Genomic DNA, 72,089 nt, shown 5'->3' with positions numbered 1-72,089 from the left:
CACTTAGTAAATTCATTATATATAAAACTGAAGTAGAAAAACAAACTAGTAAGTTACTTAAAAGATTGAGATCTGATAGAGGTGGTGAGTATACGAGTAATGCTTTTAATGATTTTTGTGCAAACAATGGTATAGTTCATGAAGTTACTCCACCATACACACCTGAGTCTAATGGGGTTGCTGAGCGAAAGAACAGAACATTTAAAGATATGATTAATAGTATGCTTATTAACTCTGGGTTGCCTAAATACATGTGGGGAGAGGCTCTAAATACGGCTTGCCATATTTTGAATAGAGTCCCTCTGAAACACATGGATAAAACACCCTTGGAGTTATGGAAAGGCAGGATGACTAGTCTTAAGTATCTTCGTGTGTGGGGGTGCCTTGCTAAGGTGCTTGTTCCTGAACATAAGAGAAAGAAACTAGGTCCAAAGACTGTTGACTGTATCTTTCTGGGCTATCTTGAAACCACTACAGCTATGAGATTTTTAGTGTTAAAATCTGACATAGATGGTATAGTGGCAAACACGATAGTTGAATTTCGAGATGCGACATTCTTTGAGGATGTCTACCCTATGAAGACTGGAATACCTGAAACGACTTCTGAGGAAGATCCTACTCACACATCAAGTTCTATTCCTGATCATGTGGAAAAGATGACAAATGTGGGGGCGGAACCTAGTAGTAGCTCTATTCCTAAGGAATTAGAGGAACCAAGGAGAAGTAAGCGTGCAAAAATAGTCAAGGATTTTGGAGGTGATTTCATCACTTACAATATCGAGGACGAACCTTTAACTTTCCGGCAAGCTATGGATTCTTCTGAGTCAAGGCACTGGAAGGGCGCTGTCAAGAGTGAAATTGACTCTATTGTTTCCAATGGAACATGGGAGTTGGTTGATCTCCCTCCTGGGTGTTCTACTATTGGGTGCAAATGGGTTTTTAAAAGGAAGTTGAACCCTGACGGCTCAATAGATAAGTACAAAGCTAGACTGGTAGCTAAGGGTTTTAAGCAAAAGGAAGGAATTGATTATTTTGATACATACTCTCCGGTTGCAAGAATGGTAACAATCCGAATGCTTATAGCATTGGCTTCAGTCCATGGTCTTATCATTCATCAGATGGATGTAAAGACGGCTTTTCTTCATGGTGAACTTGAGGAAGAGATTTATATGGATCAGCCTGATGGATTTGTTGCATCAGGCAATGAAAGGAAAGTATGTAAGTTGATCAAGTCCATCTATGGCTTGAAACAAGCTCCCAGAGATTGGCATAAAAAGTTTGATAAAACTATATTGCCTTTCAGTTATAAGATTAATGAAAGTGATAAGTGTGTCTACACTAAAGTTAAAGGTAATGAGTGTGTTATCTTGTGCCTATATGTGGATGATATTTTATTGTTTGGAACCAATATAGAGATTATTAACGAGACTAAAGAATTCTTGAAAAGGCATTTTGAAATGAAGGATATGGGTGAGGCAAGTGTGATTCTTGGAATCAAATTGATTTAGTCCACTGAAGGAATAACCTTGACTCAATCTCATTATATAGAGAAATCTATACTTGAGAAATATGGTTATTCACAGTGTAGAATCGCTAGTACACCTTATGATTCGAAAGTTGCCCTTGTCAAGAATACTTCAGGAGTGCCTGTGTCTCAGTTAAGGTATTCTCAGATTATTGGGAGCTTGCAGTATCTTGCTAACTGTACTAGACCAGATATTTCATATTCTGTGTCTAAATTGGCGAGATATACAAGCTGTCCAAACAGAACTCATTGGGATGCTCTTGATAGAGTACTTAGATATCTAAAAGGCACAATGTACCTTAGTTTACACTACAGGAGATTTCCTGGTGTGCTTGAAGGGTATAGTGATGCAAGTTGGATAGCTAAGAAGTCTGGTTCCAATGGAGTGACTGGATACGTGTTCACCTTGGCTGGTGGAGCAATATCCTGGAAGTCAAGCAGACAGACTATTGTTACTCGGTCTACTTTTGAGGCTGAGTTGTGTGCACTTGATGCCACAGGGACGGAGGCTGAATGGTTACACGGACTTATGTCTGCAATACCTGTAGTAAGCAGACCGCTCCCTGCTATTGCTATTCACTGTGATAGTCGAACAACTATCGACAAGATTAGCAGTAAAAAGCATAATGCTAAAACTAAGAGACACATCCAAGTTAGACTCAAGTCTATAAGGGGTTTAGTGACTGATAGGATCATAGCTATAGAGTTCATAGGAACTCAGAATAATATAGCTGATCCTCTTACTAAAGGACTGGAACCTGCAGTGGTCCTTAAGTCAAGGTTGGGGATGGGATTGTCAACCCATCATAATTCATCAACAGTGGGAACCCAATACACATGAGAGGAGATCCCTCGAAGTGTATTCAATGGGTAATAACAAGCTGCAAGGATGAGTTGGTAGTACCTTTGCTACATAGATGATACTATAGTATCTGAGTCTATCCCCTGTAAACCTAGAAGGTACTGACACTGCCAGAAAAGCAAGAGTGTTAAAACTCTGAATGGGATCAAGTCATTTGACGAGATAGAGGCAGTATATCTCTGGAGTTGCCCAGCTAAGCGAATGTAATTGTGTGGTCGCAATTAGAGGATAGGGTTAATCCTTGAAGCATTCGACGAACAGGATCGAGACATGACCATTAATATCTCAAAGCCGTAGATTGGCACCATAACCTTTGACTTGTCGTCGTCTATGGAATATGGTTATACTAAACGGATTAAGATTCAAGGTAAAACATTCCATCTGAGTCCGATAGCCATTGAAGTAGAGGAATTAGGAGGGTTCAAATCCGGAAGGGTACCGACTCTGAAAAACAAGTCATGATGGGAAATTGATCACATTTCTGTATGGATTTGTGGGGGATTGTTAGAAAATTAGGATTTTAGAGCTTAATTTAATTATGTTCTTGATGTTAATCCTAAAATCTAATGATTGGAAATTGTTCAATGATATTTGAACTTAAATTTTCATGTATGGTTTTAAGAATTTTCTTAATGAAATCCATATGAAATGAGAGTTGAAAGTAGCTTGGAAAAGCTTGGAAAATTTGAGAATGTTTGTCCCACATTGAAATAAATAAAGGGGGTTGTGTGATTTATATGGTATTACCCACATGAGTAGTATACAACTACTAAGGTGTGTGATGGTCCATTGTGTTGTTGTGTGCTTCACGCGCACACACACACACCCGCGCGCGCCCGCCCCGCCACGCACCGCACCGGACCGGACCGGGTCGGGTCGAAGGGCGATTTGGGCGAATGTCTCGGCGTCTCGCGTACGCGAGGCGACCTGGGCGAGGATTTTATTTATTTGAGAATTATTTTAATTCAAATTTATTTATCGGTGATTGGATTATTGAGCTGGGTTCTGAAATAGGCTAAGTAGTCTAAATATATTGAACCTGCAAATAATCTGATCTGTAACAAGTTCTGATATTAGAATCAGAACTTAAGAACTGATGAATAAAATCAGAACTTAACAAGTTCTGATATCAGAATCAGAACTTAAGTACTGATGAGTCGAATCAGAACTTAAGTACTGATGAGTTAAATCAGAACTTAACTTAAGTTCTGATAATAATGTGGGTGTTAATGTGAAAAGCTGTTACAAATAATTTAAATTCAAAAGCTGATCAGTTTTGATTTTTTCATTAATGAATTCAAAATCTGATCAGTTTTTATTTTTTATTAATGAAGCAGTTTAATTCAGACATTAAGTGTGTTGACAGTTTCATTTTTCCTCTCCTATAAATAGAGGCTAAACTGAATGAATAATAAAATACAACACACTACATTCTCATCTCTTCTCTTCAACCTCTCTGCATTTCTCTCCCACAAGAACTGAAGTGCTGATATTTTCCGGCGACTGAGGTGCTGGTCGAAGTGGAGGTTTTGTTGTTGCTGTTAACATAAACTCCGAGCTGTTTTATCCTGGTGGAGATATTGCGCACATCCCAAACGCAGCAGGTAGGGGGCAATAATCTCTTCAAGAGCAGCCAGGACTTAGAGCAAGGCCTGGTGACTCAGCTATAATCATTTTCTTGGCGTTTTGTATCTGTAAACCTTTATTTCAGTCACTGTTGAAAGCTATGGTTTCGGGTACATCTTTCTTTCTCTCTACGTTATTTCAGTTACTGATTTTGTTTACCTGCATGTTTTGTTTTGTTAACTGTGGTCTTGGCCTAAACTTGTTAAATTCTTTATACACTTGCCTCTATGTTGCTATACTTGTTAGAGAGATTCTCAACAGTTCAATCATTTTCCTCTGGTTTGGTGCTCCCTAAGTCTTGAACATTTTTTATGTTGTTTAATAGTCTGCATTTAATTTGTTCTTCTGTCAATAATGTTTTGAATAATTTAATTTCAAGGTAGTGCAAGTGGTAGGAGCACAAATGTTACTAATAATATCACCACCCAGGGCGAGAGCACCATTATCTGATATTACTAATTCAACAACTCCTCCACTACCAAGTGTTAGAAAGGACAAGGGTAAGGCTCCCATGATTTATGGTGACTCGGCACGTAACTTATTTGAAGAAGAGTTCAATATTACATATGACATTAATGAAGAGGACTATCATGATCAACTAGATTTGTATACCTCATGTCTAATTTGTAGATAGATTTCTGGCTATATTGGGTAACATAAAAGTCAAACTTAAGCATTTATAAATTTGCAGAGTCTTCAATAATTTGTGATTCAATGCAAGACATGCATAGTTGGATAACACCTTTACAGAAGATGAAATATTAATAAGCCTGTCTAATTTATTCTATTCTTTAAAAATAGACAAGAGCTTACCTTATTGTCTATCCATTTCTTTAAGTGATGTGCTGAAATGACGAACTCATAATCTCCTTTACCGTTGTTGTAAGTATTATAAAGAAATTGTGCATAAGCTCTGTCCAGTTCGAAATCAATGTTGATGTGATAACTTCCGTTCAACCAAGCACCCCCTGTACTGGTAGAAGAAGAATTCTGCAATGAAATCACTCATTTACTGTATTCAATTTGAACCACATAGATGTTAAAGATCTCAATGTAGAAGTGTTTACCACCACTGTAAGAAAACGTGACAACATTGTATGGTTTCAAGACTTAATATGTTAACATTTTATGAAGGCCATTAAGACAATTCTCATTTATGTTATAAAGTGCAATTCATAAACCACCAGACAGTAACTCAAGAAAAATCCTGGGAGGTATTATACCACCAAAGGTTTTACCAAAATCTCTCGGCAAACTCTGAAAAATAATACATGAAATTTCACTTTCATCTATGTATGATAAGAATTTTAATATGAAATATTATTAATTGCACTTACCAGAGATCCACATACATAGGTAGAATTTAAAAAAACTGAAATCACTCTTCAGTTTATGGTGAAGGAAGTTAATGTGCTCAACAATGCTACAATTTATGTTGCAAAATACATATGCAGGGGATTATGTCTGCCTGAAGAAGAGACATGTGAGCAAACAACAACGGAATAAGGAACAACTAAGGTCATTTGATATTTTTATTTTTCATTTCAATTGTTAACTATAAGATGCTTAGGTTTAATTAATTAACTTATTTATGTAGGCAACAGCTTCAACATCTTCATATCATATAGATGCACTATCCAATCTCAATTTCAGCTCACCAACAAGCCAGCAGCAATGAACAATGTTGTCAGGGTAGCTGATCAGATAGATGTTATCAATTTTGGTGATTTCAGTGTGTGGGTGTTTAAGGGTCTGTGTGTGTTGCATTGATGGTTTTGGTTTTGATTGTTTGAGCTAATGTGAATTTTGGAACCCGAAGTTGTGGATTCACAGTTGGATAACAAAGTAGAAGACCTTGCACGATTCAAATACTGGGACAGAAGTTGTGGAGCACAACACATATGCACTATAATCATTGTTCCCAGTTTAACAAAACGGATTTATGTAATCTAAACTTATGAGATTTCTTTAAATCATTTTTTATATTACTCCTTTTGACTTATTAGTAGACAAATTATTCAGTAATCTACTATTCGGTTTATGTAATATTATTTATGTTTTAATTAATCATCTTTTATGTATTCAAATCTTTGCCTTCTAACTTTTAGAATACTACTCCCAGCTAAACGGGCATCAATACTAGTTAATATAATGGCCCGTGCACAAATCAATATCTAATAATGTTTCGATATACAAAGTATGTAATTTTGAATTTTCAGTTGTGCGAATTTTGTACTATAAAAAATAGTTAATATATATCATTCCATACATATTGGTGTAAAAAATAACGAATGTTAAAGATATTTTTAATATTGGTACCTTCAGAAATGATTTTAAAGAGGATTTAATACATTAGTTGTAAACAAAATTGATGTCTAAACTGCTTTAACAAACTATAAAAAAAGACGAAGATGGTTTCCCCCATTTGTGATTAAAATACCCTCTCTTAAAATTTCTTTATTCCCTTCCTAGTATTTTTCCATACTACTCCGTCTCTCTCCCCAAATATCTATTATCATATATTTTTTTATGATATTACAATGCTTTCTTTATTACTTATTTCTAAATTGATAATTGACTTTATTTCTTATTTTTCACATCGGTTACCAAATAATGTCTTCGTATGTGTAATATATCGGTTATTTATCTAAAAACGATGTATGGTCTAACCTGTTGAATATTGGTATATCATGTAATGTTTACAGTTTGAATTTTCTAGGCTTTGATGATTCCGATAATGACAAATTTTTTTGTTGTCTGTGATCTTGAGTTAAAGCTTTTTGATATTAATCGTAATTTATGTAGTTTCGATATGTATGGGTATAAATTGATTGAAAATTGTTGTGTACGAATCAATAATATTTCATTCCAATTTCAGCTTCTCGTGTTAAAATGTCAATACTATGTTGTTAACAAATATATGTATATTTATCATTATGCATGATGTATGCATACATTGTGTGTTCTTGTATAAGTACTAATGTAGTGTTATTTTAATCGTTGTTTAGTTTTGTTCGTGAATAATTTCAACTTTTCTCGTATACTAACTTAATAATAATACATATTTATTTTTCAATAAAAAATTTCTAAAATCATTTAAAATGTCATAAATATTAGTTTAAGATTATAATTCTTTTAAATCTCTATAAAAAAATTCATACAATAATTTATATTAATAATATAATCATTATTTTTTAAATAATATAAAAAGGAATAATTCAAGTCATATAATTGAGTGAATTTACAAGTTAAATTCATATAATGTAATTCTTTAATATTAAAGTAATTTTAAACATATCCAGTTACCTAAACTTTCCATATCTCTATAAAAATATAATCTGATGATTTTTCATAATTTTTTAAAACATGAAATAATTTTATATCAATTTAACAATTGTGTGAAATTTAATATTTTATTCAAAAAGTTTTGAATAGAAATATAATGTTAATTATAACAAACAATAATAATTTACTTATTTTTTATGAGGCTAATGTATAAATTCGTTATATGTGTAGTTTTCAAATTAAATTAACCGTGCCATTTTTATAATTATCAAAATTCAATTTTCTTCCTCTAATTATGAACGAAAAAATTAGAATATAAAATCCAATTATTTTATAATTTATCAGTATTAAAAAATAGCACATCCATATTTATATATATTGTAAAATTTAATTATCATGCATGTTTTTTAGTGAAATAGAATAATGAAAAAAAGTTAGTAAAATACCGCGCTCATACCTTTACCCAATTGTGCGATAACTTGGATCAAGTTTTGAATATTTTTTTAATAAACTTGCCAAGTCCTTAACAACTCACCACAAATCAATTTAACAACTCGGGTCTACGTTATTTGTTAACATGAAATTATAAATGTATTTGATGCACTAATTCATATAAATGTAAAACGTTAGAAACACCCATTCTCATTAAGTTAATGTCATCATCGAACCAAAAACAAATATTCTAAATTTGAGTGTAAAAAAATATTTTAACTCGATAAGGTTTTGCCACCTTTTATGAAAAACGATAAAATTTTGGGTATTTTTTAAAAATTAAGTGACATTCTCAGACTGAGTTCAAAATAAGTTTAAATATATTAGTCCGAATATTTATTAAAAATAGTTTTACTTGTGGTACAATTAATAATAATTCTATCTAGTAATTATTGACTTTTTTATTTTTTACGGTCAATTTGACCAAATGACTAAAATATAATAGTTTATTCTCTAAGAATTAATTTATATTTATTTTCTAATAATATAATTTTAATAATTATTTTATATTATATATATTCACTTTAATAAATTTTCATATAAATTTATGATTATTATGTGTGAATTTATTAAATGATTATAAATATCTAGTTAATATATTACAATAATCCATATATATATAAAATATTTACTACTAATATCAGATCACTAAATTGAATGATTTAAAATTAATAAACTGACTATATACCATACATTACTAATTTATGTTATCTAACAATATAGATACAAAGTATTAATTTAAAGAAAAAGGATGATTAGAAGTTATTTATTAGTCTCAATATTTATAATACCAAATATTTACTTCATAACGGCACACAAGCCCATCTAATATGTGCTTAATTAATAACACACTAGCATAATAACCCGTGCGAGTCACGGGTCATTTTCTAGAGTTTTTTTTATACATTATGCAATTATAATATTCTTAGAGCAACTCCAATACTATCCTTATATAGACTCTTAAGTCAAATATTGAAGAAATGGAGATAAAATTTCTCTCCAACAAGCTGTACCCTCTATAACATTAGGAGTTTCGAATGCTTTCTCACTTTTAGGAGTAAATACCCCTTTCTCAACTATTATTATATTATATTTTTCTTACATGTCTATTTAACATAAATGATTTTAATGAGTAAAAAAATAGATAGAGAGTGAGTTTAAGGAGAACTGTTGGAGAAATTGTTTGATTTTGACTTCTAAATAATTAGGAGCTCATTTATTTATATTATTTGTAGTGAAAATGCAAAGAGGTTGTTAGATTTGCTCTTAGTTGTTTTCTTATTTGTAAATGTTGTACAATGTTTAACGTATATCAAATACAAATTGATTGTTTATCAATGTGTATTATTTTCATACAAGACATTACCAAATTATACAACCTTTCTAATATAATTCATTAAGTAATATATATATATATATATATATATATATATATATATATATTCTTGTTTGTGTTTTATAATTTATATTTAATAAATAAATAGAAAAAGTGTACGTTTAAAACGAAACAGTTAAACTTAATCAGTAGAATGCCATTAGTATGTTTATAAATAAAAAACTAAAAATTAACATATATGTTGAATACAGAGTTAACCAAAAATTTTAAATTATATTTAAATAAACTCTATGTACTGGTCTATATTATTACTGAGTTCACTACTAACTTACAATTAACTTACTCAATTTAAAAAGATAAAAAATACATACATGAAGTCAGAATGACTTGCAATCATAATATACAATACTGTAAAATTTACATTACTGTTAATATTAAAGTTGATTTTAATGAAAAATATTAGTTTTTGAAACTCAATGTATGTATGTATGTATGGGAAAATGTTTGTTTTTTATTTAAACTATTGTCAACAAAATAAGATTAAGTTATATGTATGTGTGTATTAGCATGCAAATTATTGTATGTCACATTTCTTAGTGAATTATGATGGTTTCAATTGTTTATATGCTAAATATCTGATTTATGTACACGGATAATCATTATTAACATCTAGTGAGACAATTGATTACTTAAATAACATGCATTTATAATTATTCAAAAATTAAAATTATATAATAAATAATTTGTTATAATTTATATAAGGTATTCACATTATCACTGACAAATAATCCATGTCTATTTTTTAGGCAACCGAGTTTCAATCATGGCTGTAACATAAAAATAAATTATATATTTTTAAGACTTATTATTTATATTCATGATTTTTTTCAAGAATTTGAAGGAAAATTTGTAATTATATCGTTATTTAAACCGTTTTTAAGTTTCTTTCATTACGACTCTAGTATTTCTTCATATAATAATTTGATAAGATTGTATACTATTTTCCTAAAATTAAATATTTTTCAATTCGATAAAGTTTTATAAATATCAGTTGAACTGATTAATTCCTTCAAATTACTGAACACTATATAAGTAACTATCATTTTTTGCGGAATTCAAGTAACTATCTTTAATGTTAAATAAAATATTCATTTAACATACTTACATATTATGTATATGATAAAAAGCACATGTGACAATATGGTATAATGGTATGATGTTGTATAGGTAAATGAAATATCTTTAAAGTTAAAACAGTGGTAGTTTCGTCTTTTCAATGAGATTGGTCTTTTCAATGAGACTTTTTAATCTTATGAATATTATCTCATTGTTCTCCTATTATATATAAAAGTGGTTGAGCAACTTGATGGTATGATAGTGAATAGAGCAAAACCAATACCTCAGTTCTATTCCGGCCCACAACAATTTTTTTAAATAAATATTAAAAACATGGGCAAACTAGTCATTTTAACTCTTGAATAAAATATTAAACAAATTTACTAAGCGCGATAAAATAGTTTAATTAGTGCTAAGAGTGCTCATTCGTCGTTTTCGTATGTTATACGAGTTTAATTATTTAAATAAAAAATATAGTTCCATATTTTATAAGATTCTCTCCCCCCCCCCACTCGGCACAGTCTACATTTTCTCGATAACTCCAACCGCCAGAGGCGGATCCTTTAAGGGTCCCCTTAAATTTTTAGTTTAGTTAGTGTCCGTCTGAGAAATCTTAAAATAAGTAACTTATAATTTAAAATGAATAAGGGACTTATAAGTGATAAGTAGATAAATACTTATAAGTTAAATAAGCGTTTGGTTAAATATCAGAATATTTTTTACTTAACTGAGCTAAAATAAATAAATTTCAAATATAATTATCTTAATTCGTAAATTTTAAATTAGAAAGACATGTAAAAACAAAAATTTTAAAACAAAAATTAATAAAAAAATGAAAAATAAAAAATAAGTTGAGAAAAAGTACGTCGTTGCTAACATTCAACTTATCAGCTTATAAGTTGGGTCGACAAACACTCGTCGATAAGTACTTATTGGCTTATAAGCCAATAAGTTACTTAATCGGGAGTGGCCAAACAGGCCCTTAAATATTTATATTCAAATTGTATGAAAATTAAAAATGACCCCCCTTAATTTTTTTTTAAAAAGATTGCCCCCTACTTAAAGTTTTTTGATGTCAAAAGTCTTTTTATTGGGACAACATTTATAAGTGAAAGTTATACATTTTTTGTTTTAAAAAATGATGAGTTACAAATGAAAGTAGAAGTTAGGAATAGATGACAAAAAAGGACAGAAATAGATATTGAACGAGCATTTCTAGTTATACCACTTTAACACCATTAATTTTGATTTTGATAGAATTATATTGGAGTTAATATAAAGTTTATTTCTTGTCTGTCATGTATTAATCCACATAATTCTTTATCAACTTTTGATTAAAATTCTATCATTTAAAATTTGTTCAAATACGTCTTCTAATCACTTGAAGATAAGCTTTTTAACTATATAGTTGACAGAAGAACCAAAGTTGATTTTTAAAATTTGAATGATATTCTTGACCTCGTTCAAAAGATGGTTGAAAAACACAAAAATAGGGGTGTAATTCGATCAGAGCGAGCTGGGTTTAATTGAGTCGAGCCGGCTTGTTAGTTAAAGGAGTCTAAACCTCTGCCTGAACCCTACTCGTTATTTTTCACGAGTCGAGTCGATCTGGCTTGTTTAGCTAAACGAGTCGGTTTTAATGAGCCGGACGAGCCTCCTTGTTTAATTTTACACTAAATTGGGCCTAAAACACTACCCGAATTCGGCTCGTTTAATTTCACGAGTCAAGTTGAGCCGGCTCGTTTAAATAAATGAGTCAAAACCTCTAACGGGACTCAAGCTCGTTTACAAAATGAGCCGAGCCCAGAAAAACGAGTTCGATCAGGGCGAGTTCGCGAGCTGCCCGGATCGTATTACAGCCTTGCACAAAGATATTGATTATCTTTGGATTTATATGTTGCTAAAATTGTAAGTGATTTTAACGGTTGCAACTGCAACAATTAAGAAAGGATTTTCTGCCGAAAATATTCTCAATAATCTTATATATAAGATCATATTTTTAATTTTTTTCGAAAAAAGAGCTTGAGTTTATTTTGAGCCGAACATGCCAAATGCTCAGCTCGATCGAGTTCGTTAATTTTTTTCCCAACCCCCTTATATTCGAAGTTGGACCCGTCACTGCCAACCGCCATCACCAAACACACTCCGATCACAACCACAACCAACACGACTCTCAATCGACGCCGACGACACCCTTCCGGCGAAGCACTCTGACAAACTTATGATTTGCGAACGTGAAATTGAAATTTCTCGATTGTTTATATATCTCATCTCTCTCTCAATTTAAATTTTATTTTCAGGTTATTGCGCATAAACTCAAGGAAGGACGAGATCACCGAGTTTGATACTTTCTCTATTCCCTGAGTAAGTTTGTGTATGTTTAGTTACTATGTTTCGCGAGTTTGTAATTTCGATATTGACGAGTTTGAAATTAGATATCGGATTAAATCGTGAACTAATCGTTATGTCATTTGATTTACCGAATTAGTTTTGAAATTTCAATGTCGGATAATATAAATCGTGAACTAATTGTTATGTCGTTTAATTTACTGAATTAGTTTTAAAATTTCGTTAACTTGGCTACGCTATATTGCCATTTTGTCTATCATGGCGTAACCACCATCATCATCTTCAACTTTCCTACACTCCTAATTCCTATCTACTACTACAAGATCAATATCAAGGATACCGACAATTCTTCATTTTACGTATTTTAGGGATCTAGATCAAGTTTAGAACAAAATCAGAAAATGCATCTTGTTCATCTAGAGGAAACAACTTTGTTTCGGGCGATTATATTATGTATTTACCGATCACATTCATATATATACTTATTAATAATTACCCATTTCAAAGTGGATTTTCAAACTTCTTACCCGATTGGTTGCAACTTGCACATGACCAAGTAACAAGCAACAAAAAATTAGGTAAGTCCCATGTGAATAATACTATGGGATAAGGTCTGTTTTGACTCTTTTTGGTTTAAATGATCAGTGTTAGATATATTTGATAATGTCATGACTAATGTGATTTATGTTTAGTTTTCAGATCTTACTTAAACAGAATAAATCAGTACTTACTGGAAGTCAGGACTTAAGGATATCAGTACTTATATTATCAGGAGATAATCATCAGAAGATGGATATCAGAACTTAAGTACTGAAGGAAGTTCAGATAAGGAAGTCAGCTGGTTAAAGGAAAGAAGATCGAGACAAACATAAGAAGAGATATGCATGACGAAGGAATTCTATGAAAAATAGAATACTTAAAAGAAAAGATATCTGATTGATATTTTAGGAAGCAGAATTATATTCCATATCAATTAGCTATTATCTTGTAACTGTGTAGTATATAAACACAGACATAGGGTTTACACTATAAGTGTTATCACAATCGAGAATATTTATTCATCATAACCCTAGCAGCTCTCGTGATATTTGTTCATCACTGAGAGAGAACAGTTCTATACTGTAACAGAGTTTATTGTTCCAATAAAGTTTGTTTTCTGTTACTTGAGTTATTAAAGTTCGATTTGATTGTACTATACACTGTATTCACCCCCTCTACAGTGTGTGTGTGTGACCTAACAAATGGTATCAGAGCCTATCTGTTAACGCACAAACAGTTTAAGATCCAAACACAATCATGTCTGAAATAGAAACTCCAACTAAGCCCACCAAAACTGAAGAACCTCCAAAGACACAAGTTCAAAGCCGATATGAGACTATTACAGTTCCCATATTGAGACCATCTGAATATGCCATATGAAAGGTGAGGATGACCATGTTTCTGGAAGCTACAGATCCGGAATATCTTGATAGAATCAAGGAAGTGCCTCACAAACCAACCAAGCTCGCTGTTGCAGTTGCAGGTGAAGCAGCAAAGTCTGTACCAAAAGAGAAGAGTGATTACACTGCTGAAGATATCGCATCAATTGCTAAGGATGCTAAGGTACGACACTTACTGCATAGTGCTATTGATAATGTAATGTCAAACAGGGTAATAAACTGCAAGACTACAAAGGAGATATGGGATGCTTTGGAAACAAGATGTCAAGGAACGGATACGATCAAGAAAAATAGGAAGACAGTACTCACTCAAGAGTATGAACACTTTGACTCAAAGGCTAATGAGTCATTGACTGATTTATATGATAGATTTGTCAAACTCTTGAATGATTTGTCACTGGTTAATAAGGAGTATGATCTTGAAGATTCAAAACTTAAATTCCTGTTAGCTCTTCCTGAATGCAGGGATTTGAAGGCAACAACAATAAGAGACAACTATAATCTTGATGAAACAACTCTTGATGAAATCTATGGAATGCTCAAGACTCATGAACTTGAGATGGAACAAAGAAGCAAGAGGAAAGTCAAGGACAGTTGCTCTTAAGGTTGAAGAAGAATCCCCCAAGGCAGTTACCTCAAGGAAAGACAAGGGTAAAGCTCTCTTCACAAAGTCTGATACTGAGTCATCAAGTTCTGAAAGTGATGATGACTCAGAATCTGAAAGCTTGCCTGAGACGGATGCTGATGAAGAGATGATGAAGTTGTGTGCTCTTATGGTGAAAGGGATCACAAAGATTGCATACAGGAAGTTCAGGAAGGGAAAGAAGTTTTCCAGGAAAGGCACAAGTTCTGATAAGAAGAATTTCAGAAAATCTGAAGGAAGAGGAGGAAAGTCTGACAGAGGAGATTATACAAATGTTAAATGCTACAACTGTGGTGAGAAATGCCACATATCTCCTGATTGCAAGAAAGTGAAGAGTGACAAAGGCAAGGCTCTTGTCACAAAGAAGAAAAGCTGGACAGACACCTCAGATTCTGAAAGTGAGGAGAATTATGCCTTGATGGCAAATGCTGATAAGGCAAGTTGTTAGGTCCCAATGTGTTTGTAGAAGGGGGGGTTGAATACAAACATTACCGAATAATCGAATAAATGCGGAATAAAAAATGTGAAACAAAATTCAAGTTAAATAAAAATATTATTAAACTTGAGAGGTGTTACAACAACTGTATCGATTACAAGGTATTAATCTCAAATCAATTATCACAAATCTAGAATAAATTCGACATGAACTTTTTCTATTTTTGCAATAATTAGAATCAAATGCTAAACGCGATTTGAGATTAAGTTCTAGGGATTTTGATCCGCTAGATTGTTACACAAGAACAAGATAAAGATTTCTAGTTGATTGGATTTAACTTTACAATCTAGAAATTGATCTTGAAGTTTACAGATGAGATAAAATATTTTTCTGCTTCTTTTTTTTCTTTTGTTCTCGGGTTCTGTATGTTGGATGGATAATTGAGTTGAATGACTTCTGCTTCTATTTATCAACAGCCGAATTAATTGAATTGGAATGACAATCCTTTAAGCTTGTATGACAATCGGTGAGACTATCCTTTGGAGCTAGCAAGACAATCGTTTGAACCAACATGACTATCGGTAGGACAATCTTTTGAACTGGCATGACAATCTCCTTCCTAGTGTAACTTTCGGTATGACAATTGAATTGACTTGGCATGACAATCGGTATGACAATCCAGATTGTCATGCTAGTTCATTTTCAATTGTCTTGCTGATTTAAGATTGAATTTAATCCAATTAAACTTCTGAAAATTCCTAAAATTAATTCTGAATTAATTAATCAATTAATTTAATTAATCAATAAATTAATCTTTGCAGATATAATTTATTTACTTAATTAAATTATATGACTTAATTAATTAATAGAGAATTAATACTAACCCTGAGCAGCATCCATTCTTCTGAATATCTTCTGAAAATCACTGAGAATTATGAATCAATTCCGCCACTTCAACGTTGACACTCGATGTACTGTCTGGTTCATGAGTGACTAACTTCCGTGACGTTTCTTCATGTCTTGACTTTGACCCTTTGATTTTCTTCAGATTAAATCCTTGTAATTAATGATACTCTGACGAGATCTCTGTCACTTGATTAAATCCACGATCTTGATTTATATCACTGAGGCATGATCAACTTCTTGAACTTCTTCCAGTGAATTAACTCCTCAAGTCTGTAGATGAACCTTGTTTCTGAATCCTTTGACAGATATTACTTTGCGAGATCTCTCTGACGGTCGATCCACTATTTACTTATTACATTCTTATTTGAGTTGAGTTGAATCCTCGAATATACAAATAGGCTATGACATATGACTTACAATCTCCCCCTATTTGTTTGTTAGACAATAACACATAAATACCTAGAGGATAACTCAACTAACAAATAAGAAAAAGATATAAACATACATGCAAAGTAAATAGCAGAAAAGTTCTGGATGAGATTTAACATTTTCCAGATTCCAAGTAGATGTTCCTCTAGACTGAACATATCTTCAAGTAGTTCCATCTTCATTTGTACAACCACATTTCCTGTTGAGAAGCCCATATCTCTCTTGCTTCTCCCCCTATGAGAATCAACTGATTAAAGAAGATCACCTTCGTTTACCACCTCTCCCGTACAATAGGATCCGCAGATAAAAACCAATGGTACTCCCCTAACTTTCTTCCCTTACTAGGAAATCACCTTGTGTTTACCACCTCTCCCGTACAATAGGATCCGTAGTTAAAAACAACAAATTGTTAGGTCCCAATGTGTTTGTAGAAGGGGGGGTTGAATACAAACATTACCGAATAATTGAATAAATGCGGAATAAAAAATGTGAAACAAAATTCAAGTTAAATAAAAATATTATTAAACTTGAGAGGTGTTACAACAACTGTATCGATTACAAGGTATTAATCTCAAATCAATTATCACAAATCTAGAATAAATTCGACATGAACTTTTTCTATTTTTGCAATAATTAGAATCAAATGCTAAACGCGATTTGAGATTAAGTTCTAGGGATTTTGATCCGCTAGATTGTTACACAAGAACAAGATAAAGATTTCTAGTTGATTGGATTTAACTTTACAATCTAGAAATTGATCTTGAAGTTTGCAGATGAGATGAAATATTTTTCTGCTTCTTTTTTTTCTTTTGTTCTCGGGTTCTGTATGTTGGATGGATAATTGAGTTGAATGACTTCTGCTTCTATTTATCAACAGCCGAATTAATTGAATTGGAATGATAATCCTTTAAGCTTGTATGACAATCGGTGAGACTATCCTTTTGAGCTAGCAAGACAATCGTTTGAACCAGCATGACTATCGGTAGGACAATCTTTTGAACTGGCATGACAATCTCCTTCCTAGTGTAACTTTCGGTATGACAATTGAAATGACTTGGCATGACAATCGGTATGACAATCCAGATTGTCATGCTAGTTCATTTTCAATTGTCTTGCTGATTTAAGATTGAATTTAATCCAATTAAACTTCTGAAAATTCCTAAAATTAATTTTGAATTAAATAATCAATTAATTTAATTAATCAATAAATTAATCTTTGCAGATATAATTTATTTACTTAATTAAATTATATGACTTAATTAATTAATAGAGAATTAATACTAACCCTGAGCAGCATCCATTCTTCTGAATATCTTCTGAAAATCACTGAGAATTATGAATCAATTCCGCCACTTCAACGTTGACACTCGATGTACTGTCTGGTTCATGAGTGACTAACTTCCGTGATGTTTCTTCATGTCTTGACTTTGACGCTTTGATTTTCTTCAGATTAAATCCTTGTAATTAATGATACTCTGATGAGATCTCTGTCACTTGATTAAATCCACGATCTTGATTTATATCACTGAGGCATGATCAACTTCTTGAACTTCTTCCAGTGAATTAACTCCTCAAGTCTGTAGATGAACCTTGTTTCTGAATCCTTTGACAAATATTACTTTGCGAGATCTCTCTGACGGTCGATCCACTATTTACTTATTACATTCTTATTTGAGTTGAGTTGAATCCTCGAATATACAAATAGGCTATGACATATGACTTACAATCTCCCCCTATTTGTTTGTTAGACAATAACACACAAATACCTAGAGGATAACTCAACTAACAAATAAGAAAAAGATATAAACATACATGCAAAGTAAATAGCAGAAAAGTTCTGGATGAGATTTAACATTTTCCAGATTCCAAGTAGATGTTCCTCTAGACTGAACATATCTTCAAGTAGTTCCATCTTCATTTGTACAACCACATTTCCTGTTGAGAAGCCCATATCTCTCTTGCTTCTCCCCCTATGAGAATCAACTGATTAAAGAAGATCACCTTCGTTTACCACCTCTCCCGTACAATAGGATCCGCAGATAAAAACCAATGGTACTCCCCTAACAGCTTCTTCCCTTACTAGGAAATCACCTTGTGTTTACCACCTCTCCCGTACAATAGGATCCGTAGTTACAAACAACAATGGTGTGGTGTAGTGTACATTTTTAGGATCTTTTTCTTACTCCCTGCTATTTCTCCCCCTTAGTTGAGGAATCCTCCAAACTTTTACTTAAGCTTTTATCTCCCCCTTAAAGAAGGAATGTATGCCGTCGTCTGAAGGAGTTCTCATATTTCACTTGGTTGGAAAAGAAATAACAAGTAGTTTCTCTTTCTTTCTCACTGTGAGTGTGTGATTCTGTTTAGTGTACCTCACATGTGTTTCACTCTTCTCTCCACTCGTGTTTACACTCTTTCTCACAAGTGTATCACTCCTCTCATAGCTCCATATTCCAGCTGTACCTGCAAGGAAAATCACCTTAGCCATCCTTAAGGAGGTCACAGGTGGTGCAATGGGAGTTCACAAATCCCCATCCTTGTTAAACTCGTCAGATGAATCTGAGTCATAATTTACAAGTTGCTAGTTTCCCTTTTAGGGTTCGAGATTTGAATTCTGGGAAGGTAAACAATGATCCAACAAATTTAGCATAAGGATCAAAGTTCCCTTCTAATGTCTGTGAAGACATTTCCTTGTGACTTATCAGGTAATATCTGAATCATTGTCAACAAGTTGCCGATCTGCACCTATGTCAGATCCACTATCCGCAGATGCATCCAGGGGATTTAAGCCTGGGGAGGTAGACACTGACCACTGACATATGGCTTTTGGATCAGTATCCTCTCCTAACACCTGTAAAGGCAATTGGTCCACTAACGAACCTTGAACAATCGAATCTGACCTTAAAATGGTCGAAACTCTTGTTTCCGTCAACTCATCCTTTGTGTGTGTAACCTCTCCTTGTGCATCAAGAATTGTTTATGTTTGAAGTGGTGACACTACATCGGATACCTTGGCCGACAGGCAAAATTCAATAGACTCACCCTATTGAGAGAATGAATCTAGTAACTGTTTTTGTGCCTTTTCAGCCATTACATCTTTTTGAGAAGATGTATGGGGGCTAGCAGTTGTCTCGGTTTAAATACTACTAATCTATGTAGGAGACAGAGCTACTGGGTTGACTACGGAACCTTCCTTATGTGGTGCACTAGGCACTATCTCCCTCACGCTCATTCATACTACTTTTAGTGGTAAAAGAGTGTTGGTTGGTTCTGTTTTTGTGTTTGTCTTTACAGTCTGGGATAGACGTTGTGGGTTTTCAACCTCATGACTGTTAATGAAAGAAAGTCATTGGAGACTGAACCTGTAACACAGAACATATGGTGATAGAGAGAAAATGATTTACAATAGTGATTTCAAAAGATTTTACACGAAATAAGAAATCACTAATGTAGAAAGAAGTTTGATTTTGTTTTTCAATATGAATGAGTTTTTGATAAAACATTGATCACTTAGGGTAAAGTCTAAGTAATTCTCATTCATGTCAAAAGCTTACAAATATCTGCAACATAATGTTAACAAGATATCATTGACCGATACTTGTCAAGTACTTTAGATACTAATTGTTATGTTGCATAAACAATATACCACTGCACATATAAAACAATATGATTGTGCCTAGTGATAAGATAGTTACTAATATGACGACTCTACTTATTCATATAAAATTATAACTTCTGTTAGAGTGCCTTACCATGTCCTTGACGATTGCTTGAGCAGTATACTAGTTCATACCAACCTGAAGTGAGATTGTGAAGAAGAAATTGCATAGTCCAATAGATCTGCAGCTGCAAAGTCCATGAACCGTGGTGCATTGACTTCCTCTTTTGACTTACCAACCAGGAGTACACTTGTACACATCTTACTAGAGTACAATTCCAAGTGTAATGTGCAGCAGGTGTCTGATATGTCGTAATATTCTCAAGTCTCGTCACTGGTGCTATATATTAGATACTGCTTCCTGATAATAACCGAGCACAATATACAAAATTACAATGATAACATTCCCAGCTTGCAAACAGCCATATCCCTCAGATAAACCTTTGCTGTTATCTCCAAAGGTAACCATGGGGCCAGCTTTCTCAATCCACATTTGATAGCAGGGCTCTATCTCCGGTCATATGTCTTGATGATCCATTGTCAAGAATCCACACTACCGGTTACACTTGTTTAATGCCCTGCACTACAAATGGATTAGACCTTCTTCGGAACCCAAACTTGGTTGGGCCCGGCATACTTGTAGAACTGTCCTTTGTCAGGCAAAACAACATTTTTAATTTTAATTGTCTCAACTTTCTCAATGACTGAACATTTGACCTTGTAAACAGCCTTAACAAATTTTTGTTTAAGCTTAGGCACAAATGTCTCCTTTCTAGCCTTAGAAGGACTGGCAGTCTTAGACCTATCATGCTTCTTGTTATTCACATGCTGACGAGGAGTAGTCTTATCATTAGACACATGCTTACCATTAAAATAAGCATACATCATATTAAAAGCACAAGACATACAATTAGCAACACCACATGCTTTATGAGAGTGATTAACAGCAGGTAATTTATGCATGGTAGACATGGCATTATTGTTATCCAACTCATGTGTGTCTGAGTTAGTCTCAGTTGCTTTCACAACTTTGACTGGAACTTTCAACTCACTTGACTTGGAAACAATCTTCTCATAAGCATGATCCTTAGCACGTATTTCTTCTTGAATAACAGAAGAGGTCGCATCAAATGGTTCAGCAATTGATGCTTTATAGAGGGGTTAATCAACACCCTTAAGCACATGTGGTACTTCCCTCCCTTTAGCACAGACATGAGGAGGGGAGTTTATGCCTAATTCTCCAATAGCAGCATTGTAATCATATCCTATTCCAGATGTTTGATTAACAGCTTGCTTACTGTAGAACTCTTTAGCCTTCGAACAAGAATTGAAGTAGGCTCTAACCTTAGTCTCAAGACCGGTGATCTTGTCTTTGAGAATAGTTTCAAGTTTTCTATAACAGTCAACTCTATTCTCTAGAAAAGATACCTGTTCTTTTAATTTGTCTTGATTAATATGCACAAGTCTTAATTCATTGACCTCTTTCTCAAGGTCTGTGATCTTTAAACTTAACAGTTCATTATCACGACGTGCACAATCTAAGTTACCTCTTAGATGATAAACCATTTCAGCATCAGAAAGTTTTACCTCTATTCTTGACGATGAAGCTTTTCCATCAATAGCCATAAGAGCAAGATTTCCTTCATCTTCATCTTCACTGTCAGTATCATCCCAGCTTCTTCCCTTTTCCAGATAAGCCCTTTCAGAGTTCTTTCTTACTTGCTTTGGCTTCCTACATTCTGTGGCAAAGTGTCCCAACTCATTGCAGTTATAGCATCTAATGGTGCTTCGATCAACCATCCCTGTTTTGTACCCACCACTGCTGGTGTTAGAGGATGAAGATCCACATTTCTGGAATTTGTTGTAGTTGGACTTGTACTTAAGCTTGGGATTCCTCCTGAATCTGACATGGGAGAATCTCTTGACAATTTGGGCCATTGATTCATCTTCCAATTGCTCCAGCTCTTCCAAGGAATAAAAATCATCACTTGATTGATTTGTAGTAGGAGGATCATATTCTGCTACTAACTCATTTTCCTCACCCTTGGAAAACTGTACCATTCTTTCTAACTGTTGAGATTGTTGTTGTTGTTGACCTTCAACTACAAGTGCAGTAGATGTGCTGACCATTCTATCCTTCCCGTAGACTTCCTTCTGTTGAATCTGCTCCAACTCATAGGTTTTTAACACTCCATAGAGCCTGTCCAAAGAAATCTCACTCAGATCTCTAGCTTCTCTAATGGCAGTGATTCTATGTTCAAGATGAGCTGGCAGTGTTAAAAGGAACTTTTTGTTGACCTCCCTGATTGAATAATACTTTCCATTGATGTTCAGGTTGTTGATCAACGCATTGTACCTCTCAAACACTTCAGTAATTCCTTCTCCTGGATTTGATTTGAAATGTTCATATTCAGAGGTTAGGATTTCCAACTTGTTCTCCCTAACTTCCTCTGTGCCTTCATTAATCACCTCAATAGTTTCCCACATGTGTTTGGAATTTTTACAGTTCATCACATGTCTGTTCATCAAGGGATCAAGGGAATCAATTAATATTAATTGAAGGCTGGCATCCAAGGAGGCTTCTTCCTTCTCAGCAGGAGTAAAATCTTCAGGCTCTTTTGGATAGGTTCTAGCTTCAGTAGTCACCACACCATCTATTATTACCTCCGGTTCAATAACCATCGGAGTTTTTATACCCTTCTTTAACAAGTTTGAATATTTGGGATTTGCAACTTGTAAAAATAATAGCATCTTCTTCTTCCACATGATATAATTCTCTTTATCAAATTGTGGAATTTTAACGGTTCCAACTTTATGTGAAGTCATTATGAATTTTTGAATAAATAAAAATTCAAGGAGTTGAAAAATCACAAAAGTCTAGGATCTTGATTTGTTCGTTAATCAGAAGGCTCTGATACCAATTGTTAGGTCCCAATGTGTTTGTAGAAGGGGGGGTTGAATACAAACATTACCGAATAATCGAATAAATGCGGAATAAAAAATGTGAAACAAAATTCAAGTTAAATAAAAATATTATTAAACTTGAGAGGTGTTACAACAACTGTATCGATTACAAGGTATTAATCTCAAATCAATTATCACAAATCTAGAATAAATTCGACATGAACTTTTTCTATTTTTGCAATAATTAGAATCAAATGCTAAACGCGATTTGAGATTAAGTTCTAGGGATTTTGATCCGCTAGATTGTTACACAAGAACAAGATAAAGATTTCTAGTTGATTGGATTTAACTTTACAATCTAGAAATTGATCTTGAAGTTTGCAGATGAGATGAAATATTTTTCTGCTTCTTTTTTTTCTTTTGTTCTCGGGTTCTATATGTTGGATGGATAATTGAGTTGAATGACTTCTGCTTCTATTTATCAACAGCCGAATTAATTGAATTGGAATGACAATCCTTTAAGCTTGTATGACAATCGGTGAGACTATCCTTTTGAGCTAGCAAGACAATCGTTTGAACCAGCATGACTATCGGTAGGACAATCTTTTGAACTGGCATGACAATCTCCTTCCTAGTGTAACTTTCGGTATGACAATTGAAATGACTTGGCATGACAATCGGTATGACAGTCCAGATTGTCATGCTAGTTCATTTTCAATTGTCTTGCTGATTTAAGATTGAATTTAATCCAATTAAACTTCTGAAAATTCCTAAGATTAATTCTGAATTAATTAATCATTTAATTTAATTAATCAATAAATTAATCTTTGCAGATATAATTTATTTACTTAATTAAATTATATGACTTAATTAATTAATAGAGAATTAATACTAACCCTGAGCAGCATCCATTCTTCTGAATATCTTCTGAAAATCACTGAGAATTATGAATCAATTCCGCCACTTCAACGTTGACACTCGATGTACTGTCTGGTTCATGAGTGACTAACTTCCGTGACGTTTCTTCATGTCTTGACTTTGACGCTTTGATTTTCTTCAGATTAAATCCTTGTAATTAATGATACTCTGACGAGATCTCTGTCACTTGATTAAATCCACGATCTTGATTTATATCACTGAGGCATGATCAACTTCTTGAACTTCTTCCAGTGAATTAACTCCTCAAGTCTGTAGATGAACCTTGTTTCTGAATCCTTTGACAGATATTACTTTGCAAGATCTCTCTGACGGTCGATCCACTATTTACTTATTACATTCTTATTTGAGTTGAGTTGAATCCTCGAATATACAAATAGGCTATGAGATATGATTTACAATCTCCCCCTATTTGTTTTTTAGACAATAAGACTGCTCCTCGTTAGCATGTGAATAACAAGAAGCATGATAGGTCTAAGACTGCCAGTCCTTCTAAGGCTAGAAAGGAGACATTTGTGCCTAAGCTTAAACAGAAATTTGTTAAGGCTGTTTACAAGGTCAAATGTTCAGTCATTGAGAAAGTTGAGACAATTAAAATTAAAAAATGTTGTTTTGCCTGACAAAGGACAGTTCTACAAGTATGCCGGGCCCAACCAAGTTTGGGTTCCGAAGAAGGTCTAATCCATTTGTAGTGCAGGGCATTAAACAGGTGTAACCGGTAGTGTGGATTCTTGACAATGGATCATCAAGACATATGACCGGAGATAGAGCCCTGCTATCAAATGTGGATTGAGAAAGCTGGCCCCATGGTTACCTTTGGAGATAACAGCAAAGGTTTATCTGAGGGATATGGCTGTTTACAAGCTGGGAATGTTATCATTGTAATTTTGTATATTGTGCTAGGTTATTATCAGGAAGCAGTATCTAACATATAGCACCAGTGACGAGACTTGAGAATATTACGACATATCAGACACCTGCTGCACATTACACTTGGAATTGTACTCTAGTAAGATGTGTACAAGTGTACTCCTTGTTGGTAAGTCAAAAGAGGAAGTCAATGCACCACGGTTCATGGACTTTGCAGCTGCAGATCTATTGGACTATGCAATTTCTTCTTCACAATCTCACTTCAGGTTGGTATGAACTAGTATACTGCTCAAGCAATCGTCAAGGACATGGTATGGCACTCTAACAGAAGTTATAATTTTATATGAATAAGTAGAGTCGTCATATTAGTAACTATCTTATCACTAGGCACAATCATATTGTTTTATATGTGCAGTGGTATATTGTTTATGCAACATAACAATTAGTATCTAAAGTACTTGACAAGTATCGGTCAATGATATCTTGTTAACATTATGTTGCAGATATTTGTAAGCTTTTGACATGAATGAGAATTACTTAGACTTTACCCTAAGTGATCAATGTTTTATCAAAAACTCATTCATATTGAAAAACAAAATCAAACTTCTTTCTACATTAGTGATTTCTTATTTCATGTAAAATCTTTTGAAATCACTATTGTAAATCATTTTCTCTCTATCACCATATGTTCTGTGTTACAGGTTCAGTCTCCAATGACTTTCTTTCATTAACAGTCATGAGGTTGAAAACCCACAACGTCTATCCCAGACTGTAAAGACAAACACAAAAACAGAACCAACCAACACTCTTTTACCACTAAAAGTAGTATGAATGAGCGTGAGGGAGATAGTGCCTAGTGCACCACATAAGGAAGGTTCTGTAGTCAACCCAGTAGCTCTGTCTCCTACATAGATGAGTAGTATTTAAACTGAGACAACTGCTAGCCCCCATACATCTTCTCAAAAAGATGTAATGGCTGAAAAGGCACAAAAACAGTTACTAGATTCATTCTCTCAATAGGGTGAGTCTATTGAATTTTGCCTGTCGGCCAAGGTATCCGATGTAGTGTCACCACTTCAAACATAAACAATTCTTGATGCACAAGGAGAGGTTACACACACAAAGGATGAGTTAACGGAAACAAGAGTTTCGACCATTTTAAGGTCAGATTCGATTGTTCAAGGTTCGTTAGTGGACCAATTGCCTTTACAGGTGTTAGGAGAGGATACTGATCCAAAAGCCATATGTCAGTGGTCAGTGTCTACCTCCCCAGGCTTAAATCCCCTGGATGCATCTGCGGTTAGTGGATCTGACATAGGTGCAGATCGGCAACTTGTTGACAATGATTCAGATATTACCTGATAAGTCACAAGGAAATGTCTTCACAGACATTAGAAGGGAACTTTGATCCTTATGCTAAATTTGTTGGATCATTGTTTACCTTCCTAGAATTCAAATCTGGAACCCTAAAAGGGAAACTAGCAACTTGTAAATTATGACTCAGATTCATCTGACGAGTTTAACAAGGATGGGGATTTGTGAACTCCCATTGCACCACCTGTGACCTCCTTAAGGATGGCTAAGGTGATTTTCCTTGCAGGTACAGCTGGAATATGGAGCTATGAGAGGAGTGATACACTTGTGAGAAAGAGTGTAAACACGAGTGGAGAGAAGAGTGAAACACATGTGAGGTACACTAAACAGAATCACACACTCACAGTGAGGAAGAAAGAGAAACTACTTGTTATTTCTTTTCCAACCAAGTGAAATATGAGAACTCCTTCAGACGACGGCATACATTCCTTCTTTAAGGGGGAGATAAAAGCTTAAGTAAAAGTTTGGAGGATTCCTCAACTAAGGGGGAGAAATAGCAGGGAGTAAGAATAAGATCCTAAAAATGTACACTACACCACACCATTGTTGTTTGTAACTACGGATCCTATTGTACGGGAGAGGTGGTAAACACAAGGTGATTTCCTAGTAAGGGAAGAAGCTGTTAGGGGAGTACCATTGGTTTTTATCTGCGGATCCTATTGTACAGGAGAGGTGGTAAATGAAGGTGATCTTCTTTAATCAGTTGATTCTCATAGGGGGAGAAGCAAGAGAGATATGGGCTTCTCAACAGGAAATGTGGTTGTACAAATGAAGATGGAACTACTTGAAGATATGTTCAGTCTAGAGGAACATCTACTTGGAATCTGGAAAATGTTAAATCTCATCCAGAACTTTTCTGCTATTTACTTTGCATGTATGTTTATATCTTTTTTTTATTTGTTAGTTGAGTTATCCTCTAGGTATTTGTGTGTTATTGTCTAACAAACAAATAGGGGGAGATTGTAAGTCATATGTCATAGCCTATTTGTATATTCGAGGATTCAACTCAACTCAAATAAGAATGTAATAAGTAAATAGTGGATCGACCATCAGAGAGATCTCGCAAAGTAATATCTGTCAAAGGATTCAGAAACAAGGTTCATCTACAGACTTGAGGAGTTAATTCACTGGAAGAAGTTCAAGAAGTTGATCATGCCTCAGTGATATAAATCAAGATCGTGGATTTAATCAAGTGACAGAGATCTCGTCAGAGTATCATTAATTACAAGGATTTAATCTGAAGAAAATCAAAGCGTCAAAGTCAAGACATGAAGAAACGTCACGGAAGTTAGTCACTCATGAACCAGACAGTACATCGAGTGTCAACGTTGAAGTGGCGGAATTGATTCATAATTCTCAGTGATTTTCAGAAGATATTCAGAAGAATGGATGCTGCTCAGGGTTAGTATTAATTCTCTATTAATTAATTAAGTCATATAATTTAATTAAGTAAATAAATTATATCTGCAAAGATTAATTTATTGATTAATTAAATTAATTGATTAATTAATTCAGAATTAATTTTAGGAATTTTCAGAAGTTTAATTGGATTAAATTCAATCTTAAATCAGCAAGACAATTGAAAATGAACTAGCATGACAATCTGGATTGTCATACCGATTGTCATGCCAAGTCATTTCAATTGTCATACCGAAAGTTACACTAGGAAGGAGATTGTCATGCCAGTTCAAAAGATTGTCCTACCGATAGTCATGCTGGTTCAAACGATTGTCTTGCTAGCTCAAAAGGATAGTCTCACCGATTGTCATACAAGCTTAAAGGATTGTCATTCCAATTCAATTAATTCGGCTGTTGATAAATAGAAGCAGAAGTCATTCAACTCAATTATCCATCCAACATACAGAACCCGAGAACAAAAGAAAAAAAAGAAGCAGAAAAATATTTCATCTCATCTGCAAACTTCAAGATCAATTTCTAGATTGTAAAGTTAAATCCAATCAACTAGAAATCTTTATCTTGTTCTTGTGTAACAATCTAGCGGATCAAAATCCCTAGAACTTAATCTCAAATCGCGTTTAGCATTTGATTCTAATTATTGCAAAAATAGAAAAAGTTCATGTCGAATTTATTCTAGATTTGTGATAATTGATTTGAGATTAATACCTTGTAATCGATACAGTTGTTGTAACACCTCTCAAGTTTAATAATATTTTTATTTAACTTGAATTTTGTTTCACATTTTTTATTCCGCATTTATTCGATTATTCGGTAATGTTTGTATTCAACCCCCCCTTCTACAAATACATTGGGACCTAACAATTGGTATCAGAGCCTTCTGATTAACGAACAAATCAAGATCCTAGACTTTTGTGATTTTTCAACTCCTTGAATTTTTATTTATTCAAAAATTCATAATGACTTAATTGTTAGGTCCCAATGTGTTTGTAGAAGGGGGGGTTGAATACAAACATTACCGAATAATCGAATAAATGCGGAATAAAAAATGTGAAACAAAATTCAAGTTAAATAAAAATATTATTAAACTTGAGAGGTGTTACAACAACTGTATCGATTACAAGGTATTAATCTCAAATCAATTATCACAAATCTAGAATAAATTCGACATGAACTTTTTCTATTTTTGCAATAATTAGAATCAAATGCTAAACGCGATTTGAGATTAAGTTCTAGGGATTTTGATCCGCTAGATTGTTACACAAGAACAAGATAAAGATTTTTAGTTGATTGGATTTAACTTTACAATCTAGAAATTGATCTTGAAGTTTGCAGATGAGATGAAATATTTTTCTGCTTCTTTTTTTTTCTTTTGTTCTCGGGTTCTGTATGTTGGATGGATAATTGAGTTGAATGACTTCTGCTTCTATTTATCAACAGCCGAATTAATTGAATTGGAATGACAATCCTTTAAGCTTGTATGACAATCGGTGAGACTATCATTTTGAGCTAGCAAGACAATCGTTTGAACCAGCATGACTATCGGTAGGACAATCTTTTGAACTGGCATGACAATCTCCTTCCTAGTGTAACTTTCGGTATGACAATTGAAATGACTTGGCATGACAATCGGTATGACAATCCAGATTGTCATGCTAGTTCATTTTCAATTGTCTTGCTGATTTAAGATTGAATTTAATCCAATTAAACTTCTGAAAATTCCTAAAATTAATTCTGAATTAATTAATCAATTAATTTAATTAATCAATAAATTAATCTTTGCAGATATAATTTATTTACTTAATTAAATTATATGACTTAATTAATTAATAGAGAATTAATACCAACCCTGAGCAGCATCCATTCTTCTGAATATCTTCTGAAAATCACTGAGAATTATGAATCAATTCCGCCACTTCAATGTTGACACTCGATGTACTGTCTGGTTCATGAGTGACTAACTTCCGTGACGTTTCTTCATGTCTTGACTTTGACGCTTTGATTTTCTTCAGATTAAATCCTTGTAATTAATGATACTCTGACGAGATCTCTGTCACTTGATTAAATCCACGATCTTGATTTATATCACTGAGGCATGATCAACTTCTTGAACTTCTTCCAGTGAATTAACTCCTCAAGTCTGTAGATGAACCTTGTTTCTGAATCCTTTGACAGATATTACTTTGCGAGATCTCTCTGACGGTCGATCCACTATTTACTTATTACATTCTTATTTGAGTTGAGTTGAATCCTCGAATATACAAATAGGCTATGACATATGACTTACAATCTCCCCCTATTTGTTTGTTAGACAATAACTCACAAATACCTAGAGGATAACTCAACTAACAAATAAGAAAAAGATATAAACATACATGCAAAGTAAATAGCAGAAAAGTTCTGGATGAGATTTAACATTTTCCAGATTCCAAGTAGATGTTCCTCTAGACTGAACATATCTTCAAGTAGTTCCATCTTCATTTGTACAACCACATTTCCTGTTGAGAAGCCCATATCTCTCTTGCTTCTCCCCCTATGAGAATCAACTGATTAAAGAAGATCACCTTCGTTTACCACCTCTCCCATACAATAGGATCCGCAGATAAAAACCAATGGTACTCCCCTAACAGCTTCTTCCCTTACTAGGAAATCACCTTGTGTTTACCACCTCTCCCGTACAATAGGATCCGTAGTTACAAACAACAATGGTGTGGTGTAGTGTACATTTTTAGGATCTTTTTCTTACTCCCTGCTATTTCTCCCCCTTAGTTGAGGAATCCTCCAAACTTTTACTTAAGCTTTTATCTCGCCCTTAAAGAAGGAATGTATGCCGTCGTCTGAAGGAGATCTCATATTTCACTTGGTTGGAAAAGAAATAACAAGTAGTTTCTCTTCATTTGTACAACCATATTTCCTGTTGAGAAGCCCATATCTCTCTTGCTTCTCCCCCTATGAGAATCAACTGATTAAAGAAGATCACCTTCGTTTACCACCTCTCCCGTACAATAGGATCCGCAGATAAAAACCAATGGTACTCCCCTAACAGCTTCTTCCCTTACTAGGAAATCACCTTGTGTTTACCACCTCTCCCGTACAATAGGATCCGTAGTTACAAACAACAATGGTGTGGTGTAGTGTACATTTTTAGGATCTTTTTCTTACTCCCTGCTATTTGTTTGTTCGACAATAACACACAAATACCTAGAGGATAACTCAACTAACAAATAAGAAAAAGATATAAACATACATGCAAAGTAAATAGCAGAAAAGTTCTGGATGAGATTTAACATTTTCCAGATTCCAAGTAGATGTTCCTCTAGACTGAACATATCTTCTGATTAACGAACAAATCAAGATCCTAGACTTGTGTGATATTTCAACTCCTTGAATTTTTATTTATTCAAAAATTCATAATGACTTCACATAAAGTTGGAACCGTTAAAATTCCACAATTTGATAAAGAGAATTATATCATGTGGAAGAAGAAGATGCTATTATTTTTACAAGTTGTAAATCCCAAATATTCAAACTTGTTAAAGAAGGGTATAAAAACTCCGATGGTTATTGAACCGGAGGTAATAATAAATGGTGTGGTGTAGTGTACATTTTTAGGATCTTTTTCTTACTCCCTGCTATTTCTCCCCCTTAGTTGAGGAATCCTCCAAACTTTTACTTAAGCTTTTATCTCCCCCTTAAAGAAGGAATGTATGCCGTCGTCTGAAGGAGTTCTCATATTTCACTTGGTTGGAAAAGAAATAACAAGTAGTTTCTCTTTCTTCCTCACTGTGAGTGTGTGATTCTGTTTAGTGTACCTCACATGTGTTTCACTCTTCTCTCCACTCGTGTTTACACTCTTTCTCACAAGTGTATCACTCCTCTCATAGCTCCATATTCCAGCTGTACCTGCAAGGAAAATCACCTTAGCCATCCTTAAGGAGGTCACAGGTGGTGCAATGGGAGTTCACAAATCCCCATCCTTGTTAAACTCGTCAGATGAATCTGAGTCATAATTTACAAGTTGCTAGTTTCCCTTTTAGGGTTCCAGATTTGAATTCTGGGAAGGTAAACAATGATCCAACAAATTTAGCATAAGGATTAAAGTTCCCTTCTAATGTCTGTGAAGACATTTCCTTGTGACTTATCAGGTAATATCTGAATCATTGTCAACAAGTTACCGATCTGCACCTATGTCAGATCCACTATCCGCAGATGCATCCAGGGGATTTAAGCCTGGGGAGGTAGACACTGACCACTGACATATGGCTTTTGGATCAGTATCCTCTCCTAACACCTGTAAAGGCAATTGGTCCACTAACGAACCTTGAACAATCGAATCTGACCTTAAAATGGTCGAAACTCTTGTTTCCGTTAACTCATCCTTTGTGTGTGTAACCTCTCCTTGTGCATCAAGAATTGTTTATGTTTGAAGTGGTGACACTACATCGGATACCTTGGCCGACAGGCAAAATTCAATAGACTCACCCTATTGAGAGAATGAATCTAGTAACTGTTTTTGTGCCTTTTCAGCCATTACATCTTTTTGAGAAGATGTATGGGGGCTAGCAGTTGTCTCGGTTTAAATACTACTCATCTATGTAGGAGACAGAGCTACTGGGTTGACTACAGAACCTTCCTTATGTGGTGCACTAGGCACTATCTCCCTCACGCTCATTCATACTACTTTTAGTGGTAAAAGAGTGTTGGTTGGTTCTGTTTTTGTGTTTGTCTTTACAGTCTGGGATAGACGTTGTGGGTTTTCAACCTCATGACTGTTAATGAAAGAAAGTCATTGGAGACTGAACCTGTAACACAGAACATATGGTGATAGAGAGAAAATGATTTACAATAGTGATTTCAAAAGATTTTACACGAAATAAGAAATCACTAATGTAGAAAGAAGTTTGATTTTGTTTTTCAATATGAATGAGTTTTTGATAAAACATTGATCACTTAGGGTAAAGTCTAAGTAATTCTCATTCATGTCAAAAGCTTACAAATATCTGCAACATAATGTTAACAAGATATCATTGACCGATACTTGTCAAGTACTTTAGATACTAATTGTTATGTTGCATAAACAATATACCACTGCACATATAAAACAATATGATTGTGCCTAGTGATAAGATAGTTACTAATATGACGACTCTACTTATTCATATAAAATTATAACTTCTGTTAGAGTGCCATACCATGTCCTTGACGATTGCTTGAGCAGTATACTAGTTCATACCAACCTGAAGTGAGATTGTGAAGAAGAAATTGCATAGTCCAATAGATCTGCAGCTGCAAAGTCCATGAACCGTGGTGCATTGACTTCCTCTTTTGACTTACCAACCAGGAGTACACTTGTACACATCTTACTAGAGTACAATTCCAAGTGTAATGTGCAGCAGGTGTCTGATATGTCGTAATATTCTCAAGTCTCGTCACTGGTGCTATATGTTAGATACTGCTTCCTGATAATAACCTAGCACAATATACAAAATTACAATGATAACATTCCCAGCTTGCAAACAACCATATCCCTCAGATAAACCTTTGCTGTTATCTCCAAAGGTAACCATGGGGCCAGCTTTCTCAATCCATATTTGATAGCAGGGCTCTATCTCCGGTCATATGTCTTGATGATCCATTGTCAAGAATCCACACTACCGGTTACACCTGTTTAATGCCCTGCACTACAAATGGATTAGACCTTCTTCGGAACCCAAACTTGGTTGGGCCCGGCATACTTGTAGAACTGTCCTTTGTCAGGCAAAACAACATTTTTAATTTTAATTGTCTCAACTTTCTCAATGACTGAACATTTGACCTTGTAAACAGCCTTAACAAATTTCTGTTTAAGCTTAGGCACAAATGTCTCCTTTCTAGCCTTAGAAGGACTGGCAGTCTTAGACCTATCATGCTTCTTGTTATTCACATGCTGACGAGGAGTAGTCTTATCATTAGACACATGCTTACCATTAAAATAAGCATACATCATATTAAAAGCACAAGACATACAATTAGCAACACCACATGCTTTATGAGAGTGATTAACAGCAGGTAATTTATGCATGGTAGATATGGCATTATTGTTATCCAACTCATGTGTGTCTGAGTTAGTCTCAGTTGCTTTCACAACTTTGACTGGAACTTTCGACTCACTTGACTTGGAAACAATCTTCTCATAAGCATGATCCTCAGCACGTATTTCTTCTTGAATAACAGAAGAGGTCGCATCAAATGGTTCAGCAATTGATGCTTTATAGAGGGGTTCATCAACACCCTTAAGCACATGTGGTACTTCCCTCCCTTTAGCACGGACATGAGGAGGGGAGTTTATGCCTAATTCTCCAATAGCAGCATTGTAATCATATCCTATTCTAGATGTTTGATTAACAGCTTGCTTACTGTAGAACTCTTTAGCCTTCGAACAAGAATTGAAGTAGGCTCTAACCTTAGTCTCAAGACCGGTGATCTTGTCTTTGAGAATAGTTTCAAGTTTTCTATAACAGTCAACTCTATTCTCTAGAAAAGATACATGTTCTTTTAATTTGTCTTGATTAATATGCACAAGTCTTAATTCATTGACCTCTTTCTCAAGGTCTGTGATCTTTAAACTTAACAGTTCATTATCACGACGTGCACAATCTAAGTTACCTCTTAGATGATAAACCATTTCAGCACCAGAAAGTTTTACCTCTATTCTTGACGATGAAGCTTTTCCATCAATAGCCATAAGAGCAAGATTTCCTTCATCTTCATCTTCACTGTCAGTATCATCCCAGCTTCTTCCCTTTGCCAGATAAGCCCTTTCAGAGTTCTTTCTTACTTGCTTTGGCTTCCTACATTCTGTGGCAAAGTGTCCCAACTCATTGCAGTTATAGCATCTAATGGTGCTTCGATCAACCATCCCTGTTTTGTACCCACCACTACTGGTGTTAGAGGATGAAGATCCACCTTTCTGGAATTTGTTGTAGTTGGACTTGTACTTAAGCTTGGGATTCCTCCTGTATCTGACATGGGAGAATCTCTTGACAATTTGGGCCATTGATTCATCTTCCAATTGCTCCAGCTCTTCCAAGGAATAAAAATCATCACTTGATTGATTTGTAGTAGGAGGATCATATTCTGCTACTAACTCATTTTCCTCACCCTTGGAAAACTGTACCATTCTTTCTAACTGTTGAGATTGTTATTGTTGTTGACCTTCAGCTACAAGTGCAGTAGATGTGCTGACCATTCTATCCTTCCCATAGACTTCCTTCTGTTGAATCTGCTCCAACTCATAGGTTTTTAACACTCCATAGAGCCTGTCCAAAGAAATCTCACTCAGATCTCTAGCTTCTCTAATGGTAGTGATTCTATGTTCAAGATGAGCTGGCAGTGTTAAAAGGAACTTTTTGTTGACCTCCCTGATTGAATAATACTTTCCATTGATGTTCAGGTTGTTGATCAACGCATTGTACCTCTCAAACACTTCAGTAATTCCTTCTCCTGGATTTGATTTGAAATGTTCATATTCAGAGGTTAGGATTTCCAACTTGTTCTCCCTAACTTCCTCTGTGCCTTCATTAATCACCTCAATAGTTTCCCACATGTGTTTGGAATTTTTACAGTTCATCACATGTCTGTTCATCAAGGGATCAAGGGAATCAATTAATATTAATTGAAGGCTGGCATCCAAGGAGGCTTCTTCCTTCTCAGCAGGAGTAAAATCTTCAGGCTCTTTTGGATAGGTTCTAGCTTCAGTAGTCACCACACCATCTATTATTACCTCCGGTTCAATAACCATCGGAGTTTTTATACCCTTCTTTAACAAGTTTGAATATTTGGGATTTGCAACTTGTAAAAATAATAGCATCTTCTTCTTCCACATGATATAATTCTCTTTATCAAATTGTGGAATTTTAACGGTTCCAACTTTATGTGAAGTCATTATGAATTTTTGAATAAACAAAAATTCAAGGAGTTGAAAAATCACAAAAATCTAGGATCTTGATTTGTTTGTTAATCAGAAGGCTCTGATACCAATTGTTAGGTCCCAATGTGTTTGTAGAAGGGGGGGGGGTTGAATACAAACATTACCGAATAATCGAATAAATGCGGAATAAAAAATGTGAAACAAAATTCAAGTTAAATAAAAATATTATTAAACTTGAGAGGTGTTACAACAACTGTATCGATTACAAGGTATTAATCTCAAATCAATTATCACAAATCTAGAATAAATTCGACATGAACTTTTTCTATTTTTGCAATAATTAGAATCAAATGCTAAACGCGATTTGAGATTAAGTTCTAGGGATTTTGATCCGCTAGATTGTTACACAAGAACAAGATAAAGATTTCTAGTTGATTGGATTTAACTTTACAATCTAGAAATTGATCTTGAAGTTTGCAGATGAGATGAAATATTTTTCTGCTTCTTTTTTTTCTTTTGTTCTCGGGTTCTATATGTTGGATGGATAATTGAGTTGAATGACTTCTGCTTCTATTTATCAACAGCCGAATTAATTGAATTGGAATGACAATCCTTTAAGCTTGTATGACAATCGGTGAGACTATCCTTTTGAGCTAGCAAGACAATCGTTTGAACCAGCATGACTATCGGTAGGACAATCTTTTGAACTGGCATGACAATCTCCTTCCTAGTGTAACTTTCAGTATGACAATTGAAATGACTTGGCATGACAATCGGTATGACAATCCAGATTGTCATGCTAGTTCATTTTCAATTGTCTTGCTGATTTAAGATTGAATTTAATCCAATTAAACTTCTGAAAATTCCTAAAATTAATTCTGAATTAATTAATCAATTAATTTAATTAATCAATAAATTAATCTTTGCAGATATAATTTATTTACTTAATTAAATTATATGACTTAATTAATTAATAGAGAATTAATACTAACCCTGAGCAGCATCCATTCTTCTGAATATCTTCTGAAAATCACTGAGAATTATGAATCAATTCCGCCACTTCAACGTTGACGCTCAATGTACTGTCTGGTTCATGAGTGACTAACTTCCGTGACGTTTCTTCATGTCTTGACTTTGACGCTTTGATTTTCTTCAGATTAAATCCTTGTAATTAATGATACTCTGACGAGATCTCTGTCACTTGATTAAATCCACGATCTTGATTTATATCACTGAGGCATGATCAACTTCTTGAACTTCTTCCAGTGAATTAACTCCTCAAGTCTGTAGATGAACCTTGTTTCTGAATCCTTTGACAGATATTACTTTGCGAGATCTCTCTGACAGTCGATCCACTATTTACTTATTACATTCTTATTTGAGTTGAGTTGAATCCTCGAATATACAAATAGGCTATGACATATGACTTACACAAGTGCTGAAAGCAGTTTTGAAGCTGCTGAATTAAAGGTACCTCAAACTACTTATGCCTTTCATACTGATGATATTAATGAGTTGAGAAGATATCTTAAAACCATCTTCATTTAGTTATAGAGATCAAACTTTAACATGTGAAAGATTAACTTCTGAAAATCTTGATTGCAAAAAGAGGAATGATTATTTAGAAAAAGAGTTAGTCATGTTCCATCAAACTCAAAAAGATAGAGATGATGCTTTCTATGTTAGGGATGAAGTGCTTAAAATGAATGAATCTCTAAAAGCTGAGTTAGAAAAAGAAAGAGAAATTATCAGGACTTGGACTAACTCTGGCAGAACAACTCAGAATTTGTTAAGTAGTGAAAACTGGAAAGAGGGCTTAGGTTATGGAGAGGATAAGAATGATAAAGGAACTGTAGATGTTAAGCCTATAGCTGTTAAACAAAAATCTAAGCTAAAGCCTGTTAAGTTTGTATCTGTAAAGTATGATAATGAGAAATCAGAAGTTAAAAAGGAATTAACTTCTGACAAACTAAAACAGGAAAAGACAACTGAAGTAAACGTAGGCTTAATGACAAATAAGCAGCTTAAGCATAAGCTGAAAGATGTTAAGAATGCAAACAAGGTAAAATCACCTAAGAAAAATAGGAATGGAAAGGAAGGTGTGAATAAAAGCAATGATTATAAGCCTGTTCCTGAAGCTCCTAGGAAAACGTGTCATAACTGTGGAAGTTCTAACCATCTGGCTTCTTTTTGCAGGAAGAATAAGAACACAAACTCCTTACCTTCAAAGTCAGGAGTTAAGAGTCAGTCTGTTAGATATAAGCCACAAAATCCTTGTTTTCATTGTGGTAGTTTATGACATTCCATTTATACTTGTAAGGAATATCATAGTCTGTACTATGATTATTATCAAATAAAACCTTCTTTAAAGAAAGTTACCATTGTTCCTTCTAGTGTAAGTTCTGATTCAAAGTCTGATAGTGTAAATTCTGATAAGAAAAATGTTAACATAAACTCTGATGCTAAATCCGCTGCAAATGTTAACAGACTTAATAAGGCCAAAGGATCCAAGCATGTCCGGGTCCTTAAAACTAATCATTAGTGGTCTTTGTGATTGCAGGGCAACAGGAAAAATATCCTAGTTCTGGACAGTGGATGTTCAGGACATATAACTGGAAATAAGCCCTGCTATCAGACTTTGTGGAGAAGGTTGGCCTAAGTGTTTCTTATGGAGATGGCAACATTGGAAAAATATTGGGATATGGCAATATTAATCTTGGGAATGTCATCATTAAAGAAGTAGCTCTGGTCTCAGGACTTAAACACAATCTGCTGAGTGTTAGTCAAATCTGTGACAGAGGTTATCATGTGGATTTCTTTGAAGAACACTGTGAAGTTGTAAGTAAATCTACAAGCAAAGTTGTTCTGAAAGGATACAGGCGTGGTAACATCTATGAAGCCAAGCTTTCAACAAGTACTGATGGTTCTGCAATCTGTCTGATGAGTAGAGCATCAATTGAAGAAAGCTGGAATTGGCACAAGAAACTCTCTCATTTAAATTTCAACAATATAAATGAGTTGGTCAAGAAAGATGTTGTGAGAGGACTGCCAAAGTCAGTATTTGCTCCTGATGGTCTTTGTGATTCTTGTCGGAAGGCCAAACAAAGGAAATCTTCATTCAAGAGCAAGACTGAGTCATCAATTCTTGAGCCTTTTAGTCAAATCTGTGACAGAGGTTATTATGTGGATTTCTTTGAAGAACACTGTGAAGTTGTAAGTAAATCTACAGGCAAAGTTGTTCTGAAAGGATACAGGCGTGGTAACATCTACGAAGCCAAGCTTTCAACAAGTACTGATGGTTCTGCAATCTGTCTGATGAGTAGAGCATCAATTGAAGAAAGCTGGAATTGGCACAAGAAACTCTCTCATTTAAATTTCAACAATATAAATGAGTTGGTCAAGAAAGATCTTGTGAGAGGACTGCCAAAGTCAGTATTTGCTCCTGATGGTCTTTGTGATTCTTGTCAAAAGGCCAAACAAAGGAAATCTTCATTCAAGAGCAAGACTGAGTCATCAATTCTTGAGCCTTATCACCTACTACATGTTGATCTATTTGGTCCAGTAAATGTCATGTCTATTGCAAAGAAGAAATATGCTATGGTCATAGTGGATGAGTTGACCAGATACACATGGGTGTATTTCTTGCACACAAAAAGTGAAACTGCATCTTTCTTGATTGATCATGTCAAGCAACTGGATAAATTGATCAAGGACTCAGTGAAAATAATAAGGAGTGATAATGGTACCGAGTTCAAGAATTTGATAATGGAAGAGTTCTGCAAAAACCATGGAATCAAGCAGGAATTTTCTGCTCCTGGAACTCCACAGCAAAATGGAGTTGTTGAAAGGAAGAATAGAACTCTCATTGAAGCTGCACGTACAATGCTTGATGAAGCAAAGCTTCCAACCTATTTCTGGGCTGAAGCTGTGCAGACTGCTTGTTTTACTCAGAATGTAACACTCATTAACAAGCAAGGAAAGACACCATATGAGATGGTGAAGAAAAAGAAGCCAAATCTGAAGTATTTTCATGTATTTGGATGCAAGTGTTTTGTTCTTAAGACTCATCCTGAGCAGCTATCCAAATTTGATCTAAAAGCTGATGAAGGAATCTTTGTTGGATATCCACTTTCCACAAAAGCCTTCAGAGTCTATAACTTGAGAACAAGAGTGGTCATGGAATCTATCAATGTCTCTTTTGATGATAAGAAGATTACTGGACTTGAAGATTTTTTTGATCATGATCAACTGAGATTTGAAAATGAAGACTCAAATTCTGATACTGAAAATCCTAACAATCTAAATCCTGATACTGCAAACTCTGATGGATTAAACTCTGATGTTATTGAAACTGTGGTGACTACGCCAAAGGAAGATGCACCTATGCAGGGGGAGCATACTCAAGATATAACCACATCTCAAGAAGCATCAGAACATACATCTGGCTCTTCAAGTTTTGATAAGCCAAGTTCTGATAGTTCTGAAAATCTAAATTCTGAAGAATCCAACTCAGAGAGCATAGTTTCAGGGGGAGCATCAGAAAATGTTAATGAAGACAGCATGGATCATGGGGGAGCATCCAGTTCTAGAGAAAATCTTCCATCTACAAGGAAGTGGACTAAATCACATACACCTGATTTGATAATTGGAAATCCTGATACAGGTGTCAGAACTAGAACAACTACTTCAAGTGAATGTCTTTACAATTCTTTTCTTTCTCAGACTGAGCCAAAGAAAGTGGTAGAAGCTCTTCAAGATGCTGATTGGGTGCAAGCAATGCAGGAAGAGTTAAATGAATTTGAAAGAAACAAAGTCTAGACCCTAGTGCCAAGACCAAAGAACAGATCTGTTGTTGGTACAAAATGGGTATTCAGAAACAAAACTGATAGTGATGGCATAATTACAAGGAATAAAGCAAGGCTGGTTGCAAAAGGATATTCTCAACATGAGGGAATCGATTATGATGAAACATTTGCACCAGTTGCTAGATTGGAAGCCATAAGGATATTTTTGGCGTATGCTGTTCACAAAAAGTTTACTGTCTTTCAAATGGATGTGAAAAGTGCTTTTCTCAATGGAGAATTGGAGGAAGAAGTATATGTTGAACAACCTCCAGGCTTTGTAGACTCCAAATATCTAGATTATGTCTACAGGCTTGATAAAGCACTTTATGAACTTAAGCAAGCTCCAAGAGCATGGTATGAGACTTTAGCTCAGTTTCTTCTGAAAAGTGGATTTAACAGAGGAACTATAGACAAAACACTGTTCTACCTCAACCATGGAAAGGACTTACTTTTGGTCCAGATTTATGTTGATGATATCATCTTTGGTTCTACAAATGACAAACTTTGCAAGAAGTTTGCCAAACTGATGCAGTCAAGGTATCAAATGAGTATGATGGGGGAACTTAGCTATTTTCTGGGCCTTCAAGTCAAGCAAAATGAAGAAGGCACTTTTATTTGTCAAACTAAGTACACCAGAAATTTGCTGAAGAAATTTGGAATGCAAGATTGTTCAAGTGCATCCACTCCCATGACCACTGCAACAAAACTGGACAAGGATACTGGTAAATCAGTAGATATTACTGATTACAGAGGTATGATTGGCTCACTACTCTATCTAACTGCTAGTAGAACTGGTATCATGTATGCTACCTGTCTTTGTGCAAGATTTCAAGCAGATCCAAGAGAACCTCACTTAACAGCTGTGAAAAGAATTTTCAAGTACCTTAAGGGAACAGCTGATCTGGGATTATGGTATCCCAGAGAATCAGATTTTAAACTAATAGGTTACTCAGATGCAGATTTTGCAGGTTGCAAAATTGACAGGAAAAGCACAAGTGGAAGCTGCCAATTTCTTGGAGGCAGATTGGTTTCTTGGTTTAGCAAGAAACAAAAGTCAATTTCCACATCAACTGCAGAAGCAGAGTATATTGCTGCAGGAAGCTGTTGTGTACAGATTCTTTGGATGAAGAATCAATTACTGGATTATGGGTTAACATATTTCAAAATCCCTATTTACTGTGATAATCAAAGTGCTATTGTTGTGACAGGTAATCCAGTTCAACACTCAATGACAAAGCACATCAGCATCAGGTACCACTTCATAAGGGAACATGTGGATGAAGGTACAGTGGAATTGCACTTTGTTTCAACAGATCAAAAACTAGCAGATATCTTCACAAAACCACTGTGTGAAGCTACTTTTACAAGATTGGTAAATGAACTTGGAATGGTTTCAGGTTCTTTCTCTAAATCTGCTTAGTTTTGTTCTGATGCATCAGACTTTATGATCAGTATTTACAGAAATTACTCTCTTTTTGTATTTTATGCTTAATTAAAAATTGCTTAAGTACTGAATGTTGTCTGATGTGACTTTCTACACTCTGATAGTGATATGTCTATTTGTGTAACTATTCTATCCTATGAGGATACATGTGCTAGATGCTGACCTAGTAGTCTTCAATAAACTAGAAATCCCATGTTAGAAGTAATTATTGTTGTGGAAATCTATTGACACAAGCAAATTCTGATATTGAGTTTAGTAGAGTTTACTTTGTCTATCTTATTACTAAGTCACAAACTAGAATAATGCTTCTCATCTGTTAAGTTCTGATGCTAATAAATCTGTTGAATGTACTAAGTGCTGATAAACCTCACTTATCAAAAGAAAAAGAAAAAGTATCAAGGAATAAAAATCAGGTACTCCTTTGAGGTCTAGAGTAAAAATGTGGAAGGGACGACCCAAGTGCATTGCTGGTATTAAGTAATATGCATCAGAAAAGCAAAATATTTTCTTGGTGACTTTTCACACTCTATGATTACTGGAGAAATACTCTAATAATAGCATAAATTCTGATAAGTAGTCGTGACTCACTTACACTGAGAAGCCACTGTAAAACGGAATTTAAAAAGATGCACAAAATTAGCACAAAACAGTTGAGGTGGACTCAAGCCTGAACTCATTCAATAGTAGGCTTCAGAATAATGACAGATTTTTAGTAAAGTTTTAGTTATGCCTTATTTCTAAGATGTACTGAAGTGAATCAGACTTACTCTTTGTCTGATATTTCGCTTAATGCACACACTAAACACTCCATATAAATGATGAAAATTACTGTGGTGATCTATGTTATTTTAGATGAACAGTTTATGTGTCACATTACATAATCTCTGAGGACAAGTTCTATTGAACGTTCTGATGATTAAGTTCTGGAGAATCAATATCAGAATTTGTGTGAAGAATTACAAAGATAGGCATTCATTTTTCGAGTCAAGAAATCATATTCTGATAACTGTTAAGTTCTGATATAAGTCTAAGTTCTTATATTAACTTCTGATCCTTTACTTGACTTATTTGTGGATAAAATCTAAAAAAAAGTCTCATTTTAAATCAGAATATGTTGGGGCGGAATATTAACAGTCAATATAATTAGGAATAGTGGTACACGTACTTGCACAATAATTTTTACTTGTTTCTTGTGCGCTTTAAACCTAGTTTTACCTTTCCAATGACTGTTTTTCGTCTTCCAAGTCTAGGGAGACGAGGTAGAATTAATTCTACCTGTCAGCATTAAATTTCCTTGCGTCTCCTGGCATTCTCTTGCCTATATAAACAAATACTTCGCAACAGCCTACACATCAATTCTTCTCTCACAAACTCACCTTCATTTTCTTCATACAAACAAAACCATGGTCAACTACAACATGTTTTTGAACTATGAAACATTCAACATGGAGCTGAGCTGTGAAGCCTGGCAGCAGGAATGGCATGTCACTGCCATTCATGATGAGATTTGGGACTCGGTTCCCCAGGAGGTTCTCACCCACCTCCTGTTCTTTTACATGGACTACCATCTCCATCTGGAGCGATTGGAGGAGGAAAGGCTGGAAGCTCTCCGCCAGCAAGAGCGAATCACCAGACTCGCTATTCTTTTTGTAGAGAGTAGGAAGAAGAAATAATTTATTTTCTTCTTCCTGTTTTTCTTCATCGTCAGCCTTGCCCTGCTTCTTGAGCTAGGACAAAGGCTGTTGATGTTAGGTTTAGATGCTTAGGACAATCTTGTAAAGTTCTGATGTAATTTAAATTTCATGAATGTATTCTCTTAATATATAACTTTTGCTGTACTAATCCCCCTAAACTAGCCAGTACCTTAATTCCACCATTCAAAATTGCAAAACGAGCCTTTAATGACCTGGTAAATGCTGACCTTAAGAAAAAGGTGGTTAGACCTTTACAAATTCCTCAGTCTATAAAATAGATCTTGGTAAATGCTGATCCTGAAACCTATAGATCTGTTTATCCCGATGTCCAACCTACCACCAACTCCCAAACACCACAACAACCATCAGAACATACCACTCATACATCTATACCTCAACCCTCCCTCAGAACATATCTCAAATCATATCTCACAACTTCACAGACAGCTCAACCTTCATCCTCAGCACCTCTTGTGATGCCTTCCTCTTCCAAGCCTAAGAAGACAAAGACTGTTCCTCAAACACCTCAGAAGAGAAGGAGGATTGTTTTGAGAGATGAGTCTGATAGTGAGGAACAGGTTTCTACTTCAGAACCTGTTGTTAAAGAAGCTGAGAAAGTTCCTTCTCAGAAGGATTCTGGAATTGGGGGATCTAAGCTTCTCAAACGGCTTAGAAGAATGACTTTTGCTGAAACTCCCAAGGAATCCCCACCTTCTAAGAGATACAAGAAACAGAGAGCTAAAAGGCCAGTTTCAGATGATGAGGAAGCAGCAGCTAATGAAGGGGATCAGGAATCTATGATCTCACAAAAAGCAGAATCTGCTGAAGCCACTGCTTCTCCATTAACTCCACCTCAGGAAGCTGCTACTGAAATGGAAAACACACCATCTGTATCTCCTGTTCAAAAGACTGTATCTCCTGTTGATCCAGACATAAGTGCTGAAATTGATATTCAGAACCTGGTTGTGCCTGAGGTACTTTACTTAGAAGCTCCAACAACACTTCATCCATTAACAATACCTGTCTCTGATGCTACTCAAATTCCAGAATTATCTACTACACCTTCTCTGCATCTAGATGATGATGATCAGATTCTAGGTGAGCATCAGAATATGGTTGTTCATCAGAACTTGGAACCAGATCAGCACTTAGAGGATGATGCTGAAGCTTCAATTGCTTCTCATACTGTTGTTTTATCAGAAGATGTTGATTCTGTAAGTTCTGATGCTGCAAATGCTGATGATACTGGTGATGCTGCTCCAAATGCAGATGCTGATGAAGCAGGTCCTTCAGGACATGCACCTCAACAAACTGTTCCTAAATATGAATTAGTTAAGAAGTTTGTTATAAAAGAAGCACCAGTGCCTTGGAGTGAAACTCCTGCAGGACATGAGTGGACTAAGGAATGGAACTCAGTTACCTGTGTTCCATCTGCAAAGAATCTTGCTGAGCACTTGACAAAAGCTGATGAGATGTTAATTACTGATGATTTCAAAACACATCTTCGAGTCACTGCATTGAGTACTAAACATCTGCAAGGTCTTCATTCCACTACTCATGCAGAAATACATAAAATTCAGGAAGAATTACTCAAGCAAGAACAAGTTCAGAAAATTGACAAGAAAAAATTCTTCCAACCTACCTTTGACAGAGTTGCTTATATTGAGAAGACCCAAGAGAAACAACAATCTCAGATTGATGATATTTTGAAGAATCAAGCTTCTCAGCAATCTCAACTTAATGAAATCCAAGCCTCAGTGGAATTGCTTGTTTCTCTTCTCTTACCTGCTGATGCCAAAAAGGGGAGAAAGTAATTAAGTCCAAATGCAAAACTGATAAGACACTGAAGAGGAAGGATGATGAAAAAGATGACCAAGGAAACTCTAGAATGGGTGGAGGTCATAGTCAAGGTAGAGGTTTCTCATCAAGAAAAGATGAAATCACAAGTCACATGACAAGTTCTGATGCTGGAAAAAGAATTACTTCTGCTACTGGTAAAAGGATAAGTTCTGATGAACTTTTAGATCTTGATGAAGAAATGTCAAGACAATTATTTCTTCAGGAAAATCTAGGAATGGACTTGGAGAGTCTAATGGAAGAAGAAGCCAGACTTAAATCAGAAAAAGTTAAATCTAAATCTGAAGTTTCTGGTAAAAAGAAACTTCCAAAACTCAAAGGCATTGTGATAAAAGAAAGGACAAATCCCGAAGCAACTGTGGCTAAATCACAACTGCAGATAGATCCAAGGTCCAAGGGCAAAGAGAAAGTTGGTGAACCTATCAAGGTTTATGTGCCTCCTGTGAATGAAGAAATTACTGATGAAGATGATGATCTTGCTCTGACTTCAAGAAAAGTTTCTAAGACAACCTCTGACATGGCTCAAGTTGTTCAAAGTCAAGAGTTAGTTAATTCTGATATTTCGAAGAAGCAAGTAACCTCTGACATAGCTCAAGTTAACTTAATATCAGAAGATAACACAAAGGAAACCTCTGACATTGCTCATGTTAAATCTTCAAAGAAACTACTACCAGGATTCACTAAAACTAAACAGACTCAACCTTTGAAGACTGCTGCAAGTGGTTTTGAAGCAAGAGTGGTTACTGGAAAGGAAGCAAGAGATAAAACTGGATTGGGAAGTGCTGATGAAAGAAGAATACATAACACTACCAATGATCCAACTTCCTTAAGTGAACCAGGTATTGGAGCAACTCCTGAGAGATTGAATCAACTGGAATCTGTACAAATGGTTTACCATACCTACTTGAAAGAACACATTTTGTTGTACTTCATGACAGATGGTAGGGTTTATCATATAAGGGAAAATGCCATTCCACTGAAGTATTTTGAAGAACTGGAGCATGTATTATTCTTACTTCAAGTGAATGACGGAATAACAGAAAGTGCTGCAAACTATTTGAAGAATCAGATTCAGAGACATAAAATGCTTTATTCTGTTAAGTCTGACAGCACATATCTTCTAAAGTACATAGATCACAAGGGTGATATAGTTGAGATGAAGCCCAACACTGCCAAGATTATAACTACCTTTCTGGGTTACAGGGCTGTGGAATTCAATCTTGAGTCTGATAAGGCATATTTGATCAGACTGGATCAGGATATAAGAGAAGCTAGAATTAATGATCTCAGGGCTGCAATCTTTCAAATTGGTGAAGATACTGCAGAACTTAAAGATGCTAAAAGGAGGATGATTGATGAACTCAGATATGCTGAGAGATGTTTGTTGAAGAACTATCTCAGAACAACTCCTGACATCCGAGAGATCAGAAGATGAAGCCAAGTCAAGATCTACAACTGCTTAAATTCTGATATGAATACAGACTGAAGTTGTTATAAGAAGTTAAAGATTGGTAAAGTTTTAAGGACTGTAAGTTGTAGTTATCTAGTCAAATTCTCATGCATTTGTACTTAATGTTTTTGACATCATCAAATATCTTTTAAACTTGTATATTATGCTAATTTACAAGTTGGGGGAGATTGTTAGATATATTTGATAATGTCATGACTAATGTGATTTATGTTTAGTTTTCAGATCTTACTTAAACACGATAAATCAGTACTTACTGGAAGTCAGGACTTAAGGATATCAGTACTTATATTATCAGGAGATAATCATCAGAAGATGGATATCAGAACTTAAGTACTGAAGGAAGTTCAGATAAGGAAGTCAGCTGGTTAAAGGAAAGAAGATCGAGACAAACATAAGAAGAGATATGCATGACGAAGGAATTCTATGAAAAATAGAATACTTAAAAGAAAAGATATCTGATTGATATTTTAGGAAGCAGAATTATATTCCATATCAATTAGCTATTATCTTGTAACTGTGTAGTATATAAACACAGACATAGGGTTTACACTATAAGTGTTATCACAATCGAGAATATTTATTCATCATAACCCTAGCAGCTCTCGTGATATTTGTTCATCACTGAGAGAGAACAGTTCTATACTGTAACAGAGTTTATTGTTCCAATAAAGTTTGTTTTCTGTTACTTGAGTTATTAAAGTTCGATTTGATTGTACTATACACTGTATTCACCCCCTCTACAGTGTGTGTGACCTAACAATCAGATTTTTGTTGGTTTGGATTAGATATTGATTCTTTCGTATATGTTATATTGTTCTTTTCACTTTTTAGATTTTACCTATTTTGACACACACACAAGTCAGAGGTATTTTGGGAACAGCTTGTTCATTCTTCGGAACGAGGGGAAGATTGCGTACATTTTATTCTCCCGTACCCAAGCGGGATATACCGGGTATCTTTATTTTGGTTTGATTAATATAGTTGGATATTTTATCCATTTGTTGACTCGTATTTTTATAACAAATTAACTAAATTGAATAATACAATTTCGTATATCAGTTGTTTGGTCCATACTCTCGTAATTAGCATATTTCGTAACTTAAAAAATGTTCGAAATTTGATATCTATCAACGGAGATGTGCAAAAACAAACATTTGTATCCAAAAAGAAATAGAAAGGTTAAGTAGGTCATGTGATTTTTCGTTACTTTTGAATTTTTGCTCAATTTTTCTAGTTCTTTTACATCACAAGTCGTGTGATTTTTGGGAGAGTTTATGTTAATTAGGATTATAATAGAAAATACAACTTAGATAAGATTAAAAAAATGAAAAAGAAATCAAGTAACATAGGTTCATACTCCATCCCCATCTTGTCAAATGTCAAGTGTTAACTGCTCCTACAATATACACAACTTTCTTTCCACAAATAGTGGTAGATGTATCATTTGCATAATTTCTCATGGCTTCCTACTTCGTACATCAAGTGCTCAATACTGACAATCTACCCCCATGAAATAATGGTGCTACATTCCCGCAGATACAAAACTTTCTATAGATGTGCTCAATCCAGTAACCAGGCTGTGATTAAAGTCTGCTTGAAATTTTGGTAACCATGACATCCTTGAAGTCCAAACCCCCAATGACAGAAACCATCATACACTTCTACGTGACAATCATTCAACCTCCGACTCTTCACTTTCACTTTCCAAGTACATCTCTGTTGCTTCACCACCGGGCAAGTTAGCTTCTTCTTCCTCTCTTCTTTTCCTCTCCGCTTCCTTGTCCCTCTCGGTAGACCTAGACTTCGCTATTTCTAGCCTCATGCTCACGGTTTCCCAGGATACTAGCTTCTCGAGAAATGTTGAAATATACTCGGCCCTACGGTTCTGTTGAGATGAGACAAATAATAGTGCCAAAGTATGATTCAAAGTAGCTAGGGAATTTCAAAGTAATTAATACCAAATCCAGCAACCTTACCTCGAAGTCAATGTAGTAAGAATGCTGCAATAGCAAGAAAGAAAGCATTTTAAGAGAAAAAATAGAATGAAATCAGTACTTGCGTAAGAGAAAATTTCAGTGCGTTTACATTCTGTAAGAAATAAGAAGTTTAACATAACAGATATACTGACGTACCTCCCAGACATCTATTGTGAGAAGCGGCTGCAACAACCACACAATATAATCAGATACTTACGTAAGTACAGTTGAAGAAACAAATTTCATCAAAAACAACAAAGTTCACATTTTGAAGTTGTGAAGCTCTTTGTACTTTAATGTGAATCACTTTACTCCGTCTAAAAGTTCAGAAAATTCAATTACTTACAAAGTAATCCCAGACAAGCGGATTCACAGCATTTGGACTCTTCACCACTACAAGCTTCTTGTCTTCCTCTGATGGGAGTGGGTTCACAGCGTTTCCTACATCGAGCCTGTTTGCTTTGTCTAGAAAAAAAATTAAATCAACGGAGCCTTTAACTCAGCAGTGCACAAAAACAGTAAGTACTTTTTCATAAATACATACAAGTCAATAAGTATAAGTGCATTTTCAAGTTGATATGGGGGAGGAAGGGGAAAAGGAAGCAATAGGACCACTTACATGCAAGCCAGGCCCAACCAGAACCAAACTGAGAAGATGCTGCCAACTTGAATTCTTCAACAAAAGCTTCGAAGGACCCAAAATCTCTGTTAATAAGCTTCAAAAGATCTCCGGATGGCTTGCCTCCACCACCTGGTGCCATAGATTCCCAAAAGAACTCATGGTTCCAAGTCTGCAAACGTGGCAAATATAAACTATAGATATGAAGGAAACATAATATCAAACTCAATAAATTAAAAGGGCCTGAATCATCTAGGAAATTTGATTTATAAGAAAAGAGCAGTATATGCAAAACCCAGAATTACAATGTCATCGGAAGAACGGGTCATATGAAATTGAAATTCAAATTCTTAACAATTGTTTGACCAACTTTTGACACGATAATAGTCTGTTTGTTTTTGAAAGATTTGCATAATATCAACAGAGATATATGAACGATGAACTATTTATTCATATAGAGCAAAACGTTACACACCTGTGCAGCATTGTTAAATGCTGGAAGGATATCACCTTTATTGTAAGAAACTAGTACCACACCTTCCAATGTCAATCCATCCAGTTCCGTTCCTACTATTTGCTTGTTCAGGTTGTCCACATAGCCCCTGTGGTGTTTTCCCCAATGATACTCCAGAGTTTCCTTGCTCATGTGTGGCTCCAGAGCATTCTATTGTACATATCCACTGATTATAATAAGTATAACCAAGTAGATGCTTCATGATTATAAGTATAACCAAGTAGATGCTTCATGATTACACTAACAGGTATACATGCAAATAATTTTCACTTATCTACGAATAAATCAGTATACCAGTCAGTGACTACGTGAAACTAGAATAGAACACTTGGATCTCATTCTAGATAGATTTCTTTACCTAAATTTACACAATTTTCACCAAAAGAGACAACAAAACTTTAGTTGGCTGGCACTTGGTAAAATTAAAAAAAAATGAAATGAAAAGTTTAAAGTACAGATCAGAAAACTAAATTTTTGTGGTGATAGCTAAGCATTACATTTCTAAGCTAAAATCAGGACATTCACTTATCTTAAGATTCTTAATCACAAAGTTCTACAAAAAAGGAATGTCAAAACTTACGAGCATATATGGAGGAGGCTTCAACTCAATCTTCGCAGTTACTACTTGTGGACTATTTCTACTCTTACATTGCTTCTGCACAAAAAGAAGTAACAATTTAACAACTGCAGAATACAACCCAACACGAAATGTTACAGACTTTGGTCCTACATAGGCAACTACATTACCCATTAACAAACCCAACACGAGTTATATGACATCCGATTGCGAACACTACCATTTCTCGTGTAACTCCTTCAATTTCACAAGTTATTATTTCTTAGTTCTTACGATATTGTTCAATACACACCTCATGTCCAAAAATCTCCACATTACCTTTGATTCTTCTACAGCTACATAATTCTTAAATGCACTAATATTTCTCAATAAGCATATCGATCTATCCTCATTACTTTTTACATTCACAACAATGAAAACACTTTGAAGGGCATTGGATAGAGACATAGAGTCAATTAATAATACGATATATCAGCGTCTTAGGTGCGGAAGTACCCTATATACAGGGTCATGTTCCACTACGAACCATATCTGTTAGAAGTTCAGATTTATGATGATTTCCAGAATTCAACGCAACAGAATAATAGAGTTCAGATATTGCAGAATGCAGTTGATTCAGATTTTCCAGGAGACTATTTCTCAGGATTAGGTTTGTTAGGGTTTTATGTATATCTTGTTTATCTGGATAAACCTTATCTCAAACAAACCCTATCTTATAAATCAAGTTTAAATCTCTCAAGCCTTATCTTTACTTGATTTATCTTTTTCAAACGTACTAACAGATTAGTTTCAAAGTTTTATTCAAATATTTTCAAACAAACTTATCTTCCAATCTTATCTTGTGTTTGAAAATAAATCTGTTAGAACTTTGCTTATAAATACAACTCTTCATTTCAGATTTGTAGCTAACACTTTCACGAGAATCTTTCATCATCTGAAATCATTTTCTTGTTTCATACCCGAGATATTCATATCCAGAAAAACAAGAAACCTAGTTTGAGTTGTAATCAATTTGTTTATTCTTGTACTTATGTATTCATATCAACTTTGTGCCGGGTTGTGGCAAGCTTGATTTCAAAGTATAGCAAGGTAGCTAGAAGGCTAAGGAATAGCAGTGGGCTAGGTAGCAAGGTAGCTTGGGAAAGGGTTTCTTTCAGGTGCTATATTTGTAATCAAGGAAAAGACTGTAAGTTCTTTTATTAAAGTTGATATAATACATTCTCTATGCTAGTTGGCATGGGGACTTGGATGCAGGCCATAGACTAGGTATAGGGGCCGAACCAAGTAAAAACTTCTGGTGTTTTTACTTTTCAGTTCTCAGCATTCTGCATTTTATTTCTGTTATTTATTTTCTGCAGTGTAATTGAGACTGTCCCATACCCTGTCTCATTTGTAAAGGGACTGTCCCATTTGCATAAGAGACTGTCCAATTTGCCTTGACAGTTAGAATATTATTTTATCTATCGAGCCATCGAATTTCAATATCAACCAACAATGTAGCTACAAATCACCGGTCACAATACATTAATCATAAGTTTGTAGTTTGAAGGCTTCATTACTTTGTACTTAAACTAACACCTACAAATATTTTAAACTAAAGAAGTGCAAGGAAATGCATCGAAAAGCGAAAACAAATATAAGCATCAAACATTCTCAGAGACATTTCATCAAACAACATGTGCACATTCATACTATTATCGTGAGTTTTAACCTCTTAATGGAGTTGAATATGACAAAGTAGCTGACCTGTTTGTTTTTCCAAACTGAGCTCCGAGTTGACTCACTAAACACTTGTTTTGGGAGAAATGCACAAGTCAACAGACTCGTTGTCGATGTTGCCGCCATTTTAGCCGGAGGTTTTTTGTATTAGATTTTAACTGGATATTTAAATCTATTCTGTTTCCGCGGATAATGTTTATAAGAATTTAATTTAAATTATTTGTTGGGCCTGGGCGGCTGGGCCTGTGTTTCGGTTTAATATAATACATACCTCCGACATTATAAATTTATATTTTCAAACTAAATTCTTATCAATTGCGGGGATAGCTCAGTTGGGAGAGCGCCAGACTGAAGATCTGGAGGTCAGGTGTTCGATCCACCTTCACCGCAAACTATTTTTTTAAAATGTCTTTTCTTCCAGTGACCGTGCCTCAAAGACAAGGTGAATGAAGTAAGAATGCTGTAATAACAATGGCATAATGGAAAGCATATTAAAAAAGGGCTAAAAAGTGTCAGTACTTCCATAGCAGTTCATCTCATTTTTGTTCCATCTCAGTTGAGCTTTTAGAATGGAGATGGGAGTGAACATTGGAATGTTCCATCAGTTATTGTGATCGCGGTAAAGATTGAAGCTGCAATATTCGATTCTGAAGGATTATATGAAAGCAGCGCTGTTAAATGTGGGAAAATAAAAATTATTTTATTTTTAAAATTAAAAATAATTAAAAATTATTTAAAGGTCTCGTTCTGCATGAACTTTTGTAGGCATCTATATTTACCCATTATACTTTTTTCATGTTTAGTTGTTAAACGAATGGCACAACTAAACATTGCTCTGTTAGCAATGCCCAGAATTTATAATTTGATATCTCCCACCTATCCTGTGGCATCAGTAGCTTAAAAATATATAATATGTTTAGCAAGAAATGAACAATTTACAAAGAAGTTTAAATAATCAATAATCTATTTTTGTTTCTCAAATACAATTACAATTCTCTAGTAAATATGTTGGATTCAACATGAAACAAAACTCTATTACAAGTGTGTTTTGATAAGGATACGATATATAGCAAAATTTAGCTTGCTTCTTCCAGCTTGCACTGAAGTTATAAGTAGAAGCACCTTGGTTAAGCCCAAGCTCTTTTTCTGGGAACAAGATCTGATGTCTGTATCTCATCAATTTTAGCAGCTACGATGAAATCATTCATACTTATACCCCCTGTGCAGCACAAGTGAAAATATAATATGTTAAAAGGGGCTGGCTCTATATCACATCTATAGCGACTTAAGAGGTTCAAGTCATGTTGAGAGAAACGTATGCATTTGCTTCGATTCTTAAGTTTCCACTAGGATGTATTTTGTTTACATGGTAATAAGTAGTCATATAACTGAATAATAATGAATAGGAATACCTCTAGGAGCATGAAACATGAGGGGAAACATGTTTAGCTAATTATGAGAAAAGAAACATGAGGATATTTTAGATAATTATGAGAAGAAACTCGTTGATATTAGTCGTAAAACTGAGGAAAGTTTAGTCTAATCAACATAAGGAATATATGTTGTAGTTGCAGAACATAGTATAGCAGTTGTTCAAAGGCAACTACTCAGTTATTTGTATATTAGTCAAGAGAAGTCGTCAAGTTATTTCCTAATCATTTTTGGCGATTTATGATAATATTTACATAATTTTATCATATTAATATGTTTCAATCTACAAAGCACTTTAAATTTGTGGGGAAATGCTTGCTTAACACAGCAGGCTGAAATATGATTTATCAGATTCAGATAACCATTCTTCAGAATTCTTAGTAGTTTTAAATCAGTAAGCTAAATTCCGAAAACCGTGACAGAACAAGAAATTCAAGTTCTATCAGATTGGAAATTCTATTGACATATGTTATTGCAGAAAAATGGATGACTCGGACCACACATAGTTTAAGCTTCTGAATATATACTAAAGTAACCATTTTGACATATTGTATTGGACTCGGAATGTTCAAATAATAGAAGAGCCAGTATTTTTCAATAAAAAAAATATTGCATACCAATGGAAGGAGTCCACAGTTCAGCTCTAACTTGATTGGGTGGTTCCAAGTGAAGGTTAGGAAGGTGCCCAATAGTTTCTACAACATTGAATATTCTATTGATGAGTTCAACACCAGACTTATAATCTTTTAGCTTCCACAAACATTGTAACTTAACAGCTCCACCTTCATTTGACAGTCTCCAACCAACAACCTACAATAAAAATAAAGAAAGGTTCATTATTAACCAAAATTCTATATAAATAAAATTATCTTTTCTTGCTGGTAAAAAGTAAAATCTTGCGTTTTTTTGCTATTGGAAAGAATGAAAATGGGGGAATGTAATGATAATTGTACTATCTATTCCTTTTATAATGGAAATTTTGTGCCTTTCCAGTCTTTTTGCTCTTCCCTCTTATATTCTTCTCCTAGGCTCTTATTTGGTTCGAAAATCGCATTCCATTCTCATTTCCTACCTTATTCCATCATCCATGTCCTCAAATAAGCATCAAATTTGGCAACAGAGTAAATATTATGCAGAACTACAGAAAAGAAAGTAAACACATAATATTCTCCTACGAGTTCCATATCCTAAATTTTACTATATTATCCGAAAATGATATTAAAACAACTCAATATCACTCCTTTATCACATTTCTGTTACTCTAAGTTTCACTCATTCTTATCAAATTTCATTTCACAACCAATTACCAAACCAAACATACCCGTATATCCCGCTTACAACCCGAACCCAAATTTAACACCCCTACACCCTACAAACATAAAATATCCAAAAATCTTGAAAAAAACACATGGGCTATTACAAAGATTGTACCTTTCTCAACAAATTCTGAGCATCTTGGTCAGCCAAAGCAAAAGGCTGAGGAGAACACTCAAGTCTAGAAAGAGAGAGAGCAGCAAGATTAGGAATCAAAATCTTATGCTCAGTGCTGCCAAAACCCAAAACTTTATCACCAAAATTACTCTCAATCTCAGCAGGAAAAGGGTCTCTGGCCCCAAAATCATTGTCACCTTCCATAGCTAAAGTTATCAACTTTGTGTGTCTGAAAGGTGTAAACTTGATTTTAGGACATGGGTTTGTTGGGAATGGAGTGGATAGATGTAGTGGAGGAGCTGAGAAGCTTGGACGAGGTAGTGTTGTAATGGAAGCCATGTTTGAGTTCAAGTTTCACTCTCCAGTCTTCTTATCCACTGGTTATATAGACTTGTAGGACTTGCATTTTTATTATTGTTTGGAAAAATAATGAAATATTCTTGGAATTTCAAAATTACTATTTTGTCATTTCTTTTATGATTTATTGATTTTATGTAATTAAATTCTGAATTAGAAAAAAACACATTAACAAGAACGAAATTTGTTTTTGACTGTATTTTATGATAGCCTAAGTTTAAATATTATAGGCATTATTGACATAAAAAACCCATACTTAAATAAATACATTATATTAACTAAATTCAATTAATTATATTTAGGTTAATTTTTAATTTTATTTGAGTCCATACTAAATATTATTTTGTTTTAGTTAAAATGTGATATATACATTAATTTTCTTTTTACCCGATATCATTATATATATTAAAAAATTATCTTTTAATTTCTAATTTTGCTTTAACCCCGTTCAATAGCATACATTTAAAAAAAATTTCAATTATTTCATCCTTAATATAACTATCTATATTTATTTTATTTTCACCCGCATCAATTGTATAATGTTGTTTAAACTCGAAAATAGTGGGTATAGATTATAATTTTATTTATATAAATATATTATGAATAATAATATAATAATGAGAGTATTATATGTAAAATATAATCATATGCATCACTAGCATTTATTATTTTGTTTTACGGCGATCTATCAAATTCAACTAACCATGTTTTTTAGCCCGTATAATTTTGTTTAAACTCGGATAAATAGTGTATATCCCGACTCCGTTGTACCTATCAACGAATTATCTATTAATTTTAATTTTATTTTAGACCAGATCAATATAATAATCTTTTTTTGTCCGGGTGAATAATTTATATTATTTTATTTTTACCCGATATCATTATACATATTTAATTCTATATGTATTTAAATAAATTTATTGTGAATATTAATATGTTACAGAGAGAATTTTATTTTTAAATATAATTATAAACTTATAGGATGACCAAAATATAGATGAGTGCGCGACTACCAACCCAACTTTCTATATTTCGTACCTATATTATTTTAAATAAGATAGATATTACAGATATTAAAAAGACCATTAATATGTAATCGGTTATATCAACCAAATTCAAGTAATTGTATTTATTTTATTTTGGTGTGGTTGAATATTATTTTGCTTTAGTCTAAATGAGTATTATATATTATTTTGTTTTTTTTACCCGACGACGTTACATAGACCAACTAATTATCTTTAAATTCTAATTTTGTTTTAGCATCGTTCAATAATATAATTTTTTTAACCGCGTGAGTTGTATTTATTATTTTATTTTAAACCGATGAAATAAATGCAACTAACTGTTTTTAGTTTTTTTAACCCGACGCAGTAAATCCAACTAACTATATTTAGTTTTTTCAGCTCCTATTAAATAATAGTATAAACTTTGTTTAAATCTGGATGAATAATGTATATCATTTTAATATTTTTTTTTATCTCGGAGTCATTATACCTGTTGTGCAAGACATGCATGTATTATAATAAGATTAAGTCAAAATTGACAGCCTTAAGAATTAGTTGTATGATAATCTAAATTTGTATTTTGTATTTTGTATTGTATTACTTGAGTCTGTAAAAATGTCAAAGATTAGACTGAAGTATTTTTGTGTAAACAGTCTCAAGCCTAAGAATAAACTCTGGAAGAAGATCAAAAAGATCATGCCTCAATCAAGAAGTTTGGAGTTGAATAAATCTGTTTTAGGAAACATATTCTAAGTCAAGATATCTACAAGTCACTGATCAAGTCATATAGAGAAGTCATTCGAGAACTCCAGAATGACTTACCGAGAAGTCCAAAACAGCTTATAGAGAAATCTCAGAGATATCGACAAGAGAAATGAAGACATGAAGATTGGAGATATCGACAAATCAAATTATCATTAGAGATCTCAGAGATATCGACAAGTCAAAATGTATATAAAGATCTCTGAGATATTGACAAGTCATTTCTGCATTAGAGAACTTAGAGATATCGACAAGTCAAAATAAAGATGTTAAGATTGGAGATATCGACAAGTCAATTTTTTTATTAGAGATCTCAGAGATATCGATAAGTCAATATGCTTATAGAGATCTCAGAGATATCGACAAGTCATTTCCACATGCAGAATTTTGGAAACCTCGACAAGCCAAGTTCACTTATAGAGAACTCAGAGACCTCGAAAAGTCAAAGACAATTATAGAGAACTCAGAGATCTCGATAAGCCATTATACTTATCGAGATGTCAGTTCTCTATAGATCAAACTGGAGATCTCGATATGAAGCTCAAGTACAGAATGCAGACAAGTTAAATATTCAAGATTATCAATCAACAAACCATCTAATCACTTAGATTGAAAAGTCTATAGAAGCAGTTTGAAGAGTACAAGATCAAAAGCCAAGATTAACTGACAAAGAAAAGTCACAGATTCACAGGATTTGCAAAGATACACTAAGCCAGAAATGGAAAGTTTTAGAGATAACTTAAAGTAGGGTTTAGTACATCTTATTGCATGCTGTGTAAACCTGTATTTACTAATCTATAAAGTAAACACTAGTACTTTGCTTTTAAAAGTGTAGCAAACAAATTTAGTTTTCTTGTAACTCTTTCAAGGAAGAAGCTGAATTCTTTCCTTACAAAAAACCCAGGATTTGTAGCAAAAACTAGCTTAATTTTAATACAAAATTAAGTGAGTTTTGAAATATTGTGTGCACTATTTTAATTTTAGTTAACATAATATTACTGCATTTCTAATATGCCTTGTTCATCAAGTAACAAACATTCAAAAAGCCTTAAAAATATCCAAAACACATTCACCCTCCCTTGTGTTGTTATTCATTACCTAACAAGTGGTATCAGAGTAAAATCTGAAAGCATACAGATTAAAGATCTTGGAAAAATGAATACACAGAAGATTAACAGTATAAAGATACCAGCCTTTGATAAGACTATCTACAAATTATGGAAAAAGAAGATGATGTTGTTTCTAAGGATGACCAACCCCTTGTACATCCAGATTCTAAAGAATGGACCTTTTATTCCTATGGAAAGGATTAAAGAGTCTACCTAACGAGACATGGTCATCCCAGCTTATTATGATCCTAAAGATCCTTCAAAATACACATACATTGAGATGGAAAAAGTTTCTCTTGACAGTGGTCTATAATTAATTTTGATAGAGTCACTTGACAATGTCATGTACAATAACATTGTCAACTGTGACACAACAAAACATATCCGGGAGAAAATAGAGATTCTGTGTGAAGGTACAGAGAAAATTAGATCCAACCAAAGGAGAATACCAGTGTCTCAATATGAGGGTTTCATGGCTAAACCTAATGAAAGTATAACTGATGTCTTTGAAAGATTCAACAAGATGATTAATGACTTGCAGCTTCATGACAAATACTATGAAGCTGAGGAGGTTAACTTGAAGTTTTTGCTCACCCTTCCTGACCATATAAAACAGAAGATTTCAGCTATAAGACAAGGGATAGACTTGAGCAGAATGATACTGGAGTTTTTGTATGGTATTCTAAAAACCTATGAACTGGAAATGATCCAAATAAACTCTTTAAGAACTAGTCAAGGGCACATTGTTGATGGTAACTCTATGAATCGAACAGTTAAATAAAAAACAATTACATAAGATTAATTAGGTAATAAAATATAAGGATAATTCGGTAAAATAGCGTGTACCAAAAAATAGGTACAGTTCCAAAATTTTCAATGTTTCATAGATAGTATAGATAGATATATACAATAAAATATTTAAAAATATTATTTATAATCTATAATTTTTCTGGTGTTCATATTTAGGGCATAGAAGATATTTTATATCTCTTAAAGTCAACAAAACTTATGATGTAACAAAGACCTTCTGATCTTAAATCAGCTTCTTAACTTCAAAAGTTAATATTCAAATGTTTTATATTTTTATTAACATTGTTCAGACTTCAGACTATTTGAACTTTTGAAAGAGCTAACAGTTTTGATTCTTCGCAGTTTTTTTAAGTAAAGTCCATGTATCTAAATGCTTAGGTGGAACTGGTTGTTCCTTTCCAAGCACGGGACATTACAAAAAAATGCTCAATAAACATCTCCTCATAGACATCGTTGTCAATAACAACCGATGTTAAAAATATTTTTAACATCGGCTTATATGAAAATGATATTAAGCGCGTTCTATACATCAGTTAAAATAAAACCTGATGTCTAAACTATGATTTTAAAAAAAACGCGGACACTTCCCCCCTGATAAAAACATTTTTCCCCTCTTTAATAAAACATATACTCCTTAGAATATTTTTCTCTCAGAAAACTTTCCCCCTTACTAAAATTTCTCTCTTTCTCTCTCCCGACTCTCTCTCTCTTCCTCTCCTGATTTTCTCTGTTTCACACTGTCACTCTCATCTTTCAACCCCGAATCGAAACCATAACTTTCTAAACTCCTAATTAGAGTCGTAGATCTATAACCCTAATTTGAACCCTAGATTTCAACTAAAATGGCCGATTAGCTGCAAAGGAGGTTGAACATTGGACGATTTGTGCAAAGGAGGTTGAACCCTAGTTCGAATCCGCTCTAATTGGTAAGAGTGTTATTTTAATTTCTTTTTAAAATCCAATTTTTGGTTTTTAATTCATTCTTTTTCTACAAACTGGTTCATTCTTCAGCGTGGGTTGTCTACAAAGTAAGTGATTTTTCAATTTTACTGATATATATGTATGCATGTCTGTTTTCCTTGATTTTTTTTTTATAATTTGTTTATAATCAAGTATATATATATTGAAAACTATCCAGGTATATGCTTTAAATGTTATAAGTTTTGTTTTATTGTGAGAAACAAAACAAACCCAATTTTATAGTTTGTTTATGTTCATAACCCTAATTTTATTTTAATTTTTTCTTGTCGTGTACTTGTTTTTTTGATGATTTGTTTGTTTGGAAGTATACTAGATTTGATTTGTGTTTGTGGGTTATTTTTGTTTTGGTTTATTCTTGTGTTAATTTGGTAAAAATATGTGTTTTAGTATTGTTCAAGTACCTTGATACATGTTTAATGAGTATGTAAAGACTGTCTAAAATCTTGGGATTTGTTAAACTGGGTTGCATTGTCTGTAGTATTGGATTAAACTGAACTTAGCATAGTAGACGTGTTTGTGGTGTTAAGAGGGTAAGAGGTATGTCATGTCCCTGGACAAACTCTGTCTGTGTTTGAATTGTATATATATATATGTGCAATACTTACTTTCAAATTGACATAACCTCATTGTTATTGTCTTTTTGAGGTACATATAGGAAATATTTGGAAACAATTGTTCAACAAAAGCTTAGAAATCACAATTCAAGTTTTCAAGGTAACATTTTTGCTCAATTTTGGTTCTCTACCTGCAAACTTTGAACTCCCCTGTTGGATGGTATTTGTTAGATATATTTGTGATGTCATGTCTAATAATGATTTGTGTTTAGTTTTTCAGATCTTAACTAACAGGACAAATCAGGTCTTAACTGGAAATCAGTACTTATACTGAAGTCGGAACTTAAGATATCAGAACTTAAGTTATCAGAACTTAAGATATCAGAAGATATTCACCAGGAGATAATATCAGGACTTAAGAAGACTTTCAGATAGGGAAGACGGCTGATTGAAAGGAAAGAAGATCAAGACTAAAATAAGAAGAGATATGCATGGAGAATAATTCTATGAAGAATAGAAGACTTGGAAGAAAAGATAAATAATTGATATATTTTAGGATACAGAATTATATTCGATATCAATTAGAAGATTATCTTGTAACTGTGTGGTATATAAACACAACATAGGGTTTGCACTAGATATGTTATCTTAATCGAGAATATTATTCATTGCAACCCTAGCAGCTCTCGTGATATTTGTTCATCACTGAGAGAGAACGGTTCCATTACAATACTATTTTATTAATAAGATTATTCTTTGTTACATACTTGTGTTCTTAATTCGATTTGATTGTACTATACACTGTATTCAACCCCCTTCTACAGTGTGTGTGACCTAACAAGTGGTATCAGAGCCTATCTGTTAACATAATTACAGTAAAGATCCAAAATAATCATGTCTGAAGAAGAACAAACTCCAGCGAAGCCCACCAAAACTGAAGAAACTCCAAAGACTCATATCCATAGTCGATATGAGACTATTAGGGTTCCCATGCTTAGACCTTCTGAGTATCCCATATGAAAAGTGAGGATGGCTATGTTTCTAGAAACTACAGATCCAGAATAGTTTGACAAAATTAATGAAGGACCCATAAGCCAACCAAGCTCTCTGTTGTAGTTGCAGATCAGCCAGCAAAGATTGTACCAAAGGAGAAAAGTGAGTATACAGCTGAAAATATCTCATCTATTGCCAAGGATTCAAAGGTAAGACATTTGCTGCATAGTGCCATTGATAATGTCATGTCAAACAGGGTAATTAACTGCAAGACTGCAAAGGAGATATGAGATTCCTTAGAGACAAGATGCCAGGGAACTGATGCAATTAAGAAGAATAGAAGGACTATACTCGATCAAGAATATGAGCACTTTGACTCAAAACCTGATGAGTCATTAACTGGTTTATATGACAGATTTGTCAAACTCTTGAATGATCTGTCACTGGTGGATAAGGAATATGATCTTGAAGATTCTAATCTTAAATTCCTTTTAGCTCTTCCTGAAAGTTGGGATTTGAAGGCAACTACTGTAAGAGACAACTATGCTCTTGATGAAACTACTCTTGATGAAATTTATGGTATGCTCAAAACTCATGAACTTGAGATGGATCAAAGAAGCAAGAGGCATGGGAGAAAGTCAAGAACAGTTGCTCTTAAGGCTGAGGAGGAATCCCCCAAAGTGGCTGCCTCAAAGAAAGGCAAAGGAAATGCTCTCATCATAAAGTCTGATTCAGATTCATCAAGTTCTGATGGTGATGATGAGGATTCAGAAACTGAAAGTCTATCTGAGATGGATGCTGATGAAGAGATGATGAGATTGTGTGCTCTTATGGTGAAGGGTATCACAAAGATAGCCTACAGGAAATTCAGAAGGGGAAAAAAGTTTTCCAGGAAAAGTGGAAGTTCTGATAAAAAGGGATTCAGAAAATCTGAAGGCAAAGCAGGAAAGTCTGACAATGGAGATTACTCAAATGTTAAATGCTACAATTGTGGTGAGAAAGGCCACATATCTCCTGATTGCAAGAAAAGAAAATATGACAAAGGCAAGGCATTTGTCACAAAGAAGAAAAGCTGGACAGACACTTCAGATTCTGAAGATGAGGTGAACTATGCCTTGATGGCAAATGCTGATAGCAGTTCTGATGCTGCTAAGTTAAAGGTACCTCAAACAACTTATGCTTTTCATACTGATGATATTACTGAGTTGAGATCTTACCTTAAAACCATATTCATTAGCTATAGAGATCAGACTTTAACATGTGATAGGTTAACTTCTGAAAATCTGGCTTTTAAGAAAAGGAATGACTATTTAGAAAAGGAGTTAGTTATGTTCCATCAAACTCAGAAAGAAAGAGATGATGCTTTTTATGTTAGAGATGAAGTGCTAAAATTGAATCAATCTCTAAAAACTGAGTTAGAAAAGGAAAGAGAGATTATCAGGACTTGGACTAACTCTGGCAGAACAACTCAGAATTTGCTAAGTAGTGGAAACTGGAAAGAGGGCTTAGGTTATGGAGATGATAAAAGTGAAGTAGGAACTGAACAAATTAAGCCAATTATTGTTAAACAGACTACTAAGCCAAAGGTAAATCCTGTTAAGTTCGTAGCTAAAACTGTAAAGTCTGATTCTTAAAAGATAAAAGATATTGATATAGAAGTTAAGGTAGAGTCAACTTCTGACAAATTAAAACAGGATAAACCAGCTGAAGTTAACATAGGCTTAATGACAAAGAAGCAGCTTAAGTATAAGCTGAAAGAGATTAAGAATGTAAATAAGGTAAAGCCACCTAGGAAAAATAGGAATGGAAAGGAAGGTGTGAATAAAAGCAATAATTATAAGTCTGTTCCTAATGCTCCTAGAAAGAAATGCAATAACCGTGGAAACACTAACCATCTTGCTTCTTTTTGCAGGAAGAATAAGGATACAAACTCTTTACCTCCTAAATCAGGAGTTAAGAGTCAGTCTGTTAGGTTTAAACCACAAAATCCTTGTTTTTATTGTGGTAGTTTATGGCATTCCATTTATACTTGTAAGGAATATCATAATTTGTACTATGATTATTATCAAATAAAACCTTCTTTAAAGAAAGTTAGCATTATTCCTTCTAGTGTAAGTTTTGATGCAAAGTCTGATACTGTAAATTCTGATAAGAAAAATGTTAACATAAACTCTGATGTTAAATCCGCTGCAAATGTTAACAAACTTAATAAGGCCAAAGGATCCAAGCAAGCCTGGATCCTTAAAACTAATCATTAGTGGTCTTTGTGATTGCAGGGCAATAGGAAAAACATCCTAGTTCTGTACAGTGGATGTTCAGGACATATGACTGGGAATAAAGCCCTGCTATCAGACTTTGTGGAGAAAGCTGGCCCAGGAGTTTCCTATGGAGATGGTAACATGGGAAAAACTCTGGGATATGGAAATATCAATTTTGGGAATGTCATCATTGAAAAAGTAGCTCTAGTCTCAAGACTTAAACACAATCTGCTGAGTGTTAGTCAAATCTGTGACAAAGGTTATCATGTGGATTTCTTTGAAGAACACTGTGAAGTTGTAAGCAAATCTACAGGCAAAGTTGTTCTGAAGGGATATAGGCATGGTAACATTTATGAAACCAAGATTTCAACAAGTTCTGATGGTTCTGCAATCTGTCTGTTAAGCAGAGCATCAATTGAAAAAAGCTGGGATTGGCACAAGAAACTCTCTCATTTAAATTTTAACAATATAAATGAACTAGCCAAGAAAGATCTTATGAGAGGACTGCCAAAATCAATATTTGCTCCTAATGGTATTTGTGATTCATGTCAAAAGGCAAAACAAAGAAAATCTTCATTTAAGAGCAAGACTGAATCTTCAATTCTTGAGCCTTATCACCTACTATATGTTGATCTATTTGGTCCAGTGAATGTCATGTCTATTGCAAAGAAGAAATATGCTATGGTCATAGTAGATGAGTTTACCAGATACACATGGGTGTATTTCTTGCACACAAAAAGTGAAACCGCATCTATCTTGATTGATCATGTCAAACAACTGGATAAATTGGTCAAAGACTCTGTAAAAATCATAAGAAGTGATAATGGCACTGAGTTCAAGAATATGATTATGGAAGAGTTCTGCAAAGACCATGGAATAAAGCAGGAATTCTCTACTCCTGGAACTCCACAACAAAATGGAGTTGTTGAAAGAAAGAATAGAACTCTTATTGAAGCTGCACAAACTTTGCTTGATGAAGCAAAGTTACCAACCTACTTTTGGGCTGAAGCTGTGTAGACTGCTTATTTTACTCAGAATGCAACACTTATCAACAAGCATGGAAAGACACCATATGAGATGGTGAAGAAAAAGAAGCCAAATCTGAAGTACTTTCATGTATTTGGATGCAAGTGTTTTGTTCTTAAGAGTCATCCTGAACAGCTATCCAAATTTGATCTAAAAGCTGATGAAGGAATTTTTGTTGGATATCCACTTTCCACAAAAGCCTTCAGAGTCTACAATTTAAGAACAAGGGTTGTCATGGAATCTATCAATGTCTCTTTTGATGATAAGAAGATTACTGGACTTGAAGATTTCAATGATCATGATCAGCTGAGATTTGAGAATGAAGTTTTAAATTCTGATTCTGTAAATTCTGATAGTCTAAATCCTGATACTACAAACTCTGATGGGTTAAACTCTGATGTTATTGAAACTGTGGTGACTACACCAAAGGAAAATGCACCTGTGCAAGGGGAGCATATTGAAGATTCAATCACATCTCAAGAAGCATCAGAACCTAGAACAGGCTCTTCAAGTTCTAATTCGTCAAGTTCTGATGGGCCAAGTTCTGATAATTCTGAAAACTCAAATTCTGAAGAATCCAACTCAGAGAGCATAATTTCAGGGGGCATCAGAAAATGTTGATGGAGACAACATGGATCATGGGGGAGCATCCAGTTCTAGAGATCACCTTCCATCTGCAAGGAAGTGGACTAAAGCACATACATCTGACTTGATTATTGAAAATCCTGAAGCAGGTGTTAAAACTAGAACATCAACATCAAATGAATGTCTCTATCATTCTTTTCTTTCTCAGACTGAACTAAAGAAAGTGGAAGAAGCTCTTCAAGATGCTGATTGGGTGCAAGCAATGCAGGAAGAGTTAAATGAATTTGAAAGAAATAAAGTCTGGACCCTAGTGCCAAGACCAAAGAATAGATCTGTTGTTGGTACAAAGTGGGTGTTCAGAAATAAAACTGATAATGATTGCATAATTACAAGAAATAAAGTAAGACTGGTTGTAAAAGGATATTCTCAACATGAGGGAATTGATTATGATGTAACATTTGCACCTGTTGCTAGATTGGAAGCCATAAGGATATTTCTGGCTTATGTTGCTCACAAAGAGTTTAAAGTCTTTCAAATGCATGTAAAAAGTGCTTTTCTTAATGGAGAATTGGAAGAAGAAGTATATGTTGAACAACCTCCAGGTTTTGCAGATTCAAAATTTCCTAATCATGTCTAAAGTCTTGATAAAGCACTTTATGGCCTTAAGCAAGCTCCAAGAGCATGGTATGAGACTTTAGCTCAGTTTCTTCTGGAAAGTGGATTTAACAGAGGGACTATTGACAAAATCTTATTCTATCTCAACCATGGAAAGGACTTACTTTTGGTGCAGATATATGTTGATGATATCATTTTTGGTTCTACAAATGACAGACTTTGTAAAAGGTTTGCCAAGCTAATGTAGTCAAAATATCAAATGAGTATGATGGGAGAACTTAGCTATTTTCTGGGCCATCAAGTCAAGCAGAATGAAGAAGGAACTTTTATTTGTCAATTAAAGTACACCAGAAATTTGTTAGAAATTTGGAATGCAAGACTGTTCAAGTGCATCCACTCCTATGGCCACTGCAACAAAATTGGATAAGGATACTGGTAAATTAGTAGAAATTACTGATTAAAGAGGTATGATTGGCTCACTACTCTATCTAACTGCAAGTAGACCTGATATTATGTATGCTACCTGTCTTTGTGCAAGATTTCAAGCAGATCCAAGAGAACATCACTTAACAGTTGTGAAAAGAATTTTCAAGTACCTTAAGGATACAGCTGATCTAGGATTGTGGTATCCCAGGGAATCATACTTTAAGCTAATAGGTTACTCAGATGCAGATTTTGCAGGGTGCAAAATAGACAGGAAAAGCACAAGTGGAAGCTGCCAATTTCTTGGAGGCAGATTAGTTTCTTGGTTTAGCAAGAAACAAAAGTCAATTTCCACATCAACTGCAGAGGCAGAGTACATTGCTACAGGAAGCTGTTGTGCACAAATTCTTTGGATGAAGAATCAGTTACTGGATTATGGGTTAACGTATTCTAAAATACCCATTTACTGTGATAATCAAAGTGCTATTGCTATGACATGTAATCCAGTTCAGCACTCAATGACAAAGCACATCAGCATTAGGTACCACTTCATAAGGGAACATGTGATGGAAGGTATAGTGAAATTGCATTTTGTTCCAACAGATCAACAACTAGCAGATATCTTCACAAAACCACTGCGTGAAGCTACTTTTACAAGATTGGTAAATGAACTTGGAATGGTTTCAGGTTCTTTCTCTAAATCTGTTTAGTTTATGTTCTGATACATCAGACTTTATGATCAGTATTTACAGATATTACTCTCTTTATGTAATCTGTGCTTAAATTGTAATTTACCTAAGTACTGATTGTTATCTGATATGAATTTCAAAACTTTGATAGTGATATGAATGTTTCTGTGACTATTCAATCCGATGAGGATAACTGTGCTAGATGCTGACCTAGTAGTCTATAATATACTAAAAATCCCATGTTTGAAGTAATTATTTATGTGGAAATCTTTTAACACAAACAAATTATGATATTGAGCTTGGTTAGGTTTACTTTGTGTATCTTATTACTAAGTCAAAAACTAGAATGGTGCTTCTTCTCTGTTAAGTTCTGATGTTAGTAAATCTTATGGATGTACTAAGTGCTAATAAGCCTCACTTATCAAAAGAAATAGTAAAAAAAATAAATAAATATCAGGTACTCCTTTGAGATCTAGAGAAAAATGTATGTGGAAGGGAAGACCCAAGTGCACTGCTGGTATTAAGTATATGCATTATAAAAGCAAAATAAAATTTTCTTGGTTACTTTTCACATTCTCTGATTACTGGAGAAATACTCTGATAACAGCATAAATTCCGATAAGCAGTCGTGACTCACTTACACTGAGAAGCCACTGTAAAAAGGAATTTCAAAAGATGCATAAAATGAGCACAAAACAGTTGAGGTAGACTCATGCATGAACTCATTCTATAGTAGACTTCAGACTAATGACAGATTTTGAGCAAAGTTCTAAGTTATGCCTTATTTCTAAGATGTACTGAAGTGAATCAGACTTTACTCTTTGTCTGATATTTAGCTTAAAGCACACACTTACACAATGATGAAAATTACTGTGGTGAATCAATGTTGTTTTAGATGAACAGTTTAAGTGTCAATTGCATAAATTCTGAGGACAATTTCTGATGGAAGTTCTGATGATTAAGTTATGTGGAAACCATATCAATATTTGTGTGAAGAATTACTGAAATAAACATTCACTTTTTGAGTACATGAGCCATATTCTGACGACCTTTAAATTCTAATAATAATCAAGTTCTGATGCTTACATGGCAATATTTATTTACTTGATTTATTTTTGGTCAATACTTGAACGATAATATTTTATCAGAATATTGGTTTAAGTGAGATAAAGGAAGTAATAATCATTTGTTTAGGGGAACATTTTTTTTTGAAAAACTGTATGTACATAGTAATCATTACTTATTTCCCGTGCCCATTAACTTTTGTCTTAACTACTGCATGGCTAACAGGTGTAAAGTCTGTTCCACTTCTCAATAACTGCTGTCAAGTGGAGCGTATAAGTAAAAGAGATAAAAGATTTTAAAATCTTTTACTTACATTTCTTTCTATACTCTCTCTCTCTTTTTCTAATTTTCTCATATTCTCTGACGGTTTTCTATCCAGACATTTTATCAAACACCTTTCAGGCACTCTAAATTTTCACTCATTTTCAATGGCAACCAAGGATATAATCGTTAATGGGGCAAAGTTTGTACCAAACAACTACGCTGCCATTCTCACTAAGAGTGAAGCTCCTTCGGAACTTCATTTTATTCAGGATTTCTTATCTCATAGTGAAATTGGGTTCGCATTGACGCAGCCATCCAGTTTATCTGGAACTCAAGTTCTGACGTTCTGGCGTACAGGACTTTATGATGATGGTGGTAAGGATGGGACTCCAAACATCGTGTTTACAGAAAAGGAGGTTGAGTATGTTGTTACTCTGGAAACAGTTTGAAAAGCTCTACACCTACCTGAAAACTGTCAATTCAGTTCTGCTGTAGAGGAGCCCTTGCTACAGCAAATGATAGCTAATCTAGGGTATGAAAAGAGTTTGGCTAAGATGGGTCAACTCAAACGCCCACATATTCGAAGGGAATGGAGATTCTTTTTCAATTGCATCACGAAGACGTTTGCCAACAAATGCTCAAATTTTGATGCCATTCCTATTCTGACACAACAAATTGGGTATGCACTCTTAAACCAGTCTTATTTTGATTATGCAAAGATTGTGTTATGTTTTATAAGAGATAGGATGCATGAGGACTGGAATGTAGTTTACTTTGCTAGGTTCTGTCAGTTAATTTACAGTTACTGTACATCAGATGAACCACAACTAATAAGTGATCACACAGAACCGTTTAGATTAACTAAGAGGGCTTTTACTGATCTCTTAACTACTGACAACAAGAAGGAAGTTTTGAGACCCCTTAGAATTCCTTTATCAGTAAAGCAAGCCCTGGTAAATACTGATTATGATACCTATTCATTGCTATATCCTGATGTCCAACCCACCAACATACAACAGCCATCAGCACCTACTACTGTCACTCAACAAACACTCACATCAGAACATGCAGCCAACCATCAACACATAATCAAGTGAATCCTTCTTCTTCTAGAGCAAAGAGGATTAAGACAGTACCTCAGTCACAGCAGAAAAGAAGGAAGCTGATTTTAAGAGATGAGTCTGATGATGAGGTACAGGTTCAACCATCAGAACCTGTTGCTAAAGTAGCTGAGAAGGTCTCTTCTCAGACAGCTCAAGAAACTGGGAGTTCTAGGCCCCTAAAAAGGCTTAGAAAGCTAAAATCTGATGATCAAGCTCCCAGAGTATCTTCACCAGCTAAGAGACTTAAAAAGCAAAGAGCAAGGAGGGCTGTAGAAGAATCAACCTCTGAAGAAGGAATGGAAGCAGCAACTATGGAAGGGGGTCAGGAATCTCTGATCCCACAAGACCCTATTGCAGTTGAATCTCTTCCAAGTGTTGAGCCAGAACTTCAGGAAGCTCACAAATCTCCAATCCAAGAGCCAGAGACTACTCCAATGTCTACATCTCATGTGTCTCCAATAGACTCTCCAGTACATGCTGACAATCCAGGCATAAGGGCTGAAATTGATATCAACAATTTGGATGTGCCTATGGTCTTGTATCTGGAAGCTCCACTTATTTCACTTACTTCACAGCAAACTCCACCAGCAACTCCACTGCTAGATGTTGATGTTCATGCAGATGAATCATCTATTGCTTCACATACAATTATTCTATCACAAGATGCTGATACTGACGATTCTGCAAGTTCTGTTGAAGTAAATGCTGACAATACTGGTGAAGCTGCTACAAATGTAAATGCTGATATAGCTGGTCCTTCAGGACATGCACCTCTGCAAACAATTGATAAAGCTGATTTGATTAAAAAGTTTGTGAGAAAGGATGCACCAGTACCTTGGAGTGAAACCTCCAGAGGAAGAGAGTGGATCAAGGAGTGGAACAAAGTTGATTTTGTTTCTACTACAAATATTCTTGCTGAGCACCTGGCTAAAGCTTATGAAATGCTAATGAATGATGACTTCAAAGCACAGCTCAGAGTTACTGCATTGAGTACCAGGAACCTTCAAGGTCAACACTCAATAACTCAAGCCAAGGTGGACAAACTTCAAGAAACACTGATTAAGCAAGACATGAATGTCACATTGGACAAGAAAAGGTTTTTTAAGCCAGCCTTTGATCGCATTGAGTATATAGAAAAGACTCATGAAAAGCAGCAAGCTCAACTATCTGATATTTTAAAGAATCAAGCTGCTCAACAAGACCTATTTAATAAAATCCAAAACTCTATGGAATTGCTTGTCTCCCTGCTTCTACCAGATGATGCCAAAAAGGGGGAGAAAGTGATTAAGTCCAAATGCAAAACTGATCAACCACTAAAGGGTAAGGATGATGATAATGAAGACCAGGGAAACTCTGAAAGGAGTAGAGGTCTAAGTTAAGGCATGGGTTCTTTATCAAGAAAAGCCAGAACTACAAGTCAAAGAACAAGTTCTGATGCTGGGAGAAGAACAAGTTCTGATACTGGTAAAAGGATAAGTTCTAATGAATAAACTCTAAAACTTGATGAAGAGATCTCTAAAAGGCTGTTCCTAAAGGATAATCCAGGCATGGATTTTGAAAGCCTGAAGGAAGAAGAGATTAGACTGAAAGCTAAAAATGACAAATCTAAGTCAAAGTCTTATGCTCAAGTCATAGCAAAGAAACCACCTAAGCCTAAGGGCATTGTGATAAAAGAGAGGACAAATACTGAGGCATCTAAGGCCAAGTTCAAATCACAGGTGGAAGTTGATCCTATATTCAAGGGTAAGGCATAAATTGATTAACCTGTAAAGTTATATCTACCAACCATGGATCTGGAAGCAAAATCTGATGAAGATACAGATTTGATTTTGAAGAAGAAAAGGAATATTTAAGCAACCTCTGACAGAGTTCAAGTTATCTTGACATCAAAAGAAAAGGAAACCTCTGACATTGCTCATGTTAAACCTTCAATAGTTATACTACCTGGGTTTACTAAAGCTCAACAATCTGCTCAACCTATGAAGACTTCAACAAATGTTTTTAAGGGTAGATTGCTCCAAGGGAAGGAAGTTAGAGACAAAACAGGACTAGGTAATGCTAATGAGAAAAGAGTAAACAACTCTACCTCAGATCCTACATCTCTTTCTGAACCAGGAGTAGGGACAACTCCAGAAAGACTAAATCAATTAGAATCTATACAGATGGTTTACAATTCCAAGCTGAAAGAAGACATAATACTTTATTTTATGACAGATGGAAGAGTATTCCAGATAAGAAAGGATGCAATTCGGTTGAAGTATTATGAAGAACTGCAACATGTTTTATTTCTACTTCAAGTGAAGAACAGGTCAACAGATGGTGCTACCAGTTACTTAAAATCTGATATTCAAATATTTACTCTGTAAAGTCTGACATACCATACTTTCCAAAGTACAGAGCTCATAA

The 72,089-nt window shown here is 34.5% G+C and overlaps 2 protein-coding genes and 1 non-coding gene across 3 annotated transcripts; 1 reads left to right on the top strand and 2 right to left on the bottom strand.

Moving 5' to 3' along the window:
• Window positions 1-48,113: 48,113 nt before the first annotated feature.
• LOC141708701 (superoxide dismutase [Fe], chloroplastic) lies at window positions 48,114-52,431 on the bottom strand. The gene is made up of 8 exons (XM_074512454.1): window positions 52,251-52,431; window positions 50,508-50,582; window positions 49,889-50,077; window positions 49,414-49,585; window positions 49,141-49,259; window positions 48,951-48,977; window positions 48,795-48,818; window positions 48,114-48,703 (listed from the first exon to the last, which is right to left on the bottom strand). The coding sequence occupies exons 1-8, from the start codon at window positions 52,347-52,349 to the stop codon at window positions 48,491-48,493; spliced, it is 918 nt and encodes a 305-aa protein (XP_074368555.1). The 5' UTR covers window positions 52,350-52,431; the 3' UTR covers window positions 48,114-48,490.
• A 109-nt stretch (window positions 52,432-52,540) lies between these two features.
• Window positions 52,541-52,613, top strand: TRNAF-GAA (transfer RNA phenylalanine (anticodon GAA)). Its single transcript has one exon. It is a non-coding gene; the product is annotated as a tRNA-Phe (tRNA).
• Window positions 52,614-53,120: 507 nt separating this feature from the next.
• LOC141708700 (putative pterin-4-alpha-carbinolamine dehydratase, chloroplastic) lies at window positions 53,121-55,463 on the bottom strand. The gene is made up of 3 exons (XM_074512453.1): window positions 55,086-55,463; window positions 54,272-54,464; window positions 53,121-53,442 (listed from the first exon to the last, which is right to left on the bottom strand). The coding sequence occupies exons 1-3, from the start codon at window positions 55,422-55,424 to the stop codon at window positions 53,351-53,353; spliced, it is 624 nt and encodes a 207-aa protein (XP_074368554.1). The 5' UTR covers window positions 55,425-55,463; the 3' UTR covers window positions 53,121-53,350.
• Between the last annotated feature and the right edge of the window lie 16,626 nt (window positions 55,464-72,089).

Source organism: Apium graveolens, chromosome 2 (assembly GCF_009905375.1).
Source record: "Apium graveolens cultivar Ventura chromosome 2, ASM990537v1, whole genome shotgun sequence".
In the NCBI taxonomy this organism is placed as follows: domain Eukaryota; kingdom Viridiplantae; phylum Streptophyta; class Magnoliopsida; order Apiales; family Apiaceae; genus Apium; species Apium graveolens.
This window is presented reverse-complemented; position numbering and strand designations above follow the sequence as displayed.

Excerpts from the sequence above, each read along its gene's own strand:
- LOC141708701 (XM_074512454.1), bottom strand. The coding sequence starts at position 52,349 with ATGGCGGCAACATCGACAACGAGTCTGTTGACTTGTGCATTTCTCCCA. Across the intron at positions 50,583-52,250 it reads CAGTTTGGAAAAACAAACAG|AAGCAATGTAAGAGTAGAAA; the intron begins GTCAGCTACTTT and ends CTTTTTGTGCAG. Across the intron at positions 49,586-49,888 it reads CATTTAACAATGCTGCACAG|ACTTGGAACCATGAGTTCTT; the intron begins GTGTGTAACGTT and ends CCACGTTTGCAG.
- LOC141708700 (XM_074512453.1), bottom strand. The coding sequence starts at position 55,424 with ATGGCTTCCATTACAACACTACCTCGTCCAAGCTTCTCAGCTCCTCCA. Across the intron at positions 54,465-55,085 it reads CTCAGAATTTGTTGAGAAAG|GTTGTTGGTTGGAGACTGTC; the intron begins GTACAATCTTTG and ends TTTTTATTGTAG. Across the intron at positions 53,443-54,271 it reads ACTGTGGACTCCTTCCATTG|GGGGTATAAGTATGAATGAT; the intron begins GTATGCAATATT and ends TGTGCTGCACAG.